The sequence below is a fragment of the Suillus bovinus genome (genome assembly GCF_016758785.1).
Source record: "Suillus bovinus strain UH-Sbo-P2 chromosome Unknown EDB93scaffold_63, whole genome shotgun sequence".
Classification (NCBI taxonomy): domain Eukaryota; kingdom Fungi; phylum Basidiomycota; class Agaricomycetes; order Boletales; family Suillaceae; genus Suillus; species Suillus bovinus.
The window spans coordinates 1-55,064 of NW_024542119.1; the positions used below are offsets into that span (position 1 = coordinate 1).

The following is a 55,064-nucleotide window of genomic DNA, read 5'->3' on the forward strand; positions in this document are numbered from 1 at the left end:
GCTTGCACTCCCTAGCCTCGCCTTCAAAGTTGCTGTGGCCTCTGCTATTGATGGATTGGTAAGTCGGTTTCTATCAGTGATTACAACAAACTTATGATAAACTCTGTGCAGATAGTCTTTGAAAGGAGCCATAATAGTGCTCTCAAATTCTGGGTATGTTTGACTGAAGTTGTTCCCATACTTCGTTTGACCTACATGAAAACTTCGTATCTGAGGTGAGTACTGAATGCTATGGATAAATATGGATGACTTACCTATAGACATCAATCAATCCACCAAGCTCTGGAGAAGGGTCACCTGCGAGGAGGGAGAACGAAAACCCTGTCGCATCCGCAAGTCCGGTCAAGAATTTATTGACCATAGTGGCGAGTTTTTCAATATTTCTGTGAAGTCATGTCAGCTTATTGACATGTCAGAATTCATGAATCATTACCTCCCATAATTGTCTTCGCTCCACATTCCCTCCTTCTCGTTGTCTCTATGCATCTTCGCATCCTCGATGTACTTCCGTACCTCCGCCTTAACTTCATTTGTCTCTCCTTCGAAGAGGTTCGCTGCCACCTTTTTGGCAATGGCTACACGCATCCCATTAGTAAGTGCCTTGTTCTCGGCTTGTAGCACCTCAGCTTCTGCCTTTAGTCTGTCATCAACCATGACCTTTACACGCCTCTGGTAGTAAAGTTTGGAATACGCCTTGACTTCCTGAAGGGAACGTGTCGGCTTTTCACATTCGGTAACACTCTTCAGCACCGCATTGAAGACATTTGCTGCCTCAGCCTTTGCTTGCCGTCCCATCTTCATAGACCTGAGGCTATTTTTGAAACGGTTCTCTAATTTCTGCGAGCATCTATTAACATGATTGTTTCAACAGGACATTTTGCGGTGATGATGCACCTTTTTTCGCTTGGCTTCAGCCTGATCCATGATCACAAGCTTGTCCCTGGTCAGCGGCCCGATAGGTGGCACTGTAGCTGGCCTTGGCTCAGGGAATACATCAAGCCACTCCCCCAACAAGTCAGTAAAGAAATTTGCCCAGTTCTTGGCTCAGTCTGATTGCTTTGCGCGGTACTTCTCATACCAAGGATGCAGCCATGCCTCCTGCTCAGGAGTGCTCCATTTCCGGGGTGCCATCTACATTAATTGTTATGCAATGAGCACTGTCATTAAAATGTTCATGTACGTTGCCTCACACAATCGTGGGATGGGTATACTTATGTAGCACGAATTGAATGATAATAGTTCGATATTTTGCTCTCAAACATCCCATGCACGGGCCCCCAAATGTACTTTTTTGTGCTGGAAGGAGCTCGCAGCTGTATTTTGGCTCAATGTATGTAGACGCGAATTATGTATGGTACTAATCAAATCCTGATGTCCCTCTGATACATTAGTTCCCCCAACCATTGTGCTGTTGTAAGCTTCACAATTCCTCCGGACATTTCAAGAAGCTGAATGTCCTCCAAGTATGCGGCTGTGGTCTTCAAGAATCGAGAGACCACGTCAGCGGCATGCCACTCAGGTGAGATACCACAGAAATTTAGGATCTTGTCTTGTGCACGAATCACATGCTTGAGTAGTTTTTCAATCTCGCCGGTTGAGTTCACGATGATAGAGATATCACCCTTTGTACTGCAATCATCTGGGATGCTCTTGACGTACTTGCCCAACTTTTCCTTGGCGAACTCGCAGGGGTCGGCACCAATTAATGTGATCATGTCGTCCTTGGTGACTTTGATGGTGAGTAAGCATACCGGAAGATTGGATCTGTTGGACATTAATTTTTCATTTCAATTCATATTTCTATTTTTAAAAACAGAATAGAACTTACAGTGTGTCAGTTTCATCATCGTCACTGGAATTGTCAGAGTCTGATTCAGACTCGTCATCATCCTCACAGCTCTCAAGATCTCTTTTGATATCGCCTCTGCTTCCTTGTCATGTTTCTTTCCACCATGTGCCCTCCGCCGTTGTAAGATTTTGTCTCTATGTCTCTAGGTGTCAGGAACAGCATCGGGAACAATTAATAAAATTATGACATACTTGGCATAGTAGTGTCTGTGCTTTTCTCGTGCAGCCTCCTTTCTTTTTTGCACCGTTTGTGAATAGTTGGACATGCCATCATTGGAGGACTAGGATTGAAATTGTAGTGGTATAGGTTCAGAAAAAGTTGAAAAGAAGCAGAGCTCAAAGAAGCTCAGGTTTTCACATGTTCAGGGAGTCCAACCATAATAAATATATTGATGTTGTCTCTGAGTGAACCATATTGATATTAACATAGTAAAATGCATGCAGGAACGTAGTACTGGGTGGGCCGCCACCTTCTAGACTTATGAGATTTATTTTAAATAGGTAGTATATGTATGGTCTTCATAAATTGTAATGGTCGCACTACTAGTACAACTGTTAACACCCATAAGAAGTGATCAATACTAAGACTTGCGGTCCGACCAAAACTCATAACTTGCCTGTCTCAATCCACAAGTGCCTACAACAATTCCTTTTCATACAAATCAATGCCTCGTCTTAAGCTCTCTCACCTAATATACTAGTAAGTTTTATTACACTTGAAGTCGGCACAGTTTACGTGATATCAACAGCACATTGCACCATGTGACAACACTAGCTCTTACTCTCACTCACAATCATGGCTGGAGCAGGCGGCCGTCCCAGCAAGAAGCCTCAAGTTGTTTGACATCCTGTCCCAGGTTCTGCTGGACAATCCTCCCAGAATGTCCACCACCATCGAGTATTCACAATTCAACCTACCGGACAAATCAACCTGGAGACAAGATATCTTGATGCTGTCCTACTGGTGGACAACGTCTCAGAGACTCATGATGTTGGCGCTGACTGCTGCGAGACTGATCCCTGGAATGAGACCTATATATCTCTTGACGCTGAACCTCATGAGATCTATGTTCTGACTGAAAAACAAAAGCAGATGGTTAAAGTGAGCGACATTTCCCTTTTTTTATTCAACTAAACCTGACTTCTGCATTGTCTTTTTCCATGATAGGACTATCTGATGCGCGTCTGGACCTCAGAACGATCACATTACCTAGATGAGTTGATTTGATTAGAAGGGTGTGGGAAGGCTGATCATTCATGCCATGCTTGTGGGGACTTGGACACATCATATCATTGTGAGGATTGTTTTTCAGTTGATTTATTTTGCCATCTGGGCATCATCAAATTCCACCAGAATGTACCACTTCATCGAGTCAAGGTAGGTTCGCATTTTGGTTACTAGCAACTTGGTGTACCTTTCTCTGACAACACTATCGTAGCAATGGCAGGACAGATATTTTCACTCTACGACTTTAAAACACCTTGGCCTGCGCATCCAATTAGGAGATCACACTGGCCAGTCCTGCCACAATCCCAAACCCGCATGAGAGGACAATTTTGTTGTAATCGACATCCATGGAATACACAAGGTCGCGCTCGACTTCTGTAGCTGTGCGAATGCACCATCCCACTACAGACAACTTTTGCATGGGTGCTTCTTTCCATCAACTTCAACAGATCTGAGGACTGCAGCAACATTTGCAGTTCTTGAACATTTCCACCTCCTTTTGTTTGAGTCTAGAGTGTCGGCTTATGAGTTTTATCATTGCCTTGCACGTAAAAGCGACAACACAGGCATTAAGCCTATCAAGGTGACTGACACTTGTTTCTTACTTAGTTACTGACTGATTTATCCATACAGGACTGCTACTGTCTTTTTAAGGATCATGAGACAGTGGTGGAATCTCACGTCGTTGAAACGATCAGGTCGTGGTCACGACCCTGCGGGAGTTAATGCAATGCAACAAGGACAACTTGCAGTCCTGTGCCCTGCCTGTCCACAGCTCGGAAAAAATGTCCCTGAGGACTTAGCACATGTCAGATCAAATGAACAGTATTTTTTCCTCTGTCTACTCATTCAATCATTAACTTACTGTTTTACACAGATGGCTTTACTCGCTATTCTTGGCCATTGACGCCAATTTTTGCCTTAAGTGTCGTCTCATGTCAAACGATATCAAGGACCCTGGGCTCAGTCCCGGATGGGGGTATTTTGTGGAAGAAGGACAGTACAAGACATACCTTCGTGATCATGCAGATGTCAGGCAAGAGGTTTGTTATTTCAACTTCACTTATATCATGGCGTACTAATACATGCTTTAGAAGAGCATGTGCATTAGCCACAATGCCATCAACATGGCAGATACCAAGCTTTCCAAAGGGCTTGCGGCAACTGGCGTAGGCTCAGTCGTTTGTGCACAGCACGACATGTGGCTGGCAAGTGGCATTGGAGATTTGCAAAGAGGCAAAAAGTGAGTAATTTTATCAATGCCATTGCTACAGGTACTCATGCCTCCATCAGATATATGAATATGGATTACATCGTATTCTCTGCCCTGTCTGCTTTTGCGTCCACTCCCATAATCAACTTTTCCTATGATATTGCCTGCCAGTGGCACAAGAAGCTCTGGCAGCATGTCTCGACCCTTCCTTCGCAACTCTAACCCAATCGCGCGCACACGACCTTCAACTTCTTTGTGCCGAAGTTTCATATTGCTGCTCATATCGCCGCTTGCCAAATGAATTTCTCCTTCAACTGGACACCGAGAGTCAGTTGAACAGACGGGGAAGTGCCAGAACGCGGATGGGCTGATATAAACTGCATCGCTGCAAGTACAAAGGAAATGGGGCCCAGTAGTCGTCGCGAAGTTCTTGACAACCATTTCGGCGATTGGAACTGGAAGAAAGTGATTGCATTCGGTACATCTTTGCAGCAGTCATCTCATTGACATAAACTAACTATAGCAATGTATTTTTAAAGGTCACATCTTACTCCGCAAGATCAAGGAAGCTGTCAAAGCCAAAACAGAACATCGCGATGCCCTTACGGAGTTGGAAGAGTCCATCAAGCAATCAGACTTAGGCATTGCCTCACTCACAAATTGGACAAACGAAGTCTTAGCATGGGAGCTAGACCACTCAAATCCGAATCCGTTTGAGAGCAGGGTTGCAGGTAATTTTGTTGGCCTTCATTCAAGTTGTTTATAGTCTCATGGGAAGTTCAGCCACAACACAGGTGGCCATTCGTCTAGAGCTACTAATGCAAGATGCGCAAGATTTAGAGGACAGATTTTCGGTTTCACTTCATTCTGATCTGACGCCGAGCATTCTCATCAGCACGGGTCTGGATATTGAGCATGTACAGTAGGTGGCAAGTGAATTCAAGCGATACTACACTAATTTTGTTTTCTAGACGACGGCTTCATGCAGATAATGGGAGCTTAGGTCAACATGCAACAGATGAACAGCAAATGAAGATCCTAGCACACAGCAATAGTCTCCAACATCATATTAAAGCATGGACCAAGATTCAATTCTTATACATGCCATCTGTCTCTCAACTCCGTGCTACTAATGCTACCGGCCTCAACCGTACACCCAGTGATGACAAAGAGAGCGGATGTCCAAGGCCGAGGCCCAATTCTGTCAAACCTGAGGACTTTCAGCTGCTATTTCCTTCCGACATCTGCAGCTATGCACCAGTGTGATCCAAAACTGCTTCACATAGAATGGTCATTGCGTTTTGCACAGGCACATGACGCCCTGGACGAGTGCTGATCCCATATATGCCTTCGCCATCAGCTCTTGCATTTCAAAAGCCAGCACCTACATGGACAATGTGCCAATACTCAGGCACGGAAGACCTGTACAAGCTGTTGACGACCTGGCTAGTCCTCAGTAGTGATGGAAAAGTCCTGGTTCGGTCCAGGTTCTCCAGGAAATTAGGAGAACCGTGGACCAGACCATCAGTTTGGTTCTCCTAGTAAGCAGAACCGTGGACCAGAACATCGGTTCGGTCTGAAAATGGTCCGGTTCTGGTTCAGTGAGGGTTCGAACCGAGAACCGGACCATCCAAACTATATATCAAAATTTCAGTCAAGAAAAATTATATTGAAACACACCCAACAACAGATGCATCATGTAATACTAAATGCTACTTTCACTCACTTAGTACTCATGCTCAGCACTTGCAGTCTCCTGGCTTGCATTGGCACCTGCATGTTCTGAATCAGACCCAGGCATCGTACAGGAGTACAATCGCAGCATGACTTATGAGCTGCTGCCTCCAGACAATGCGAAGACTTTCTACAGCTTTCCTGTGTATGGTCTCATTTGTAATTGCATGTCTTTTGTTTTTGCATTCTTTCTCTCATTTTCCTGGATTTTCCTTCCGGAGCAGAGAATCACACATCTAAACAATGTCATAGTGATCGATCCTACATGACCTCCGGTCCAACAACGTCCACCTGCTCGTCAGGTACCCCATGGTTTTTTTGATGGAGTCTCACCAGCTTACATGTGTCATCGCTATCACTCCTCAGAACCACAAAGAAGCACACTTCTCAGGCATTTATTCCACTGCCACCACAGCTCATCCAGTGCCCATGATACAGTTACTGGTGATTCTACCCTCATTTATGCTGATGCATTCCGAACTGTTCTTTTTGCATTATGTACGACATGGATACCAAATGTTTCGTCATCTCTGCCTATAAGTACTACACTTAAACTACATACTTACTTGCCATCGGTTCGAACATGTTCGAACCGGTTCAGAACCGGTTCTGCAATTCTGCACGTCCCCGAACCGCAGACCGGACCAACGGTTCGGTCCTCCCTATTGCCCGAACCTTGAACCGGACTTCAGTCAGGTTCGAACCGCAGTTCAGAACCGGACCTGGCCATCACTAGTCCTCAGCCATGATAAATATTTGCATGCGTGTAGCGCATTGGTCTGCCTGTCGAGGCACGTTGATCATGTCGGGTGGGATCGCGGCCTACAACCACTGAAGAAGACGGACCTCAGACCAATAGGTGATCTTGGGGGACAAACTCTGGGCACAGCAATTATGCCGTGGATCTGGCTTACTCATGGGATCTCTTCGCATGACAGCGAGGGGCTGCAAGACAGTAAGTGATCATGCAGCACTGTTTTTGTTTGAAGATGACAGACTTACTCTGCGGTGGATTTAGCACTCCGCATCGAATGGTGTAAGGCAAGGGCCCGACATAACCGGTGGCAAGAAGAAATACAGCTATTACTGGTCGAGATGCAGCGCGTGTTGGCATTTCTTGCATGGGAAGCCAGACAGTGGGACGAGCGAGCAACCCTTCGCATGGTAGAGCGGTCAGAATATGCGGAAGGTCTGATCGCATATGCAAACTGCCAGGCTTCTATCTGTCGCAGCTTGTCTGCAAGCTTTTCGGGAATGTGGAGGGATGTGGGAGCCCTAGTAAGTGCGGGTTTGGATTATGGTGCAGAAGGTGAGCAGGACGACAGACCTTCTATTGATGAACCCCCACACGAAGATCTCGATGGGGTTGATTAGTAGCTTCTGTACCTTCATACATAGTGACATCTTCAATGAATCAACATTTGGATCTCAGATTCTCAGAAAATGCTCAAGTTGCTCAACTTAGACATTGGCCGGGCATCCGCCATCAAAGTAACAAATGTGCCGGCTCTTGGATGGAAGATAGATGGATAATTAGCCTACAGTGATGTATCATGTCAATGGATAGTTGAACCAAGGGATGTATTCCAGTTTTAGGGCTATAGCCCATAATGATATATCCGTCTACTAACATCAGGTGAGTACCGAGACCCTTCAGTTACTGGACGAGGTGCTAGACCTTTTTCATGAGAACAAGCTCATTTTCATCGATCTCGGCATTCGAACCAATTTTAACCTACTGAAGTTGCATGCTGCTTGTCACTATCCTCGGATAATCATGCAGTTCGGCTCAACTGACAATTATAACACAGAGTACACAGAACGGCTCCATATCGACTTGGCGAAAGATGCCTACCGCGCTACGAATCACAAGGACGAGTTTGCCCAAATGACCCGCTGGCTTGAACAAAAGGAGAAAGTATTAAGACATCAAAAATATGTTAGTTGGCGACTCGCTGGTAGCCATGAGTTGGATCCTTACCATTCACGCCCACCAGATATGACATTCAGTCATAAACAAGTCATGGTGAAACACCCCTGCACAAAGTCCGTCAGCCTCGAAATGCTGGCTACGGATTATGGTGCTACTCATTTTCGAGATGCCCTTGCACGCTATATTGCTCAGCAGAGTCGAGGAAATGATCCCACACCACTTCACGGTCGCGCACTCGATGTACTGGCACACGACATCCATTTTCCGTTCCATCGACTGCCTGTCTTTCATAAGGTCAAGTGGTGCTCGGTTGATGCCTGCGGCCATGGCAATGCACACGTTACTTTGGACAGTGTCCATGCAAAACCACAACGCAAGTTTGGCTCTCATGTCATTGCTCACCGATCCAATACAGCTCTAGTGAGGCTGGGTGCGAATTTGAAGGATCTTCGAGGTGTGTAAACTGTCAGTCAGTGTTACTATGTAATACTTACTTTGTACTGATCATAGAATTCCGTGTCGGTCAAGTTCGAGTCATTTTCACCTTACCACCAAAGTTCATCCCACTGCTCTTCCCACCAACAATCCGTCTTCCTACTCACCTTGCATATGTTGAGTGGTTCACACCATTTTTGCCAGCTCCAGACCGCAATAGCGGACTATATAAAGTCTCGCATTCACTGCGCGATGGTGACACCATGGCTAGTATTGTGTCGATTGCTGACATTGAGTGCAGTGTTCATCTTATACCGAGGTTCGGTGTTATGGCCCAACAAGAGTGGACGAGTGATACAGTACTCGAGGACTGTGACTAGTGCTGCCGTGGTCCGGTTCTTGAGGGTGTTTTGTCGAACCTAGAACCGAACCTTGGGTCTTGTTCAGGCAAGGAGAGTGAACACTGGACCGGACCCTTATGAACGTGTTCGCAAATGTTCGGTTCGAGTTCAGAACGTGTTCGAACATCTGAACACAATAATATCAATTTCAAAAAAATTTGAGCGCGACATGAAAAAATTGATGAGTAGCTACTAACTACACCATATCCACGACAAAGCATTCACGAGCTGCGGCAAACTCAGCTTGAGCCATCGTGGAAATATGGCCCTGACGATACCCACTCTTCAATAGTTGAAGGGCCTCGAAAGTCGATGGCAACAAACAGTTGTGGTGTGAAGTACTGGTGATCCCGCTGCTTGAAAAAGCTCGTTCGGATGCAACAGCGGAGCCTTGAATAGCTAAGTAGTCCTTAGCAATGCGAGAGATGGTAGGATATTGAATTGAATGATGCTAAGAATATTTATGTTACAAGAACATCTAGACACTTGGGCCCCTACCATTTTTCTCCTCATCCTTCTGGTATCAGCCCTCGCATCATACCCTTACCCCGACCTCACCCTTGTTATCCTTGTCATCCTCGCATTCCCTTTCGCCCTCTACCTGTCGCTTCAGCAAAGCCAGTACATCTGGCCGGATCCTTTCGCTGACGAAGCATACCCATGCTCTGTTCCACCACCTGACTGATCCTGTGGACAGTCCCCTTGCCCTTACCGTCCGGACGGTAACCTATGATATGATGCACAACGCATCCCCTTTGCCCTTTTCCCTTTCTTGATCTCTGACTCAGTGCGCAGTCGCACATGCGACTTATAGTTAGCTCCGCAGCTGCACGATCATGCCCCTGCACGTTTCACTTCTTATTTTCGATCTTTGACTCACTTTCTTATCCAGCACGTTCTACCTCGACACGAATGTGCCTTCCTGTTATGGTTATACCCTTTACTGATTGCCTCTCTTGGTAGTACGAGTTATCACCCACTAATACGTCTCCTGTCCTCTATATAAACTCGCTACCATGTACTGTATTCCCTAACTTGAATCTACTTGGTTCTTGACCTCCTACTCTCACCAGAGTGATCCTTTCTGCCTCGCCAGCAGTCTATATTCTATCTTCTTATCTGCTCCTCGCGGATAAGCCTATAGTCTCGATCTTTACTCATCGACTTCGTCGACGAGCAAAGCCCCTGTTAACTAGTTGGACTTCTGTCCTTCTAATTAATGACGATCTTACGATTAACCTTCGGGTGTCGTAAGCTTTGGCCGATATAGCTTATCGTCTCGCACCCGCTTGACATAAGCTACACGATTTGGACTTAGGCATCAAATCTTACTTGCCGAAGCCTCACCAAGTAAGACCCCTAACCTTGGGCTAGCCCAAGGACATCCTCGACCGTTGACGACACAAGCTCTGTTTGAGCGTCGCCAACAGATACCATCCAAGTCGTAACAATTTATGTCAACTTGTAAGGAATAATGAATCAAAAAAAAACACTCACACCCCACCAAGCTACTACGTTCTTGATGTCCTCGAGTGGGGAAGCCAGGTAGTCCTCGAGTTCTTGACGAGGCCTTCGGCTTGCAGTGTCACTCGCAAAACGGGATTTAACAGCGTCACACATCCAACTGTGGCCGTACAAGCCTTGGTGTGAAAGAGAGGAAGGGGCCACAACAGCAGGCTCTGCGTCCGGCAAGGAATGTTGGTGATAGTATTTGTCGAAAACAATCTGCAGGCATTCCATGCCCTTGTCGAAGTCATGGGGCTCCCATTTACTCTTCGCGTACGCAATCTTGTAGTTGGGGTCAAGCACTAGATACAATACATTAGATAGGGCATTATATTAATCAAAAAATTAAAACACGTACCGAGACAAATGAAATAGACATCGGTTTCATCGATCTTGTGGTACCACTTGCGAAGATTGGCGATGCCAGAGTCAATGGCAGTTGAAAAGTCAACGAACTTCGAAGACGCGGCCATATTTTGCCATGTTTGTTGGAGGAATTCGAGCACCGGGATTGCACGCCATACAGTGGGTTTGCAAGTTGCAGAGAACGTTTGCTGAGCATTTGCAGGCTCCTGATAATGCAATAGGTTAATAAAAAATGAAATTCATCAATGACGGCGCACGCACCTGAAGCACGTCATGCATCAACTCTAACATCTTCCATTCCTCGGCCGAGAGCTTGAATGTGCCATATGACTTGCCCTGCAGGTTCGGAACTTCATCGCTATCGTCCGCGAGCTGTATAAACCTATTCACACCCTGTCGATAGAGTTAGTATTTTGTAGGGGCAGTAGCAGTGACCAACTGACCTTGCATAACTTGAGGGTGTGCTCTAACATGCCAAACAGCGAGGCCCATCGAGTGCGAATCCATTTTAAGAGCTTGAGTTTGGGCTCGTTGACCTCGACACAGCACTTTTGGAAGAAGGTGTGGGCTTGGGGAGATTTCCGTACCTGAAAGAAGGGTTCATCAAACAGAGCTAGTTGGACAATGGATACAAACTTACCTGCGTGACGAATGCAAGCGCTTTCCCAACAGTGTCAGCGACCTCAAACTCGGTGGTCTCTTCATATTCATTGTTGTCCTCGGTTGCATTCTTGTGGAGAGCACTTGCGGATGTGGGAGCGATGTCCTCGACGAAGTGCTTGGCTGCTAAGTGTAAGGTGTGCTCCATACAACTAAGTAGATGTTAGTAGATATAGAATGACATATTAAATAGACTTACCACACACGGTGCTCGCTTGCAATCCAGTCCTTACCAGAAGGGTCAATAGTGAATGCGACAGTCTGAATCGTGGTGTCGTTATTGGTGGCGTTGTCAGCAGTGAACCATCCAAGCTTGGTGCAAAAGTCGTATTTGTCGATAGTTTCAATGAGAATTCTTGCAATGTTGCTGCCGCTATGATTGCCGTTGATGATCATGAATGCAAGCTGCTCGCTCTTCAACTCCCACTCCTGAGGTTTCCCATCTGGTGAGTCAATATAATGTGTGGTGACAGAGAGGAAAGGCACGCCCGGTTCAGACGTCCATGAGTCAAAGGTGATGGAGATTTTACTGTCAACGTGCTTGAGCTTCTCTCTGACACGCTGGATGGCCACCTTGGCCCGTTCGAGAATTTCATCGCGAGTCTTTGTATGATGGGGGATATCCCTGTCTGAAAGGGAGGGCCAGAGGTATTGGAGTAAGCGGTGAAATGGTCCCCTCACAACTTTCTTTATCTGACTAGCATACGGTCGTGGCCCAGAGTAGGAGTTGTCGTCACCTTCATCTTGTATTGCCGTACCAATCTCCCTATCAAGGCAAGGCTGCACATCCCATCTGTGCAATTCACGTGTTCTGACTCTTTCCTCTCAGCTGCTTGGCTGAAACACTCGCGGGCCCTTATGCATTCTTTCTGTGTTTCTTACATCAGATTGATATCTATCTAGTCTTGTAACACTTTTCCTGTCCGTTCATCTCGCTAAATTGATGTTCCCTGCTTGGCAAACACGTCCAAACCAGTCCAGACGACCATCTGTCCTTGTACCAGTGTCATCAAGGCTACAATCAGTTCTCTAGCTAGCTGTGTGCCGCATAATCGTGTCCATGAGACGGCCACTGCTTGAGAGAAATGGGGCGTGGTCGAGCTTGGCAGCCTCTGAGACCAGGCGGTTTGCAAGCTCTTCGGTGTAAGCATACACAATCACCACACTGATGTCATTCACTATAGTTCGTACCATGTCTTGTCAAGGTCAGCATATGTGCCATCCCCTGCGGTCGACAAACACCTACCAGTGAACATGACAGGCATGTTGTGCAGGATATCGGGAGCTATGATTGCACCGGCGTCGGGCTTGGTAGGAAAGTGATCGTTTGTCTCTAGGATGGTGCTTGCCTTGACGACATGGAACTTAGGTTTATCTGTTCCACACTGTTCGACTACAACTAATCAGCTGAGAGGCATCAAGATAAATGGCAGGCTTACCAAAGATGAATGCCCCTTCGGCATCGAATAGGTCGATGAGATCTGCTGCGGATGGTGTTATCATCTTGTCTTACACAGATGTACAATAGGTAACAGTTGTGCAGAGTTCAAGAGAGGCGAACAATACAGGAAGTCATACAATTGGCTGTTGTAAAGTGGCCATCATGCGCACCACATTCCTTGATCGTCTGATCCTGCTTGATCCGGGTGAGACATTGGTGGGTGACTCCTAAAAAAATGTTTGCTCGATCGTTAGCAGGTCTTGCAATGCATACATTTTAAGGTAATGGCTTATTTCCATATTCTGATTGACATGGGACCGATCCTGCTTGGCACTCTCTACTTGTTATCACTGATCACGCAAGCGTGCCAGTTCATTCGACTGGTATTTGTTGGGCCCAACATCAATCATCTGCCCCATGCTATGTGAGTTAGTCAAACACATTCTTTGATACAGTTGCAAATGAGACTAGTCTGCCAGAATGAAGACATTGCAAACACCATGTTGGAGAGTCTCGATCTCCCAGACCTTATGAAAATGGGACAGACATGTCGCATGCTAAGGCTGTTTGCCGCAGATGTTACTCAACGACGATTCAGACACATCATCATTCCTTTCACTGGTGACAGGCATGCTGATTTCTTGAGGGTGTTGCGACAGACAGGGTCAATCATCACAGGTTCTTGTGTGCTACAAATGTTATTGGGAGAAATAGAGACTCAGCCTCGGGATTTAAACCTCGTAACTCCAGCATCAGGGTTCAATGTGTGGCATGAATTCATTACTGCAGGTTTGCAGTTGCCCCGTGTCTCCAAGCGATGCCACAAAGCGATGCAAGGAATTGTAGCACAATTCGGCAAATATGCGGATCACTCATGTGTCATCATGGTGTGTGCCACCAGAGTGGATATGGACATTATGCACATCATCTTGCATGCGCCGTCTACAGCAGACATGATTTTGATGACTGCAGGGGGTCTAGTTTCCTTCTATTTTGACATGACACTGCAGCAACTGACAGTGATAAGTCAAACAGGCGAGCATGTGCAAGCCGGGAAAAAGCTCGGAAGCATCAGAGAGATTGTCGAAACCTTTGGAGTGGAAAGAAGTACAAACTTCCTTGGTTGGCCATGTGGGCAACTTTGTCCGACATTTTGGCACCAGGGGACAAATAGCATGTTCTGCCTTGCTGTCGACTGGAATGCCAAGGATTCTGTGCGGTGGGGGGTCGATATCGAATAGAGGCTCAACACATACTGCATGAATGAAGAATGTGCATATAGGGTCGAGCAAATGGCTGTTAACTATGAGGGCACAAACTGTGATTATGGTACATAGTCGGATGGACTGTGCTGGTGGAAGTTCTCACCAAAGAATCAGACTTAGCTGTCAAATTTACCACAGAGGAATTGCAATGTCGTCGGCCTGTGAGTCGCACTACTGTTTGTTGACCATCGCTGAACATTTGTGCAGCGTTACTTTTGGTTGTGTGACAGATTGTTTTATGGTGGACGATGCAGACAGCCATATGTGGTGCAAGTCCCTGTGCATGATGGGGTCAAGGGTCTCCCTATGCTGGACGAGTTGGAAGTGAATACCTGGGTCCAGCAACGGGACCCAGACAGATCAACATTCTCTCAAAGATGTTTGCGTCATACCTTCCTTTCTGTGCCATGCTCCGGCCTTGAATTGAATGCACAGTACACATTTTACTTCGAAGATCCGGAATATGGGTGGCCCAACAACAAAATGCTACAGAGATTGGCAAGGTCATGCGGGTTTCAAAGGGAGCTGACAGGTAACCTGCTTGTTGTGAAGCAAAAGCGAGGCAAATCACGAGGGTTCTTGCCTGTCATGCTACAAGATGCACCAACCATTAATTTCCTCATCTGCAGGTAAGCCAATCTGTCTTTCAAGAGGGCACCTGACTGAGTTTCATAACAGTGCATGGGGCGGTAGAGGACGTCGCCCAAAGACGATTGCCGAAGTCAGTGGGTTGAATTAGTCTGTGTTTGTGAATACTTCAGTCAATCACAAAAGTATTGTGCATCTGGCTCAAAAAATGATTTACTAGTTTATGCGTATTCGTTGAATAGGACATGTGTCACAGTGATCGCATTCTGAAATCTTTGACATTCTGTCTCACAATGAAACCCACACACAGAAATTTGTCACTTGACAACAACAACAAAGAGTGTTTTCGACACCACTTGAGTTTCAGGCTGAGAACTGATCGACCTTGGCATGTTTCATGAAAGTCCGTGTGAGCGGGGATGGTGTTGGCATGGTCTTGCTCGCGGCTTCATAAAGGGAGAGACATGAACAGTAAATCAGTTTGCTGTTTCCCTCCACCCTCCATTGACATACTTGCTTAGCAAAATGGTCTCGATTGGCACTTCGCACTCTGAGGACTTTTCTCTGTCTCCTGTGCTCGTGGAGGCTGTCTTGGCTGCATCTACTGCACCTAACTCTGCTAGCACTGGCCGTTTGGGGGCACTAGCTGCCGGTAACAACCCTCAGTTCTGGGATCCCAAGATTCACAGTGAGCAGCGGTACAATACTGAAGGTGATCCTTTCACCATCCAGTTTCCTGCCATGATTGAGCTGACCAGGCAGCAAACACACTCATGCTTCTCATGAGCAAATGTGAGGCTGCCCGAGGTAAAGGTGAGAGCAGTTATCTCAGTTACTATGCACCCACTGACAATTGGAGGTAGACAACCGCGAGATCATCCAGTTCCTCTGAAATGCAGGGAACTCTGGCGCAGATCCATTGTGCTTTGTCGTGCATAGTGAACCTTTGCTCCCTGAGGCCGCAGAGGCGAAATGTGAGGTCGTCCCCGAGTTCTCCCTTGAGGACTTCGAGAGTAAGTGTATTCTGCAGCTAAGGATGTCAATGATGCTCATACTACAATGGTGCGCAGACACTGAATTGACAGTTCTCCACCTGGTAAGATAGAAAGTTGTTTTATCTTGACCTATTGATCACATAGCATCTTAATCCAGACATCCTGAAGCAAAAGTTCTCGGGGAAGAAGGCTGAGGTCAAACAACATGGACCTGAAGAGACTCTAGGTAATTATCCATCCGACAGCGTGTGACCTGAGTTGATGCATCAACAGGCGTGCATGACTGGAAAATGAAAGACATGCCTGACCCTCACGGGCACTACCACACTGTGATGGATCTTTTCCAGTTGGAAAGGGTGCCAGTGGTGGTGCTGAATGTGTGAGACACTGATGGTGCACTCATCCACCCTGCAGAGTACAGCAAGATATTCACAAGGGCCATGCCTGTGGTGGCTGAAGTGGTCATGCGACTGTAAGCATGTGTTTGAAAACAGGGTGTAGCAAGACTGAACATATGACAGGTGGACCTTCGCGCCAGATGGGAAGCACGAGAAAGGCTTCAGGATCTATCAGACGACACTGAAGTCCTTGAAGTTGCTTCCCAATGGCAGGGAGCCAATCACAACATTGGCTAAAGGATCTGGCGAGAGTCTGAATGCCAGAGGAAAGTGTAAGGCAGATGGTGTGGCCAACAATGGAGGACCTGCCAAGAAGAGCCAGAAGGTGACCATCGGGTGAGCGGTTGGCAGAAGATGATTAGTCTCTCAAGTAACTTCTGATAATGTATCTGAGCATATTCTGAATATCCTAGCTCTTGTAACTTTGTAAATCAAACTTGATCCTGCTTGTGCTCAACCCATGTGTAAGACATGATTCATTGTGAATTGGGTTTGGGGTGCACTATGGTATGTTACATTACAAATAGGCTATGAAGGAGCTATTACATAAGTGTCATAGAGGGCATGCATATTTGCGATACCAGTACTGGCAAGTTTGGACAATACTCAGGGCCTTGGTGTGACATGAATGTTGTATGATACCTAAGGTAGTCAGTGTATGTCGACACATAAAGGCATGGGTCGACGCACTTGTGGGAAATGTGTGATCGCTCGATTGAGGCGGTGTCTCACATGACATTGTGTCCTTTGTCGGAAAGCTGGAGGCCACATCAGAACAACGAGATACGAAGAGCTATCAAATTCATATCGGAAGTCAATGCAAACCATGATGAGGGACAGAAGTGGAGCCTGTAAGTAGAGCAGTTATGGTGAATATAGTCTTTTGACATGGAATGGCAGTGTTGCGTACTCGTTCATTGGTGCACTTAATGGGCCAGTACTTGGACTGCATGCCCGACCTCGTGGTGTGTTTGGGAGGTGGGGGGGATATGCATGAAGTAGGAGTGGCAATGGCAAATCAGTGTTTCGAGAAGATCGTCGAGCCTTTTTTTGGGGCACATTTTGCTGAGATGCGCCATTTATTGCACATCACCTCATCATTGATCACCTGGATCTTGTGCTAGGCACATGCTCAGCGGTCATGGATCGACAGCAAAAGACCTCAACCTCATTACTCCCTCTGGGTCAGCAGAGGTTCTCTACTCTTTCCTCGCCGGTGAAGTGTGATACGAAAGAATAGATGAGGGGACCAGGCCTCACCATGCTTTTGAAAAGGTGGTGAAGAGCTTCGCAAAGTCTCGAAAAGGTTCTTGGTTAGTTACGGTGTCTGAGGCAAAGGGGGAGAGTTTGTTCAACAGTCGTGGCATCCTCGCCCTCAACAGCGGACATGGCAGTCATGACACCTGGTGGCTTGGCTGGTGCTACACCCACTCTGGACTTTGAAAGGGATAACACTGATGAATGGGCATGTTGTCACCAAAGAAGCGGATGGAAGGAGAGGCACACATGAGCCGACAAACGTAGGTTGTATGACGACTGATGATTTCAGAGTCGAAAGAACGACGGAGTTCCTGGGAAAAGAATGTGGGAGGGCGTGCCCTACCCTCTGGCGCAATGTATTGGACGATGAAGAGAAAATGTTGCTGTTGGAATGGGATGACAGGTTCGCCATAAGATCACTCATCAAATGTTCCCAGACTGTTTGGTGTCTGGCTGGTGCATTGTCAGAATTCGCTCTGTGCTTACAACCCAAACAACAACTCACGAGCTGTGCGACCTACCACCACAGCCTGCGCCATTGATCGTGTCAGAGATACAGGTGCAGGAGGCATGGATCACACAGCACTGGCCGGTGAGTGAGCGACTGAATTTAAAAACAAAGTTTCATTTAACATACGACGAGAACAGGACTATCAAGCCATTTTGCAAGGCATGCTATATGTGACAAGGGCGGAAAAACCACACCTGGTATCAGTCCCACTGCGAGATGGGGTGGACAGTCTGGTTGATATCTCCCAATTGGAGGTGACACACTGGGTAGATCAGCACGGGCCAGACAACCTCATATCCTCAACAGGTCGCTGCCGAAAAACATATAATGTGATCACACATATGGCTGACAGGGTGACACCCCCAGGATACACCTTCTTCTGCAAGCATCCTTTGATATACAGTCCACCAAATGTGCTGATCCGCAGAATAGGTGGGATCACATCCAATGCAAATGATGTTATAGGTAATGTTTTGGTGATGAAACATACCCGGTGAAAGAGGAACGACTTGATGGATTGTGAGGAAGACGACATCCCATGGATAAGCAGGATTATTAAGCAGTACATATTAACACATGACCGCTGGAAGATGATGGCTGAACTGGTTGAAACAGGTGTATGTCAGAGTCAACATTCTGGGCATGAAATAATAGTGAGAGCATAGAAAGTGTAAAGTGCCATGAATGTTGGTAAAGGAGAGCTCGAATGTAATAGGCTTCATGATAGTTAGGATTGTTCGGCAAACGGAGTCGGGGACTTGCCGCGCAAGCAGCGTTACCAATTGATTAAATTCAGAGTGAGTTTGGCACGTGCAGGGAGAATTTGTTTTGTTATCTGCATACCTTCCATATTGACTTAATTTCCAAAATTTAGTTACAAATATTAAGACACTCTTGAGGTTACAATTGTTCTTGCATATTTCATGTGGCATTTCCAAGGCCATTTGGAGAATCAAGTCGCATGTCAAATTTAATGTCTGCCCAACTGGTGAGCCCAAAAACAAATTGAGAAAATTGTCATTATCTGTCAATGCTGCATATTTGTTTACAATTTGTAGATATGTCAAACATATGTATGAGTGGCCCTTGGAGTGCCCCACTGAGAGGTTCACTCAATTTGTTGGAGGCAAAGTAGACGATGATGTCCAAATTGACGTAACCAATATAAATATAGAATGTGTCAATTTTACAATATGAGTTATGATGAGCGAGAATGATAGGGCTCCAAATGTGGGATGTTAAATGGCTTGCAAACACCCAGGAATGCACGAGCACTACTTGAATTGGCTTTATACCAGTTATCATCATACCAGTTGTGCGGAAGCTTCTGAATCACAATGGAATTGTGGGCTGTGTGTTTCTGCTCCAAGATGCATGGAAGGGATGAGTTCCTGATAGGGACGGTCATATTTTCTTTGTAAGTAGCTGGCAGTGAAGGACTCCATGGCATGTAATAACTGAGTAATGTCAGGACTGAGCCAAGGAAGGCCAACTCACCTTGTAACCTTCGGTATCACACCAGGTGGGGTGTTGGTTTCATCCCCACTCATACCATCAATATTTAACTGCTCAATGACACGCATGATCGTGTCCCAAGTTTCAGGATTCCAATGGCGATTTTGTTCTACTATTTTTCAATGTCCATGGAGTGTCTACAAAAAAATTAAGTGGTTAGATACTATGATGGGAACTGAACCTACCCCATGTTTTTGAGTATTAGACCTATCTAGGTGTTGCCTTTGCTCATTTCAGTGCTGACATTTCATGGGAGGCATGGTTCATGTCTTCATGATTAGAAAACTGTACTGAGCTGTGCAGTGCTGTCAATACACTGTTTGAGTGCGGCTGTAGTTTATTGATGCACAATAGGCGCAGATCGTCGAGGTTCATGGTTTTGTCATTGAACACCACTTTAGAGTATATGCCGGTTTTTACCTTCATTTGAAAATCAACAGCCAGGAGGTTTACTGCTTCTGTGTTCCAAGGCGATTTCTTCAGTGAGTCACTCCAATCAATGGAGAGGTTGCCCAAGGTGGGACAACCATTGTTGTCCTTGTTGAAGGCTTGAACAGTTTCTGTTGGAGGAGATTTGGGCAGCAAATTGTTTTTGCCTTTTAGGAGCCCCTTCTCTTGCAGATAGGTGTGGAATGCAACCTAAGTGACTAATTAGCTTGAGTTAATTCTGAAATGAAAAAAATGTACATGTAAATGATTCTTTGAGCCTCGCTTGCCAGGGCACTTGCAGCGAAGGTGAGGTTTCAAACCATCCTCGTCATCACTTGATTGTGTGTCTGACAGAATGTCTGCCTTACAAGTAGAAGGCTGGGGATGAATAGAGGCTTTCAGACCATTGGATAACCTGTCTGTCAACTGTTTGATAATCGAAGGGACCAAGGCATCAACAGCATTTTTCAGAGCCGGCATCAACACATTTTGAGACAATTTGAGAAAACGCTGGGCAACAAGCTGATTGAGCCGATCTTCTATGGTACTAGCAGGCAGGGGCAAAGGTTTTACAGGTATGGGAGTATGAATTTGGGGGACCATGGGGCTGGAAGTAAGGATCAGATTTGCACTCGTATTCATTATGTGAGTTGGGGGACTGGTAGCTCGTGATTGGGTTGGAGAGGAGTCCCTTGTACTCGCATCTGTAATTCGAGTTGCAGGATCTGGGTAAAAGCCCATCGTGATGTCTTTCACACCGTTCAACAGAGGCATGGAAAATATGGGCTGCCTGGTATCTGTAACAAGATTGTTAGAGTGAAAATTAAAGGATAAACATTCACACTGACCTGCATATGAAGTTGTACAACCTGACACACTGGGATTTCTTGAATGATATGAAGTGCGATGAGAGATGTCGGGACTCCTTGAACGACTATTTTCCCTGTGGGAGGGCGCTGCATCAGACTGGGTCAATGTCTAATGACCCCTACAATTTATGCGCCCAAGTTCAAGTGTCTCAAATGGTAATTGAGACGGGCTCAGGACAGAATTACAAGAGAGACACCAAGTTGGAGTAATGGGGGTAGTGGCGACAGGAGGTGGAGTTGATATAGGGATAGGGGGTCCAGAATGAAGTATGGGAGCAGACCCAGGGTTAGAGAACTGGAACGGTGTCTCTGCAGGAGTTGAGATAGCGATTTGGGATGTGGGATTAGATGCAGGGATGTGTGGTACTAGGACATGAGGCGCCACATTTGCAGGATGTCCACGAAATGCAATGTAAGGTTTGTAGGTCAGTGTACCTTCAGTAGGCCTCTCAGATGATCTCGGTTTTGGGCAACAGTGGAGCTTGAGTCAACAATGAGCCACGTGTTGTGAAACTGAAGATAAATGTAGGTATGTGGATGAGGTCATGATTTGACTTGGAATATGCACTTCCACATCACGACACCTATCTTTTTTAGCACAGTTACAAGTTTGCTGCCAGGCCGAGATTCTGGAGCTTCCCCAAGGGGAGGCAAGGAAGAATTGCTGTTAGGAGAAGACATCAGTTGATATCATAGATGACAATAGACAAACTACCTAGTTAAATACATAAAATCACTTGACAAACCAATACCTCTGTGGGGGCGGCCGAGTGCTGTTGTGTCATATGAAGTTGATCAGTAACAGTAATTAATCGGCTTACCATAGTGGCATATTAATTGACTTGACTTTATTGTGCATTGGGCCGATCAAATTGCCTGTGACTGAAATTGGTTAACTAGCTATTGTGATTGTTTTCATAGATCTACATACACTGGGGACATGCCTAAGAATCGCGATTAAACTATTTTTCAGAACATACGGAGCATATCGCCAACAACCCAATTATCATGGTAACAATCAAGGATGGAATAATGTTTTATGGCCTAATGGAGTTTAGTGAGATGAATACTGTAGACACGACCAATTGAGACCTACCTCTGAATTAAACTACATCCAAATACAATTGATTTTGCTTCTTCCATGACTTGTTTACATTGAGATGTTGATGGGCAAGGTGTACAACAAAAGACTTTTGGTAAAATAAAATAAAATAAGTAGATAAACGTCATGAGGCATAGACACTCACCCGAGTTTCCTCGTAATCTGCAACAGGCCAGCCTAGCGTCACCTGTAGATTGTACCCTCCCCGACTGATACGGGTGACCTCTCCTTGTGGTTTCAGAATTTTTGATGGCAGAAGGTTTGGTACAGGTGACTGAGCCGCAGATGGATTGTTTTGTGCGAAGTCAAGTGCTGACAAGTCTGCATCATGGGGAAATACCTGTGTTGTGTCAAAGGTGGAGGGGTACAGGTGCGTCAGGGGGAAACTCACAGTGCAAGGTGAGCTGCTTGAAGTGACAATAATATTTCCATGTAGGCACAACACTTTGGGCATGACACCAAGAGACAAACAATTGGATGGGGGGGGTAAAGGAGTTTGCGTGATCGCTACATATATTCAGTGTAGCATATTAGCATTCTATATAGGACCTTTACTTACAACAGTCTGTTGTCTGTTGCTTAGCATCCAGAACACCACAAGGAGCCCATTTGAGTTGGGCCCAAACAAAAGTATTTGAAGTTTCATAGACTCATAGTCCAAACTACATAAATTAAAGCTACTCATACAGAAACTCGTCGTCATGCAATAGAAGTAGAAGAGAAGTGTTAACATAGTTTTGGTGCATAAGTAGTGAATGGGAATATTCAGACTCCACCGGGTGGCGGTAGCTTCCCTGCTTCGGCCACAGCTATATCACTTTAATCACACTTTGAATCTAGTTTCATTAAGTATGAATAGTAGATAATATAGAATACAATGTATTGTAACCAACACAAGCTTTTATTGTATTGACTCCAAAGGCCCCTAATGTAGATGACTTAAACCAAGGCGTACCGACTCACTTATCTTACTGTCTCGCTGCAAAATCACAAATGACTCCACATTGCGTGAGGCATTCCTTTGATTCAAGTGTTAGCACTCACTCAAATATACACAGAAACATTCATCCTTGGGTTCACGTCAAATCCTTCAAAAACAGCAATCTAGTAAACTGCAAGAGTCTTTTACTTTAAGAAAGGTTAGTTGTTAGGTTCACTCCTCCAATGCTAGTGGTTACATATTGCCACAGCCATATTCCCTGCTGGCTCAAGCAACAGCGATCACATTGGCTGTCACTTTATTAAGCCTTGCAACCATGTTGGCTATCATTTTGTTAGATTACTTAAACAGACTCGTCGTCCATGGGGGGTGTAAACAGTAGATTACACACACATCAGAGCGCGACATAAGAGATATTATTTGTACATTAGAATGCACATACAAAAGACAAAATTGTAACATGCAGATGCCCAAAGAGTATCATAATGCAATTGTCAGTTAAGTGACATCAAATGATTAAAGTCAGTCATCAAGCTGAGCTGACCTTCAATGGCTGGAACAGTGTTCAGAGGAGCCGGATGGTCCTCTTTGGATATAAGAGTGTCTGTAGGAAAATTGTCACTGGTACTTGAATTGAGCCTGCATCTCTTTCCTGTCGGGGTGGTTGCTGCTCGTAAGGATACCTGTGTTTCCAACTTCGTGTAGATTTGCAGTGGCAAATTCTTCTTATTAAGAAGAACTTGCTCAATGGCCTTGTCATCAGACGGCCAACCATCTAACCCAAGGTGATGGTTGTAAATGGATATAACGTGGTCGTGTGACTTCAGACCCTGCATACCCTCCATCTTCATGTTTGCAGGATTGAGTTTTACAAGCAGATTTGTATCAGGACTGAGTGATGCTACATTTTTTTGTTGATACAGCTCATATGCCTTCCATGATACAAGGGAGACTACAGAGTACCGATGCAAAAAGAGCTCAGCAAGTGCGACGATAAGGTCATCGAGCAGTTTGTAGTTGATAAACACAGGACTACGAGCAAGATCAGTTCTCCCGATGAGAAAATGCTGTTTCATAGAGGATTCGGTTTTCTCCACCTCCTCGGTTTCAAAGATCTCCTTGAAGAGAAGTGTCCGCCGGGTGTCAGTCATGTGGGTCCTTGAATACTTTAACTGCTGCCCACAGGACAACATGTAGAGACTGGACTCAAGGTCGTCCTCGACGACATGTGGGGCATTTTGGTTTTGAACCAAGTAGGCTGACATGAACTGCCAGGTCCCCTTAGTAAGGCGGAAATTAGTAAAATGTATGACTTGGGAATGGCAAGAGCATACCATGCGGGTTGATTGTCAAGGACCCTTTGTAGAGACTGACTTGGCTAAGTCCCAATCAATTAGAATGCCCTTGCCACGGAACATGACAATATTGCCAATACTGAGGTCTCTGTGTAATACACCTGCTTTTTCATATGCATCCTTGTGGGCTGCAGTTTGATTAAAATGAGTATGTCATATTGGGCTGCAAAGTACATACCAAGCAGTGCATCCCAAACCGCTTCAACAAGCCGGTGAGACCTTGGAAAGTTTGTCAATGCCTTGCCTACAACATCGAGAACAAGGCGGTAATGGTGGTGTGGAGTGAGTGTGGAGTGGGGACAGGCCCAGTCAGCGCTTGAAAATTTGACGCTCTGCGGGAGTTGTTGAGGAATGGAGGGTACATTGTGGCATACAATACACATTGCGACATTGACTGATGTTGGCTTCCTTCAATTGTTTGTAGGTTTCTCCTTCTGGTAGGATATGGGGCAATGACACCTGCCAAGAGTCCTTAAACATGATGATCCTGTCTTTGTCAGGATCATATGCAGGACATGTGTGCATACCACAGTATAAAGAGTAAATCTCTGCTGGGCTCAGCAGAAATTGTACTACCTAGTCAACAATGTTTAGGTAGATCTTAGCACGACCTATGCTGCTATACTTGCAGAGCAAGTGCGTTCGATCCTAAAGGGATTGCTAATTGGTATTAGTAGTAAAAGTGTGTCAGTAATGCAAAGAACTGAATGTCTGATGGTGCGAAACGATGTCCGAAAGTAATCCGATGATGTCCGAAGGTACTTATCCAATGTCTGAAGCCAAAGTGCGATGTCCAAGATTTCGGACTTTCGGACTTCACAATAATAGGTCGGAAACTTTATAACAAGTGTCGGATTTACAGAAGTATCAACTCCATGCAATTCAGGAGATGCTTTTGCGTAACAATAAAAAAAACTGGCTAGGTGTGGCTCTCTGGTATAATATATAGGAGAGGTGACAACAGCGCCCTCACTGTCCCATCTAATGATACTGTGCTTGATCTTGTATAATCAAAACAGAGAATGCTGTGTGTATGGTATTGAGCGGTAAGTTGAGCTGCTGTATAACTTGTAATTTGCCCCAAGGTGTCCTATGCCCTTCTCGGTCTGAGATAAAAAGGATGTTCCGTTGTTGCATTGACAAAATGTGTCAGTGATTTCGAGACCACTTGAATTCAACAATGACTTCAGCGCTTGCCATATTGCATCCTGCCGATGTTCCATCAGAGTATACTGCAGACATCCGGCTTGACTTGGAAAGGGAATTTCTTGCAATTATTCAGTGTCTGCATTGAGGTGAGAGTCAAGAAATGTTAGACCAGGTGCAAAAGTTTTCATGGTGTTGATCTGCATGTCAGAGTCGGAGTGTATTCATATAAAAAGCAATCAGAAAGCAACCAGAAATGGTTCATAAGCCTGCACTTTGTCTTTAGCAGATATTGTGGTATCAAATGCGCCAGAAGTGAAGGTGTTGTCTGGAATCTTGGTAACCGGTAGGAACTCCTGGAGAAAATCCTCAGCGTCCATCGGACCAACAAGGAAACCTTGCATCTCCTTGCCCATAGCATTGATGGTTGGAATCCGATGACGTGCATTGGTCGTGTGAGTTAACATAGTGGAGCAGCCTCGCTTGACAGGGGTGTCGAGGAGCTCAGATTCCTGTACGGTGGGCAGTGCAGGTAATGTTTGATTGGGGTTCTGAGGTGTGCTTGGCTCTGCGGGGAAAGAACCAGCAGGGAGAAGTAGAGTGGGTATCAAGGTCGTGGTATACGTGGAAATACAGTATGTACAGTGCAAGGGATGGCGTGTATGATGGGAGGAAAGAGTTCAAACATTAGAATCAAGAGGGTCATGTAGTGAATGGGAATCCATCGGATATTTCCAAACAGTGAGTGCCAGCAACTACACAGCGACTATACTAATAAATGTACATGTACTGGTGTAATGAAGGGCCCACTAGACCCACTTGTATGCTTGAGTACTCATTGACATCGATCAACTGCATGATAGTGAATATAGTTGAAAGGAAAGGAGAAATTAAAATTATAAGGTTTTGAGCTCTAAGTAGTGAATGGGAAATTAGAACTCAGACGGGGATATCCGAAAGTGTCTTTGGTTATACTAAGTGGCTAACATGGCGGTACTCAGCGGGTGTAGAATATTTGTATGTCCGTCTCACAAAATCATGCAGAATGGGTTGCACCCTATATCATAGTGTGTAGCGTGTAGGTATAATAGTATTGTAAGCTATATGCCATGCATCCCTTTTGATAATTATACATGTGTCAGCACGAGCAAATCTCTTCCCCTCCGTCATGATTACCTCCATTTATTTTTTCAGAGCAGACCTCGTTGTAAAGATAGTCCCAGCATGATTGCCTTGTATCAAAGTGAATAGCTTGTTTGATCCCGTTTGATGGTTCTGGAGCAAGAACTTCTACCGGAATTGTGTCCACTTTCATCCCCTTGTTACTCGTTCGGGAGGAATACCTGATGGCAATGTCTCCATCTTTGACTAGTCCTTGAGGAGATACAAATGGATTTGGGACGAGCGTGTCAACAAGGCAATCAATATATGATGAGTACCACACAGCAGTGTGTGTCTTTACTATCCTGAACTTCATATGCCAATCAAAAAACAACTTAACTAAGTGGGGATTGTGTAAAGCTACAACAAGGCTGTCTGCTGTGATCTAATGTGAGAACAGGAAAAAATAAAATAATATGTTACCATACCAGGACTTGTTGATAAACCCCCACTGGGAGGAATCATTTGGAGTTCTGTCAAGTCCTCTTCATCAATGGTCCAGCAGTCCTTAGGGGCTTCGTGGAGTGAGATGAGGTAAACAATGTGTGAAGAATCTCACCAGTTCCAGTACACTCGCTGCTCAAGTGATGCAAGACTGACTCAGCATGTGCATCCCAGGATGATTCGATGACAGGATCAGCAGGCTGGTCAGAGCACAAAACAACAGGGGGAGGTGAGGGATGGAGAGTTTGAGGGGGCTCGACATGCGGGGCTCGGATAAATGATGCTCGAATTAAATTGTTGAAATCAGTGTGCAGATTCAGAGGCAAATGAACACTGTTAAGGAGAATTCCTGTCCGGCTGGATGTGGGTCAGTATCAAACAGAACAGGAGAAACAGTTCTCTCACCTGACCACATGTTCTCGGCGGAAAACCCTTCTTGAATTTTGAACAACTGCCACTACACATGTGTCCTGGGAGAGCAAGTGCAGAGTGCCTCTGTAGGATTTCATAGGACCACGGATGACAAAAACCTCTTGACTGACAATGCTCTGCATCAGATCTCGATCACTCCATCTGCCAATTCTTGCGACATATGTGATTGACGTAGTGACCTATACTCCATACCATTCAAAGTGAATCAATAAAATTTATGGAGACAAACCTTTGTGTAAGGCGTGACTTGGAAGGTTAACATTTTTGTTTCCAAATTCATGTGCCGTACCGTGCCCGATAGGTGGAGTTGTTCACCTCTAATGACTCGAACAGTATCTCCAGCTACAACATCATATCCACGCTCATTAGTATATTGAAGGGCTGTTGGATTGGGATTAAATGCTGTTTGCCTCATTGGAACCGACAGCATCCCCAGCTCGCTTGAAAGGAATGTGAGTGACTGCATCACTAAATCAACCTCAGTTACCTCCCCGAATTGAAGACAATAGACTCTGTCGACTACAACGACATAGTCACCTCTCATAGGATTGTCATGGTGGCAAACTGATGTGTCACCCGGGTTCAAATTTCTGGATTCAGTAATGTATGTTGCCAAGCAATAAGTTCTGATAGTGAACTGTTGAAAACAGTGTCAGTGATATAATACAAAATAAATAAAATCACTTGCTTGAGACTGGGAGGTGTGACCATATACCACAATGGAGTTACCTTTGATGCCAACTTCAACAACCATTCCCATTTTTCCTTTGTGGTTCACGGCCTCTATGCTATCTGCGAGCATATGAACATTGTCTCCCACACGGAATTTCCTCTCCAGATTGGTGATGGGAAACATGAGCGGTGTCGAAGAGACCTTTCCTACATGAAGTAATTCTTCCATGTAAATCAATGTTGAACAAGTTGCCATGTCGACACAGAGAATCTTCCCCAGGCAATTACATAGCTCCCCTGCTGTAATTTGTACCAAGTCATCTTGCATCCAGTGCTGTGCAGCATATGCATGCAAAGTGGATTGCACCAATGCAGGATTGCAACCCGACTCCCTGTGAATCACAATGTCCTGTGGGGTGGGAATGGCGATCTCAACAACTGCGGTCCTGGCAAGTTTCAACGACAGAAGACCATGGATGTAAGTGTATCTGCCATCCTTATAGATGATCTTGCCACCGGGAGAGTTGAATAGGCATGGCGTACAAGGGTCCTGACCAATATCGCTCTTCGGGACGTGGAGTGACCTTGAGGGAACTAGTAGTGTGATGGTATTGGATTCAGGATCATAAGAATGTCCATATCCCACGTCGGACCAATAACGCCCATGGGTGGGACGATACCAGCCAGGAATTGTTATGTTGGGACTGCTGGATCAATCTGCTGCTGTGGGGAGAAAGACAACATCGAAAGAACAGTTAACATGTGAGGAAGGCCAAGCTTCTCTGATGATCAAAGTGTTTTCGGCCTTGACACACAAGCAGCCTGGAAGGGTTGAATGCATGTAAACCTGGAACCCCTTGGTTTTTAAATGTGTTGCCAAATAAGATGTTTTTGAGGCTGTAATTCAGTTTAGATGGTGATATGGTATGTTCTGAAGTTATACTCACATGGAACAGTGATCAGCCATGTTGGGAGGGCAGACGTTGGCACCAACCTAGTGCTCTGCACAATTGACATTGTTTGGTCAACTACTCCTCCATCAGAGTCCTCTAAAAGCACAGTGTTTGGCGTGGATTGAACTGGTGCATCAGATATCTGCTTCCAAAATACTTCGCGTTTTTCATTGGGAGAGCCGGCTTCTGTGATGTCAGTCCAACACAGATTCCCAATGAGCATATGACTTTGGGTCATCACTAAACTCTACCTCCAAACAGGTCGTACTGCATAGCTAGAGGTGATTTCACCACCAATAAACTGGTTTATTATGTTGTATGTGTAGTCTTTTGACGAAAGAACTCGTTGCGGCGGATCGTGGCCTGGGGTGAATTTTTCACCAAGGATGTCCATCTTGTCCATCCAAGCATGTCCAGGGCAGAGCTGCTGAACTACTCGAGGGCCCCATGACTCTTGCAAGTGATGACATGTGCTGAGCCTTGATGGCGTGAAGATTGTCTAAGGCTGATACCAGTGTCTTCATCGGCTGAGAACAATGCATTCCTTGCCTCCGCCCAATCTTGTCCAACATACCAATCCCCCCAGGTGTGACTGTAAGCTTCACCTCCATTTGAGGGAAGGTCATGTCAGTGGTGAGATAGTCCTCCAAAATGTTCCATGCAGCCTCATCCTGCAATGGTGTTGGTACGCGAAGATGATCGTCAGGATCATGATCAGATGCAAGGAATGACTCGTCTAGTAAGGAGATGTGAGACATAAATATTTATTAATGACAAAATGACTCACCTTCCATGTCATCCTGATCATTGCTAGATTCAGTGTTGAGGTCGAGATACACCTTCAACATAAGTTAGCTGCATGGACTCGGACAGATAATGATATCTTGACTCACTTGAGCCCGTTTTATGAGCCTGTCAGAATCGATTCCAGACATCGAAGCTCGTTTTGACATTGATTATAATTTTGTTCTGCGATTGTCAAGTACATAGGGCAAGTAGAGAGTGGTGAAGGAGAAAAGAAGAAGTGTTAGACTGAAGATGAACCATTCTGTAGTGAATCCCATTTTGGAACTGTGGACATTCCCATGTATGATTTGACATAAATGGGGTTGTGGGAAAGAACAATTGGAGTAATGACCAGTGGTTGTCTACTACAAATTTTGAGGAATACGATGAAGAGGTGCAAGTAATATATAACCAGTGGTATCTAACATCTAACATGTATGCACAAAATGTTTGGTTCTGCGGAACCAGTTCACGTGACTCTTCTGTCTGTATCTGTGCTCCTATATGATAGGATAATGAAAATCAATGACCGCAGATCTTTAATGTAAAATTGTCCGGACAAGAAAATGCCACCTTCAGCTTCTCAGATAGAGTGTTTCTAGTCTGAAGCTCGACATTTTGCAGCTCCTGAAAGGTGGTGTCAAGCCAAGGATGACAGTGAAGCTTACATGGTGATAAGTACTAATGATGCTTGGTATGAAGGAAAACTCACAAAGATATCATCCTCGCAATGCGTAGAAATCGCTAAATTCTTTGCAGGCACAGTGTGGCATTCGTTATCCAGGACCTCAAAGTGCTCAGCAGAATGAGCAGTGCCATAAAAGCTCAACTGCAGCTCCTGGATGGTGGTAAAGTGTTGCGTAATGTCCAGAATGACGGACAGGTAATTAGGATTGAACAAAGTCGAATCTTCCTCAAACCGCATGCTCAGGTGTCGGATAGAGTGTGCTGGGTGAACTTTGGCTAGAAGGGCAAGCAGGTACCAAGGTGGACCCTCAAGAACGCCCAAATTTTGCAGGCGGTAATCAGGAATGACATGCTGTGAGGAGTCATTGGTAACGAGGGTAGGAGTATGTCCAGGCGTAATCCAGACTTGACCAATAGTCAAATGCCATGCCAGAAAATCACCTAAAGCAGCAGGGGGACACTCAATGTCGATGCTGAACATATGAAGTAATGGAAGGTGGACATTTCTCAGCAGTGTGGCCCACTGGATGCTGCTCAAGGCTACATGAGTGAGTGAAAGATCAGTGATTGGGGAATCATGCAAGGTTGCCAGAGTGAGCTGGGCGACACTTGAAGAGAAAAATGTGGGCAAGTCTATTGACAAACTCCGGAGATTGCATCCTTCGCTTGGATCTAAATGGAGAACAGGATTGGGTACCATTGTACGAGGGTGCTCTGCATCGGTACTTGAATACCGAAAACTAGAGCAACCTAGCTCCTTGATGAGTTGTAACAGAGACCCAAGATCAACTCCCGGGGGCACGTCAAAGCATATAACCAATGAGATTGGCTTACTACCTCTCAACGCCTCCAAGAAAACCTTGAGGGCTGTCAAGTTATGGTCACTAATATCAAGGAAATCACATCGGAGAACCTGAGGAATGCGGAAGAAAGCTGTCCACGTATACAACAAAAGGGCTAGGCAGCCTTGGGCATTGACTCGCAGCCACGTCTGCTCAATATGGAAGCCCATAGAATGAAAATATAGGGATGCAGCGATGTCCCTTGACAGGCGGCAGACTTGTGTGACTGTCCTCAGGTCTGCCACAGGCAGCTGTTTGAAGATCATCAATATCAGCTCATTTGGAAAGGGCCAATATGAAGTCAGTATGCCGCATCCAGCGAAGTCAGCTGGAATGGCGACCTAAGGCAAAATTAATGAATTTTCTTTTACAATGATAAGGCTGGCTTATGTGTGAAGAGGCACGGTCTGTGCCGTGGTAGTACACTGCGGATACTGGCTGGGCCTGATGACAAAATAAAACACGGGTGGAGGACTGATGAAAGGAAAGATTCACTGTGAAGTCAGAAATCGCATAGGATTGGGCGCAGGTACGCTGCTTGAGACTGGGAGGGAGGGAATCATCTGGTGTTTCCAAGTCTGATTTGTGTTTCAAACGCTCTTGGAAGATTTGAGGTCGGGAGCCTGCCTGTAACAAAATAATACTTAGCATCAGAAGAAGACTGATGTCAGGAAAACTCACTGCGAGTTCAGAAATTGCATAGGGTCGGGCGCGGGTACGCCACTTGAGACTGGGAGGGAGGGAATCATCTGGTATCTCCAAATCTGATTTGCATTTCAAACACTCTTGAAGGATTTGAGGTCGGGAGTCTGCCTGTAACATTATACTTAGCATCGGAAAAAGACTGATGAAAGGAAAGACTCACTGTGAGGTCAGAAATTGCATAGGATCGGACGAGGTCACACCAGACCCTTCAGTCATTTCCAACGTAGAACCCTGGCTCCGGACATGCAAAAAGGCTGTAGAATCCATGCCAGCCAGTCACCGGCCGGTAGACATAGGATCAGTGCTGGCCAGTCTGTCTAGGAATTCTAGTAATAGCATTCACAAGCATATTGCAATCACTATACGATATGCAGAACCTGTGCTGGCCAGATTGTATAGTATATTAGTACAGGATGAGCTTATTGGATAATGTTTGGGCCAGCCTAACATTTACAGAGGGTGATATTAGGGTGGCCATTCAGTCAATATCCTACTTACATATGTAATATGTGGATTTGCTAATCTACATATCTACCTATGACTATAGATAATGCTCGGCCTGTATGTCCTGAGGTGACATAGAAGGCTAATGGCCAGGACTTAAGGACTAGTCATATATGTAGACTACCAATATATGCTAGAATTAACAAATCTGGCCAGCTTGTCTGTGGGGCCATGTGGAGCAATGACGGCCGCTGTGTGGTGTATAAAAAATTATTGGGCCTGGCCAACATGCCTATTGCCCACATAGAGGGATGGTGGGCAGGATGTTATAAGCTGACCCGGCCAGCACGTTGGCTATGTGGCCTAAGAGCATGGCTGGCCATTCAATGTAGATAATTATTAGACCTGGCCGACATGTCTATGGCCCACGTAGAGGGATGGCGGCCGGGCTGTTATAAATCTAAAGGTGGCACGGCCAGCATGGGTTTTACATAGGCTACAGACCAGACAGGCCATTTCATGTACTATAGAATAAACTTACCTGGCCAGTTTGCCCATGAGCCATGTAGATGGATGGTGGCCAGGTCTGTTGAATAAATGTTTTAGTGTACAAGAAAATTATTAGGGCTGGCCAGCTTGAGAAGATATTACACTGTGGCCACCATCCTTCTACATGGCCCAAGGGCAAGTCGGCCAGCCTTAATGATTTTCTTATAAGCTGAAGGTTGTCTATTCTATGGTATGGCCAGCCTTGTCTGTAGCCTATGTAAACACGATGCTGGCCGAGCACCTTTAGATGTATAATATCCCGGCCACCATCCCTCTACGTGGGCCATAGACATGTCGGCCAGGTCTAATAATTTTCTACACTAAATAAGGTAGTCTATTCTATGGTACCTTGTATGGCCAGTCTTGCCTGTAGCCTATGTAAACACCATGCTGGCCATATCTGCTTGAGAAGATATCACACCTTGGCTGCCAACCTTCTACATGGCACAAAGGCATGTTGGCCAGCCTTAATGATTTTCTTGTAAGCTCAAGTATTATACATGATAGACAACACTATACACCAGAGTACCTTATTCTAAAGTACACTGAATGGCCTGTCTGGTCTGTAGCCTATGTAAAACCCATGCTGGCCGAACCACCTTTAGATTTATAACATCCTGGCCGCCATCCCTCTATGTGGGCCATAGACATGTCGGCCAGGTCTAATAATAAGCTCAAGTATGATAAATGACAGACAACACTATAGACCAGGTTAATTTATTCTAAAGTACACTGAATGGCCAGCATGGCCTGTAGCACATGTAGAACCCATGCTGGCCGAGCCACCTTTAGATTTATAACATCCCGGCCGCCATCCCTCTATGTGGGCCATAGACATGTCGGCCAGGTCTAATAATTTTCTTCACTGAATGGCCAGCCTTGCTCTTAGGCCACATAGCTAATGTGCTGGCCGGGTCAGCTTCAGATATAGTATGATACCTAAGAGGATAATGACCAGCGTATTGTATATTTAACAGCTCCAAAGACAATACACAAATATTTGACTAAAGAATATTCTTCCTAGATGGTTGCCTAGATCTGGTTGACTGACGAATAGGTTCATCTTCAATCCTGGCCTTCTTAGTCTTCACTGAGGAAGTCTGGTTTCTCACCCTTTTCTTCCCTTTGGATTTGCCTGCCTCCTGTTCCTGCTCGTTGTCCTTCTCCACCTCCTACATCTGCACATCCAAATCTCCTGTCACCTCCTCCTGCTCATCTTCCTCGTCCTGGTCCTTGTCCTCTTCCATGTCCTCATCCTCTTCCTCATCCTCATCCTCTTCATCATCCTTGTCCTTATCCTCTTCCTCATCCTCATCCTTGTCCTTATCCTCTTCCTCATCCTCATCCTTGTCCTTATCCTCATCCTCGTCCTTGTCCTCTTCCTTGTCCTCATCCTTGTCCACGTTCTCACCATCAACTCCCTTCATCTCCTCCTGATCACCCTCATCAAAGTCACCTGATGTAGCCTTCATCGCCAACTCAATGAGGCCTACAATGGCGCATAAGGTATGACGGATTGCGTTGTCCACCTTAATCATACATTGGAGGTCCATGATTGAACTGGCCAAGTAGATGGGGGTACCAGGTGGGGCCTCGTCTTCTTCATACTCGATGACTCGTTTACAGTCTCTCAAAATCAAACCCAGGCCCAAAACCACTAGGGCACCTGAGGATGAAGACCTGATTGGGGCCTGTGTCAATACCTCCAAGCTGGCCATCACCATGTCCTGTGACCCATGCAAATACTCTGGAAGGTAAGACTCTCCGCAACACCAATCAACCCATGGAGGTAACTCAAGCTCCTCGTTTGGTGTTGACTAGTGAATGAGTTATGATCAGTACATTCCCAAGATTAATAATGCACTTACAATATTTTCCGTCATTTTAGCCAGATCCTTGACTGCATCTACGAGCTCCAGGTAAGAGCTATCAGTGCTGAGCCCATCTAAAAATTCAAAGCGGCGGTCAAGTGGAACCTCAGCTAGCGATACTACAGCTAAAGTAGCACCCAGTCCAGCCAGACTATGCTGTTCTTCTTCAGAGGTAACTTCGTCATATGGTTTCACCTTTCTGGAACTTGCTTTGTCCCTTTTACTATGTCTCATGTCCATTGGTCTTGCCTTGATAAAAGAGACAAGCCTCTTTTTTCGCCACGCTCCGACTCTTCCAATACTTCCAGATGACATTGATATCCTTCGATCTCATGTGAGAGGGGTCACAGATGAGAAGATTATCTGGAACAGAACTAGCCGCCAAATACTGTGATGGACAAGGAGTGATGGTACGCCAGGGCACGGGCTTACTAGTGCCAGTGAAAACTTCTACAGAAGCAAACCCAATCAGCAAGCATATAGTAAATTCATGACGAAGACACCTACTGTATGCAGCATGAAAAATCATTCTTACAAGCTCTTGTTGACCCTTAAGTCTGATACCATCACGAGAAGGAAGTTGGGCATAGCCTTCATCGTCCAAAATGAGTTCAGGTAGTCCATGTTCCTCCTCTTCCTTGTCGTCTTGATCAGCTGTTGGGTCTATTGATTTATGGTCAATTAATGTTTATAAAATGAAGTGATAGTAACTATACAAAATTCGCCCTTCGCCCACTCAGCAAAGAACTCGAACCCGGTTGAAGTCCACTCTTTTATACCGTCTGAGCTGACGGAGAAACTTTTTTTGACATTCCTAGGCTGAGATTCATGTCTAGAGGAGTATAGTTTAGTAGTTTTAAGATATATAAACGACCTAATACTCACAAGGTGATGTTCAATGTCTGATCTGCTCGTTTCTTGTGACTGACAAGCATCACGATGTGGCAACCCATAGTTCGATGGAGTTGTTCAGAAAAATCTTCAAGGACTTTCTTGAGATTATTCTTACAATACCTGCCAGCTGATGTCAGACTTGAAACCCTAACAAAAAAAATTCACCAAGCTCACATAACCTGGCTTTCTTCTGGTGCCCCCTCTGTGTTCCACTTCTCTCGTGCATAATCAACTTCTTTCTTCTGTGTCAATGACATTTGGTTGAACCATTCTCGCGCATGACAAGTACGAAACTTGATGGGATCCTTCACACCTTTTCTCGCCTGCTCTGCTTTGTCAAATTCATCCATTTCTTGTTTAAACAATCTCTGAGCCACGTCCCAGTCGGTCAGCATTTTCTTATAGAAAGATGCTTCCTTTGGACGGGCACTAATCTCCCTTGCCTTTGCAGCTCCTTCCTCATCAGATTCTTCTTCGTCATTTTTGCGTCCGTAGTATTTTTTGATTGCCTGCAAGTAGTGTATTAATAGACCTGTCAAATATCCTAACATCAGTAAAAATAATACCTTCTTCAAAGAACTTGGCAAAGGCACTTGTTCGCCTTGTTCCTTGTGAGCTACAACTATGGCCTTTCGAATTTTCTTGATCACACGAGACCGCTCTGACTTTGAATTGGCAGCCAAGAACTTGGATTGATAACTGACTAGGATAGCTCTGAAGCTACTGGTCCAATCTGAAGACATAGATATATGACTGGAAGGTATTGTTTTTAAAAAGTAATGCTGTGGATTAACAGTACTAGGATGTATGAGAGTGCAGCTGGCCGGTGATCTCAGTCAAAAGATTCTGATCAACAAACATGTCGTGTGGATCACGTGATCGTGTTTAAGTGCGGCTGGCCGGTCAATCAACAAACATGTTGCATGGATCATGTGATCGCGATCGATTCATGTTTCAAACTTCATGATTTGAGAGCACATCAAAATAGATTCAGTACTGTAGACATGCGACAAGAGACATGTAGATATAAGACATGAAGGGCAAGCAAAATATAGGCCTACAGGGCAAGTTGGATCCATTGCGACTGAGGTGATTTACCATGTGTAAGAACTCTTGTCAAATTCTCCGGTTGATGAAACTCGAAGGACTGGGTGCAAGTCTGATTCTTACATTCAAAATAATAAACCTTGTGATGGTTCACCAAAGTCCATGAGTCAACCCACCCACACTTTGGGCATTGGACAGGGAGGTACTACCCCCAAGGGCGAAACACAGCATGGGTCCATGCGAATTTAATGACGTTCAATGAGTCAGAATTCTTCACAAACAAAAAAATGTCGGAGTGCCGACCCAAGTTGAGAGAGTGACTCAGCATAAGAGGGAATGCATGGCTGATAGAGAATCGCTCAATGACGACACGCTCGATGAATGCAAGAAGAAGATGTGTGGCGAAGCTTGGCTGGAAACGTACTGCATTGAAGGCTACAGAAGCGGAAAGTTGATGTCTAGTATAACCACATTAAGTCAGACACAAGACGGATCAAGAATAGCTTACTGGAGTACTGAGGTCTTCAAGTTTTTGAAGCTCTCGGAGCTGCCGACAATAGCGCCGCAACAGAACAACCATAGGTACGATTCAACAGCAAGGTTGATGAGATCCTTGAAAGGACCAAGCACGATGTCCAAAAACTTTGTTTCCGACGGTCAGTACATGTGCGAAGTTAAACAAACGAACTTACAGTATTGACTGGAGTCGAAATATAAGTTTTCTTCTTGCCCTTGTAGCCTACAAAGGGGTCGCCGAAGTCATTGTCGGTATGGTCGGAGACCCCAAAGATAATGTGTTTCCAACCGCCAGGGAAAGCCAAGAGTTTGAGGACGAGTTTGTTGACCATAGAATGAAACTTGACGATCTTCGAATCAGAGCCGATGTCAAAGATGACCTCACGAAAAATGATTCCGCCGTCAGGAAAGTAAGGCAGGAGAAAATCATGCGAGAGTTTGAAAGGGCCGCCCGTCGTGTCATTGTCGATGAGGTTAAGATGGATGAATAGCACGGTTTCGGACGAAACCTGTGCTTGGTGGGGCAACTCAAGCGCCCCGCGGATCTGAAGGAATGTGTCGAAAATGGGCTTCCCGTCGCGGTAAAATCCCTGTAGTCGATATACACATGATTGAATCAATACAACAAGAATAAACCGAAAACAAAGGTTAGGGACTCACGAAGTAAGGATTCTGGGAGCCGTGGCCATGATGTTGCGCTAGGACATGGCAGGAAATGCAGACAAATGTGACGTGGCGTGATCTGCAAGCAGTTGGAGCACATAGTGCGTGGACACAAGTCGCACATGAACAAGTGGTAGTCGTCCACTGCTCCGTCGCGACAAACAAGACAGAACTGTAGGTAGATGTAGATAGATGTAGTTAGTTGAAATGTTGAAGAAAGATAACATTAATTACGCACATTGTTGTGGTCCCTTCTCTCCTCCTCCTCAATCCTCACAGTCCCCACTTCTACCCTTGAAATGGTCGAAACGGCACCAGGTAGGTTGAGGGTGACACGAGGCGCCACACCACCAGTCGACTTCTTGCAGGTTTGTTTGGTCCGAGGGGGCATGGCGTAGTCGTGGGTGCTGGGATTGCAGATGCTGGTATGACGGCTGCTGCTGGGTAAACGCGAAAGGCAGAAACAATGGTAACGCGCTGAGAACAATGGTATAGTATTAATATTGAGACTACAAACGGTAGACGCGCTGGACTTGCAAGTTCACAAGTTTGCGACACAAACACATCCAAACAACAAACAACACCAAATAGACACGTTGGTTCAAAGTTCAAAGTTCAAAGTTCAAAGTTCAAACGCGCTGTTGACTTTGCTCTTTCCACCCATCTTCACACTACACACCTTTTCTTTTTTGATTAATCTACGATACACGCTAATTCTATGGTACCCTTTGGGTCCTTGCAGGGCTGCAGCCTGCAAGGATCCAAAGGATCTACCATAATGTCAACTTTCATGCGCAGTAAGTTTTTTCTTCATTGTGTACTGTTTGCTAATGTTTATCTCTACAGCCACTTAGCATCTCCCACTCAATGGTAAGTCTTTCGCTTAGTTCACCACGCGCTGATTTCGCTCTTTAGCTCTAGTGTTTTTCTATAGTGCGTCCTTCATTCGGTTCACTGTGCGCTGCTCAATGGTAAGTCTTTCATTGCGTTCACTACGCGCTAATTTCTCTCTTTAGTTCTACTCTTTTCTCTGGTGCGTCCTTCACTCGGTTCACTGTGCACTAACCTTTCTCTCTCTCCAGCGTCTTGTTTCATATCTCTCCCGCGGTTAGATTCGGTGCGTCCTTCACTCGGTTCACTGTGCGCTAACCTTTCTCTCTCTCCAGTGTCTTGTTTCATGTCTCTCCCGCGGTTAGATTCGGTGTCAGGATTTTTTCTCAAGTTCGTGTTTCTTTCTGTTCACTGCCTGCTAATCTCTCATTCTCTCTAGTATTTTTTTATGTCTCTCTGGTAAGTCTTTCATTCATTTTTACCGCATGCTGATGTTATCTCCCTCTAGTGTATCTTCTCTTCTTAGCATCTTGCTTGTTGGTAGTGGGTGATCTGGGGGCTTACATGCGGTGCATGCCACTTGTGAGTGGCTCCCGCTCTTGAACCTGAGGGCTTGGAATCTGAGGGCTTACATGCGGTGCATGCCACTTGTGAGTGGCTCCCGCTCTTGAACATGAGGGCTTGGAATCTGAGGGCTTGGAATCTGAGGGCTTACATGCGGTGCATACCACTTATGAGTGGCTCCCGCTCTTAAATCTGCGGGCTTGGGATCTGAGGGCTGACATGCGGTGCATGCCACTTGTGAGTGGCTCCCGCTCTTGATTATGGGGGCTTGCCTGTGGTTTGCGTGTGGTGCATGCCATTTGTGTTCACAATGAGCGGTGATTTTTACTTATTCACACCTAAGTCACATCTGACTTGGAAATATTTCTAGTCTCACAAGACTTTGACGCAACATAAATTTCAGAAGCTCAGTGCCATATTTGATGTTGGGCGACATTTTTATCATCTGTAAGTCCACATACTACTCAAAAACATTTCTCGCTGATAAATCTTACAGGACTTTGTCACAATACGACTTTGAAAGCTAAGTGCCTTGCTTTGATTATAACTATATCTAATTGTTCAGCAGGGCGTTAAATTTACTTTGTAGACTTTCTTTGGAGTGTACAGCTTTGGTGAGGAGGGCCCCCTCACCGAAGCCGTACACTTCCCTAATTTTTTCTTTATGTGGTTTGCGTTATGAAAGTCTTTGTAATTGATTGTTTGTGTACTACTTTGTCCTGCTATACATGTCTCTAAAAAGTCAATTTTTGCCGCTCTGAAAAGTCACGTGACCATGGAAAAAGTCCTTTAAAGGAAACAAGGTATCGTCCTATGAACTGGATCTGGGTCTGAGTAGTATACCTATGTTAATGTCAGGATTCTGAGTTTTGAGTAGTATACTCAATATATGATAGCATCTTGTTAACATTTTGATAGATCGTCTGTGCGCGTGGCGCGTTCCACTTCAATCCTGCCATGGGTTTCGACGCCGCCACCATCTCAAGCAACAATGACAATTTCGACCTTGACCGCTGGAGAAAGAATTTCAAGGACAAGCATGCAAACCTGGCGAAGAAGATGCATTTCATGTAATCGCAACACTATGAACTGGATCTGGGCTATGATGACATCTTAGTAGTATACCTATGTTAATGTCAGGATTCTGAGTTTTGAGTAGTATACTCAATATATGATAGCATCTTGTTAACATTTTGATAGATCGTCTGTGTGCGTGGCGCGTTCCACTTCAATCCCACCATGGGTTTCGACGCCGCCACCATCTCAAGCAACAATGACAATTTCGACCTTGACCGCTGGAGAAAGAATTTCAAGGACAAGCATGCAAACCTGGCGAAGAAGATGCATTTCATGTAATCGCAACAATGATTGTTGAGATCAAGGCAGGAAAAGTCTTATGAGGGTTCAAAACTGACAATGATAATTTGCACACTTGACTTGATCACTCAAGGATTTCTCTTGACATGGACTCTAAGCTGGAGACTATATCTGATGAAAATATCTACCCTTGAAGGCACTCTATCATTTTGGTCTTTGCATATTATTCAGTCTCTCCTTACTTTACTCAAGCTTGGTGATTGAACTCGTGGGGTTATGACTCATTTGAGTCTACATGAAATTCGGGTCAACTCCGGATTTATCAAACCTAATTCGGATCAAATATGAAATTTTTGAGCCGAGGCAGTTGAACTAATTCACCGTCCACTGTAGTCCAAGTTGCTCCTTTTGCCTTATATCTCTAAAATATATATACCCTTGAATGCACTCTATCATTGTGGTCTTTCCATATTATTCAGTCTCTCCTTACCTTACTCAAGAAGATTGGTAATTGAACTCATGGGTTAATGACTCATTTGAGTCTAAATGAAACTCGGGTCAACTCTGAGTCATCAAATTCATCAAACCTAATGCAGATCAAATTTTAATATGAAATTTTTGAGCCAAGGAACCAGGTTGAACCAATTCACCGTGCAGTGCACTGTAGTTCAAGTTAATTGTGTCATGGCCTCATTAGGGCCTGAGTCAAGAAACCTTCATGCCTTGCTGAGTTCAGAGATCAAGCAAATAATGAAGGAAGCTTCTGCAGTGCCTGTCTTCAAAGGTGGTGTTCTCCAACCTCATCTACTGCAAAAGGCGCGGTATGTGTACTTATCAGTCTATTATGATGGCAGTAGCTAATAGACAAAGTATGAGGATTCAGTTGCAACTGAATTCTTGTTTGTCAGCAGAGCCAGCAGGTCATGGTTGTGATCTAGTGACAGAATACGAAATATGTCATGCATCTTTGACTATTGCACATGCAATGACTAATCCTTGTAAGCCCTTGTTTGTAAAACCCTACTAAATGAAGAAGTTGACATCCGTGAGATAGACTATGTCACATGGGATGTTGATCGTTACGTTGACATGGTGAAATCCTCCCATAGCCAGCCAAGTGGCGTCCCATCAACGCAGCAGGAAAAACTAAGAAAATATTTTCCAATGACTGTACTAGGGAGAATTTCAGAACCAGCTATGATTGTTGATAATCATGGCAAGATATTGGTCTGGTACCTCCCTAATATTTTATCTGGTAGCCGAGTGGTGAGCTTCTTAATTTCAAAATTTCCTTGGTGATGAGTCTAATTAATTAAGGATTTGATGAACACCGCTACCATGGATCTTCGAGGTTATCTACTGAAATCCATACCAGTTGGCAAATCAGTAACTGACAAGAAACACTCTTGGCGTTCAGAAGGCTTTCATATGCCAGAGGGAGGGGGGACATTTGGAGCAGGACGGGTCACTGTTTCACCTGCTTATTTCATGCAAAGACGCGAGGTAACTTAATATCATTTCTGGGGTTATATTGACATCAAGTGACTCACATGATCGGTAATTTAGAGGCTTCAAGATCCTTTAGTAACATCCGCGTCCTATTCCTCCAACTCGGTTCAACAATGGCTAAAGGTCATCTCTGGCACAGAATTGTTCTTTAATGCCATAACAGCTTTCATTGCTCCTGAACTATTTGAGGCAGGCTTAGCTGCAGCCTCGAAGGTATCGAGTGCCACTTTGCAGTCTAAAAAAACTGCACCAACATCTCAATGACCATCTATTTTTTCGGGATTAGAGCTTATTGTTAATCGGGTTACTTTGGGTCACCGTGATGCTGGTGGGGCCTCGTCTCATTACGACCTCCTAGCCAGTTTTGGCATTGGGCACAAGGCAACATTTCGAATCGAAGATCTAGAAGCAGAACTTGATTATTTCCCTGGAACATTAGTAAGTATTTTGGGCAAGGTACGAACCTTATTATTTCTTCATTGAACTATTTCTTAAATATGTGGGAAGGTTTTGGAGCACTCTGTTGGTCCCTGGAAAATTGGAGAAAGATTTGTTGTTGCACATTTTATGAAGGATAAGGTTCATGATCGAGTAGGGGTGTCTAAGCCAGCATTTCCAGTTCAGATGGACTTTTTACAACTATTGGGAAGTCGTGATACAGATCATAGACCTAGGAAACGTGTCAGGAGGGAGATATAGGGAGATATAGGGAGATCTCATGGTCAGATCAGGGCGGATCAAATTGGGATTTCAGTTTTTTTAACTCTGCTAGCGCTAGTTGACAAAGTTTTACATTCTCTGGCTGGAGTGCAAGTTATACTATCATGTCTGGGAAGAAAAAATCCCGTCTCAAGTCCAGTACTTTCTCCTTCAAAAACCAAGGTCAATTATCCCATGGGAAGGACTTGGATGTTCAGTATGTGACTCACAAAAAGATTACAAAGAAAAATAGGAAATCGACATGGGTGGAATCTTGTGCTGATCCTCGGTATGATACTGGGCCGTCTCCTGCCTCTAGCCCACACAAGAGAGTTAAGCACCATCATGAAGGACAAGATGGCATTCCAGGAGATTTTGTGAGAGAGGTTGATGGAGATTTCATGTTATACACAGAGACAGAAATTCCAAGACGACAAACTAAGGCAGGTTCATCTAGTCAAATAAAAAAAATCACTGACTGAATCTGTTTAATTCAAGACTCAGAATGACTTCATTGACGAATATCTCCTTTACCATGATTTATTCCTGGATGTTATCCTGGAGTCAGAAGATTTGGCCAATGGAGGGCTCTGCGAACGTTGTCAGAGTCACGAAGGTTTATTCCGGTGCTTGACTTGCAGTGGTGACCATGCATGGTGCCGTGCATGTATTCTCGAAGCCCATAAATCATTACCCTTTCATAAGATGCAACAGTGGAACGGAAAATGCTTCGGTGACACATCCCTCATGCAGATGGGTTATCTATGGCATATGGGTCACGGGGGTCGTCCATGTCCATCCTCTCAAGGCTCTTGGGAATGGGAGGATTTGGATGTGCATATAGACAAGCAGGGCGAGGGCACTGGATCTCATATTGCCAGTGAAACAAGTCCACCAACCACGTCCTTAACCATCGTCCACTCCACTGGAGTATTTACACACAACATACTCTGGTGTCATTGCCCTGGATCTCTGCAACAATACTTGCAGTTGCTCAAAGCAGGATTATTTCCAGCCAGTATATCCCGGCCTCGAACTGCCTTCACCTTTGATGCTCTCGACAATTTTCTGATTGATGCCCTTGAATGCAAGACATCTGCATCAAGCTTCTTCCAAAAGCTTCGACGGCTAACTAATAATGCTTTCCCAGATACTGTGCCAGTAAGACATACTTATCTTACATGGATATTCATTGATACATCTTGTTTGATTCAGGATCAGTATTGTGAACTGATGAGGGTGTCTCGTCAATGGAGAGATTTGATGAATCGAAAATGTTTTGGATTTGGACATAGTTCGTTGGTCAAGCCTGGGCCTGGTAACCTGGCTTTATTTTGTGCTGCCTGTCCACAGCCTGGAATTAATATGCCACTTCATTGGCGGCATAAGTATCCAAGGCAAGTGATTTATCTATTTCCTACTCCTATGTGTGGCATATATGTTCTGGCCAGCACACCTCCTATGTGTGGCAAGTCTCACCCGGCCGGTCATGCTTAATCAGACTGACTGGCTGGCCAGCATGACTCCTACGTGTGGCAAATCTCGCCCGGCTGGTCATGCTTAATCAGACTGACTGGCTGGCCAGCATGGCTCCTATGTGTGGCAAACCCCACCCGGCCGGTCATGCTTAATCTGACTGACTGGCTTACTCCTACACGTTGCCCATCTACAATTCTTAATCAAAATCATACTGACTCCTATTTGAATAGCTGGTTGATCATGCAGAGATATGTTGTGGATGGCAACTTCACGGCTCAACATATGAATATGAGACAACCTCATCTCGATGTCTCCCTCTCTGATGGTCTAGGGTATATGGTGACAGAGGCTGGGTACCAGGCTCATTTGTCATCGGCTATGGAGAGCAAGGATGTATGTTATTTTGGTTTTGCCACATCTGTCTTCCTGACTAGGTATATATCAAAGAGATCCTCTTGCAGTAATCACCGTGCAGTCAATGCTGCCAACACAAACAGAAGCAATCTTCGAGCAACTGGTGTAGCTGCCACTGCTTGTGCACGTCATGGATGTTTTGTTCCTCATGCAGTGGTGGACTTTCAGAAGGGTGAATGGTATGTTTTGATTATGAGATTCAAGACTTTCAACAAGCTCATATTGGGCGGTAGCCACATGAACGTTGACTACTCAATATGCAATGCTATCAATCATCATTCTCATGACATTGATACCTCGCTTATCATCTATGATGTAGGCTGTCAGTGGTGCATTCATTTTGCAGAACGTGTAGCCAACTGCCCAGGATTATCCCTACCTGAACATAATCGAGTTTTGGCCGCTGTTGGTAAATTCCATCTCAGCGCGCATAAACTTCCATGTTTTGCAAGATTTAGTCTCAATTTTCTTCAAGGGGCAGGTCAAGTAGATGGAGAAATTCTAGAAACTCTCTGGGCATCTTTCAATAAGATATCACCAACTGCTCGTTCAATGAGTCAATACCACCGACAGGAAATTTTGGATGATCACATGCGGGACTCCAATTGGAAGAAACTAGTTGGACTTGGTAAATATTTTGTTTCTAATTACAGAATCGATTAATCATGATAGAACAGTCAAGACTCTCTTGAAAAAGTATAAACGAGCCATCAAGGGAATTAACGATACAAAGTCTCCTTTTGATGAGCTAACACACTCATTGGACGATGAAAAAATTGCTATATGGGAAAATGATGAAAAGAAGGCTATGGAGGAACGAGGGGAATATCTTGACATTTATCAGCTCAAGATTGATCAAGGTAATTCATCACTACTACTGTCCAGTGCAAATAATGGCTAACCAATATTTTTCATTATAATTCTGAAGCCCCTACAATGGCTGAGATTCGACTAAGATTAACTGAAGCAGAGAATGCCGAAACAGGAAGATTAGGAACAGTATCTTGGATCATTCAAGGCATTAATCTTGAGGATGCCCAGTACGTCATAAGTGATTCAATCATAAAAGCATGACCACATTTATGTTAGGGATGGGTTACGATCAGAGTTTCGTCGCCTCCCATCTGATGCCACTGCTGCTCAGAAGGCTACTCTGCAAGAGAAACAACAGAAACTATCAGCTCGTATAACTGCATTCCATGAAACTGCTGATGCTATGACAGAGGGAATAGAGCTGGAAGCAGGTACGGTGCACAAAGATGATGCTAGGTTTTGCTGGGCAGAAGATGAAGAGCATGACTGGGAGGCTCATGTTGCTGACCTTGAAGATGATTCCGAATTGGTGGATGACGAAATTTCAGCAGAAGATATGGGTCTCTGGATGCCATCATCAGTGCCTCATGATCAAGTCACTTCGGCTCATTTATTAGCCCTTCAAGCAGAGGAATTGGAGCTGAGACAAGGTCAAGCCAATGATTGCCTTGAAAAAATTCGGTTGGCTCTTGGTGATAAGGCTGTCATCTACCGTCAACACTTTCGAAGTGCCGATTCTGTGTGGACTGGGACAAGATCCAAGCAAGAAGCTCAATGTTGTCGTATCAAAATCGACAAGTATGTCCGAAGTTATCAAAGGGCAAGATCAGCTATGGAGAGACTTGGCATGGATCGAGAATCTCTAGAAACTGTTTATCAAGAAATACTAGCTGAACAGCTTAGTATTGACAAGGAGGTGACAGAAGAGAATAGATTCGGCCAGGGTTCAGACAAACTCGCATGGTTTTGGAGGGTTAACAATGGAAAGAAGGATCAAACAGACACTTGGATGGATGAATGTGAGTCTTAGTATATCAGTGTACTTGAATGCAGCTAAATGAATATATTTAGTCTACAGAGTGAACTGGTTGAAGGCAAAGGCAAGATGGAACAGGTGGGAGGAGGAGTTAAGTCTGGTTCAACACGAAATGGGGTGGACAGTCAGTTGGTTCAAATCCCAAGAGGAAAAATGGCAACTACGATGGCACCAAGCTACCAAACCTGGTCATCAACCATATGCCCATAAACAGGTACTGGTGTGGAAAGCATTCGCAGCAGAAGCTGAGGAAAAATTCAAGGACAAGCTGCTAATCATGATTTGATACTTTTTTCCAACATAATGCATACTTCATCAATGTTACCGTTGTCCATCGAACTACTTCATGTGCCACACAGGTTTAAGGCTGGCCAGTGTGAGGACATAATGTTAGTACGGCCGGCTTGTAGGTGTGTGTATAATATTACCTGGCCGTTGTATGCCTGTGGCACGTAGTATTGAGGCTGGCCAGTGTTGGCTGGAATAATGTTACTACGGCCAGCTAGAGTATATGGTACATAGCATTGCAGCTGGCCAGTATGTACTTGAACTAAGGCCAGCTTGTGTCTGTAACAGGTAGTCTTGTGTAGGCTGGAATTTGTTACTACCACCAGCTCGACTTTGTGGCAAGTAGTATTGTGGCTGGCCGATGTAGACTTGAAAAATATTGTCTGGCCATCTGGACCTTGCACAATGTAGTATTTAGGCTGACCAGTACATACATAGTACCTACTTAAATTACATTACTCTTGCTAGCTGAAGTCTGTGTCATGTAGCATTGATCAAGACTGGCCATACCATAGAATAGACTACCTTCAGCTTACAAGAAAATCATTAAGGCTGGCTGACTTGCCCTTGGGCCATGTAGAAGGATGGTGGCCAGGGTGTAATATCTTCTCAAGCTGGCTCGGCCAGCATAGGTTCTATACATAGGACTGGGTAAGCTGGCCAGCCCTAATAATTTTCTTGTACACTAAAACATTTATTCAACAGACCTGGCCACCATCCATCTACATGGCTCATGGGCAAACTGGCCAGGTAAGTTTATTCTATAGTACACTGAAATGGCCTGTCTGGTCTGTAGCCTATGTAAAACCCATGCTGGCCAGTGCCACCTTTAGATTTATAACAGCCCGGCCGCCATCCCTCTACGTGGGCCATAGACATGTCGGCCAGGTCTAATAATTATCTACATTGAATGGCCAGCCATGCTCTTAGGCCACATAGCCAACGTGCTGGCCGGGTCAGCTTATAACATCCTGCCCACCATCCCTCTATGTGGGCAATAGGCATGTTGGCCAGGCCCAATAATTTTTTATACACCACACAGCGGCCGTCATTGCTCCACATGGCCCCACAGACAAGCTGGCCAGATTTGTTAATTCTAGCATATATTGGTAGTCTACATATATGACTAGTCCTTAAGTCCTGGCCATTAGCCTTCTATGTCACCTCAGGACATACAGGCCGAGCATTATCTATAGTCATAGGTAGATATGTAGATTAGCAAATCCACATATTACATATGTAAGTAGGATATTGACTGAATGGCCACCCTAATATCACCCTCTGTAAATGTTAGGCTGGCCCAAACATTATCCAATAAGCTCATCCTGTACTAATATACTATACAATCTGGCCAGCACAGGTTCTGCATATCGTATAGTGATTGCAATATGCTTGTGAATGCTATTACTAGAATTCCTAGACAGACTGGCCAGCACTGATCCTATGTCTACCGGCCGGTGACTGGCTGGCATGGATTCTACAGCCTTTTTGCATGTCCGGAGCCAGGGTTCTACGTAGTAACATGACTGAAATATGTGGTCACACCGCTTGAAACTGGGAGGGAGGGAATCATCTGGTGTCTCCAAGTCTGATTTGCATTTCAAATGCTCTTGAAAGATTTGAGGTTGGAAGTCTGCCTGTAACAAAATAATACTTAGCATCAGAAGAAGACTAATATTAGGAAAACTCACTGTGAGGTCAGAAATTGCATAGGAGCGAGTGGAAATTTGTGTGAAGCCCATGACTATGACTATTGGATAAAGCATAACTGAATATATCCAATATATTTATATATGTATCTTGAACGTGGGCGGATCCTTGCCAACAATAGACTTGTCTGCATGCCAATGTGGATGGATGACTCAGGTGAAATGAGGTATCAACCTCACAAAGCACGATAGGGGAGATTAAGCCACTTTGCAGAATTGAACAATAATCCATCCTGAGCAAGCAGCTTGATTCGGCCTCAACACTGCCAAGAACAATGAGTTGTTTTGCTTGTTGTGTAGGTAGAGCTGACTTACAGTTCATGAACGTCCATGAACATCATAACCAGTGCAGAAATTACTTAAGTGTCACCGTTCAGCGGCAGCATCAAAAAGTCCAATGATCTATACAAGTCTAGACTATACTATGACTCAAAATCAGAAGTCTATTACTACAACACAATAACAAGTCTAGACATCATGCAAAGCCTATGCAAATCTAATCAAATGAACAACTGAAAGATGGTAGAAAGGAAGACGCAATAGTGAAGGTTTGGAACCATATGTAGTGAATGGGATTGATCAGACTCCGCCAGGTGTTCGCCGCAAGTCAAACAGTAACCCACTCGGCCCACTTTCGGGTATCTCTGTCGGAATTCAATTTGCCAGTGTTCGCAAACAGTAATCCACTCAGCCCACTTTCGGGTATCTCCATCAGAGTTCAATTCGTCTCGTTCACTACTTATGTTCAAAATTCTTCTATATGTTTTCTCTTTCTTACTTTCATCACGTAGTCCTTCATAGAGTAGAGTATAATTCGTCTCAATATATGATATGATGAGATGAGGATAGTATTACATAGAGCTATGATGCCTATATGAAAATGATGTGCCCGACCCACCACAGTTCAGTAACTCTATGAGCTTTTGAGTTCAAACTAAGCTAATCTATGCATAAGCATGGGCTACTGATTTTCAATTTCAGTCAACTCTCTGCAAATTCTCCTGGAATTGTGGCAGGATATCCTAATCCTCATCAGAAGGGACTTGAACGTGAAGGTATGTATGTTAACTTACCTGTCAGACAGTCACCCATGGGAGCTGATGGTTTAGTGCTTAGTGCAGACCCGAGGGACTGCAACCCACATTTCACTTTCGGGATGAAATTTTCGACTCAGGTTGAAAATTTGTCATGCTAAAGCAGGTGAGATAAGATAATCCAGCAGAAGCTGCCTATCGCAGTGTCATTTACATTGTTCGGTGTAGAATGAACGATCTGCATTATGTTCTGGTTTTCCACCTCAGTGGTCGGCTCTCTGTTATGATGCGCTTCAGGCAGCACAATGTCCTCAACATCAACTGCCCAACATTGCTGTTTGGAGCGCTATGTACATGCGCTCCCATAACCATTCAGTGACAGGGTGCATCCTTTTGCAGTGATGCTCTATGTACTTATTCATGCCTTTTTGTAGGCCTCAGATGAGATTTCTTTTACTTGGCATCTGGTAACTGGAGTGCAAAGGTACCAGAATGATGGCGAGGGGTCCAACCTTTGAGAAATAAAGTAAGTTTTGGCTTTTCTTGGTGACGAGTGAGACTAATTACTTTGTCATATGCCATAAGGGCATCTGTGCAACCATATTCCCCGTTTGTCCCCTTACCCACACTGATGGGCAGGTCAAGATCCATAGTGGATCCCATATACACATCCTGAAGATGTTCAATACCAAATTATATGTAAGTGCTGTACTCACATTGTCTGAACTTCGCTGATGTTCACGCTCATAGGACATCAATGAGGCATTTATTCCCCATTGCAGTTCCTGCATCTCGTGCGCCTGTAAATTTCCCCTAAGCGCACGCGCTGACAGTCTGCCATATGGATTGAATCATGTTTTTACAGAGCTGTTTTTGCGAGAAGGTAATTCTGATGCCATGACTGGTGTAATCTACTGATTTTGTTCATGAACTTAAAGTACGCCAGGCACTCTTCATTTCGCAATAATAATAGAGGTTACATTTGAACATTTTTTTTGTTTAATTCATATTCCACCACTTTTTCTCCATTGCTTGTCTTCATCTCCATCCATTCACCATCTATTCATTGCATCCCGGTGCTTTTCTTGCAAGTCTTTTGTCTTCACATATGAAGTCCATCTTGATGCCAACCCACCAAGTTAAATACACTCAGCTTTTCACTGGTGTCTCAAAGGTCAATCATGGATGTAAGTGGTGAAATTCAGGGGAGCTCTACATTCACTGACACAGATGCAGTTTGCGAACAAATTCACTCTCACTCACCACACCAAGACAGTCAATGTATTGGCTGTGAGCATGCATGGAGCATTGCTCCTTACAGGAGGTATCTAATCATCTGTTTTCTTTGCTCGCTCATGATGACAGCTGAGATAGGCAATGATAGTAGAGTCATGGTATGGAGCCTCACATCTGGTGAAATGATTCAAGAAATTGTTTCACCAGCAGCAGGATATATTAGTGCGGATCACTTGGATTGATGTCGATGATCATGGAGAGACAACCTTTGCATTCGGGGCATCAGATGGCAACATCCAAATCTATGAAAGAATCAATGATGTAAGTGTGATGGTTGTGATGGTAGTAGCACTTCTAGGTAACTGATAATGTTTGGTCCCGCCAGGCACTTTTTGAATTTTGCAGTACTACCATCGGTCACTCGGGTCCGGTAGAGTTGCTTGCTTGGGATCCCATGCATCGTCAACTAGCGAGTGCCAGTGACAGTTGGCCCCACATTTGGAACTTCACACCAGACAGTGTGTTACCAAATCATAGTACTTGTGTTACATTGACTTTGTATTTAGAAAATCTCGTTTCTATCACCTCAAAGCTCGACAAGCAGCCATATGTGGCGCGCACAGTACACTTCTACGACAATGGTGCTTCAATACTAGTATCATATCTTGAAAGTGGTGAAATGTACGTGTACCATAAAAATTGTGATTTTACTCTGACTGTGAGTCTGGTTTCTGTTATTCCATCGAACCCTGGGATTTAAAGTGGCACAAGAAAGTCCAGGGAAGGATGTGAGTTGGCGCGTACTCTGCGCATACAATTATTGATTCTTAAGCTGCAAGTGGGAATATCACCCTTGAGGGCAATTTCCTCCTTGTAAGCAATCTTAAAGATGGGGTCGACAAATACTCTGTGCCTAGCCTTCAACATGTCCAGTCTTACAGCCATGTGATCCTGCACAATGTGCCTTTGCGAATCTCTGTTGCTTGACAAGCCAGGCTCATTTTCATCAGGGGCGATGATGGTTTCGCTCGCATTTTTAATTATAGTACTGGTGCATACCAAGGTCAGTTGGAACATGCCAATTGGGGCGATCAGATCATACCTGTAACCATAAGTGCAGTTCTAGCATGTATCTTGCTCTATCTAACAAGACAGAGGTAGTCATACAAAGGGCGCACTGGGTGCACTGTTGTTACCTGGCAGCTGCTTTGATGGACACAGTAGTGTGAAGGTCTGGGGGGAGGGCAAATTGGTATGTGTTGTTGAATATGTATTGAGGCAATTGCTCATTACTTACTACAGACATCGACAGAGGACAATGAGACACATAAGTTACCCTCAGTGGAATCTTTACCTGCCTCCCAGCTGCTTTGGTTTGCGATTATCTGCATGCTTGTGAACATGCTCATGCATGCTCTTCAGTCGGGCACAGTATCAGAACTTTTCCTCTTGCTTCAGGGCAGTGTGACACGTGTCATTGGGGCTTTGTAAATTGTGTATGCTCGACATTTACTATATGTACTACTACCAGATCTACAAATTGTTTGTGATATCATTAAACCAGTGTGATCTTCCACCTCTGATGACAATCAGTCATACACCAAAGTCCTATAGGGTAGGAGGTTAGTACTGGAGCAAGATTTCTATAATGGCAGAGAATTTACCCTATTCATTGCTTTTAGGACCAATTCAGTTCCCCAAGGCATCGAAATAGCATGGCAAATCTTACTCTCGCATACCAGAACAATATCAAGCTGGCTATTTAAAGCACAGCTCCATATCTGTGCACTGAAGTCACTGTAGCCTAGAAAGGGGTCTTGGTACCCCGCAGCTACAGGTAAGTAACATCTGACTGCGACGTAGTAAACCCACTGGTGATCCTCCACAGAAAATATTTGTTCAATAACACCCGGTACAATTTTTGCCGATGTGTTCTTGAAGAACACACAACTATCCACCCGTGAATAGTTGCGACTGCAATATTGCAATCCTGCTATGTTCAGCTGTTTATACTCGGTGATGTGGTTGTTTCCAGGCAGTTGAGTCCCTGCCTTTTCCAATGTGTGTCGCACTTCTGAAATAGTAGTCTTGATGATATTCACTTTGACATGCAAGACACATGGAATTGGTTCTGTTGCTGTTTGCAGGATACTGATGTCTGTATGAAATGCTTCTTCTGCAAATGGAGCACAGCATTGCTGCAGGATGTCAGCTGCTTTGTTGAAGACGTCAGGTGCACCAGGTTCTTGAAGCATTGCCTTGATATGTGCAGCTGCACAAAATGTCTCCAACGTAGTTCTTTCTAACTCCCCTGAAGAACCCTATTCAGTTTGTCTCCCCGTATTTCCATTCGTTCTCACTGATCCTGTAGTTCGTATTGGTCTTCTGCAGGGCTCCGATGATCCTCTCAAAGGGAAACATCCACCAGCCATGCATAGGTCCATATCTTAGAAGAAACTTGTGAAGGTGGAGACAGGAGTGGTGGTTAGGATGGAAAGAATGGCTTGGAAAAACATCTCGGATGCACTCTAGGTAGGCTTTCATATATATGAGGTACTGCTGAGTGTGGTGCATCGACATTACATGTGATGTTCCCCATCAGATTGCCATCGCCAGCAGCATTGTGCTATGAGCTAACTTCTGCCTCTGTTTTCCATTTTCATCACCAGGTTTCATATGATTGGTCCCCCAGAGTTTTGTGAGAGTCACTGGTAGGTCGAATTCAATTGCAGACCGTCATTGCTCTGCCTTGAGCTTACCATGCTCTGCTTCCCCCAGGTTTTTTGGTGGTCCACGGTGCCATGAAGGTTGTTCAATGCTGCACAGTTCTGTTTGAATTTGATCGATCTCTACGTCTGTGAGGACTTCGCCAGATATGCCTTTTTGGTTGTTTTCCCCTTCTACTTGGGCCGCGCACTGCTTTACTAATTCCTCCATGATAAATGCATCGTCATCAACCTGCATCCAGTCTCCGTCATTCATTGGAGCACAGTGCGTAGGTTCACCCTATCAAGTTGTCAATGGGGATCATGACTATGAAATGGACAACGCACCAGCAAGGCTTTGGCCATCTGTATTTTTGTGCTGCATTTACCAGTCCCCAACAACACTAGCCCTGCCTCTTGGATCAGGGCTTCTAGGACAGGCACCCATAAGCGGGTCATTGCAGAGACAGTAGGGTTTGATCTCAAGAGTGTTCTTCCCCTATCTAATTCTGATGCATCCAAGGGTCTTTTGTCTGGCTTCCTGATCGCCCTGATCGCCCTGCCAGCCTGTTTGTCAATGATAATCAAGTCCCTGAAATGATGTTGCACCAATCCGAGGAAGAGGTTGTGCATGCCATCTACAATGACAAACCTCACTGGATCCCAGTAAGGCAGTCATAGAAGCTTGGACCACCTCACTCCGTGTCATTTAAATACTTTGTCACGTTCTGACTTTGTCTCTGCACTTTTCCATTCTTCTGCAGCTGCACCTACGTCGTCTCCATGTCTCGCAGTCAAAATTCGCAATCTCTGACTTTTTCTGCCAGCAATGTCCACACATTTGATTTGCAGTGGGCCCCGCACATCCTGCGAGTTTGCAAGCGGCTGGTAAGTTGTTGATTGTCACTGCGACGACATACCTTGAAAGTCTCCCTTCAGCATGTTGGAACATCCTCGTAAATCTTGTCCCATCTTTCCATGACGGCATAAAAAAGTCGACAACAGGTCGAAGAAAATGATTCATTTCGTCGAGAGCTGGCTCTCTGGGTCCAGGTATAATGCCAACTAAGTACATGTTTTCTGGTTTGTATCGGAGACTGGGCGGCAGGTTCAGTAATCCCATCGCGATTGACCCAACCAATTTTTTCTTGCCAGAAGTCTTATTTCCGTGAGGGTTAAACCAGTCCACTGAAAGACTCCATGCTAATCTGAGATCCTGCCTCTTCAGCCCATCCAAGAACGGTTTTCTGTCAGCGCCGAGGATCTCCTGCATCACAGTGCCATCCTTAATATCCCACATGCGATACTTCTCGTTCATCATCATTCCACAGTCCATGGCTTCCTCTATACCAGGCCGACTTAACATCTCAGCAAGGAATGCATTGAAGTCTTGAATGACATATGGGCGCACTGGCGTCCACATTTTTCCGCCTTCACCCTTTCTGCATTTTACCATCAACTGACCACATGGCTTGCTACCTCAGTACCTCTGATGGGTGCAGTGTTCGGGCTACAGTGATTTTTTTTTTGTAGGTGCAGGCGGGTATGTGCAAGAACACCTTGTGCAGGTGGCAAATGTTTGAGTAACTGGGTCCAAGTTAAATTTTTTATGGATGGTACGGATAT

At 44.9% G+C, this 55,064-nt stretch overlaps 14 protein-coding genes across 14 annotated transcripts; 8 read left to right on the plus strand and 6 right to left on the minus strand.

Annotated features, from left to right (window-relative positions):
• Positions 1 to 191: 191 nt before the first annotated feature.
• EDB93DRAFT_1253710 (uncharacterized protein) lies at positions 192 to 1,775 on the minus strand (the record flags this gene model as incomplete). Its single annotated transcript, XM_041453499.1, has 5 exons — positions 192 to 210; positions 255 to 383; positions 434 to 837; positions 895 to 1,002; positions 1,425 to 1,775. The coding sequence occupies 5 exons, from the start codon at positions 1,773 to 1,775 to the stop codon at positions 192 to 194; spliced, it is 1,011 nt and encodes a 336-aa protein (XP_041304234.1).
• An 869-nt stretch (positions 1,776 to 2,644) lies between these two features.
• Positions 2,645 to 7,397, plus strand: EDB93DRAFT_1242270 (uncharacterized protein; the record flags this gene model as incomplete). The annotated part of the gene is made up of 17 exons (XM_041451991.1): positions 2,645 to 2,663; positions 3,081 to 3,226; positions 3,288 to 3,367; positions 3,458 to 3,659; positions 3,744 to 3,901; positions 3,954 to 4,119; positions 4,171 to 4,319; positions 4,370 to 4,484; positions 4,554 to 4,620; positions 4,645 to 4,680; positions 4,717 to 4,767; positions 4,829 to 5,020; positions 5,073 to 5,211; positions 5,261 to 5,439; positions 5,477 to 5,618; positions 6,794 to 6,978; positions 7,042 to 7,397. 17 exons carry the CDS (start codon positions 2,645 to 2,647, stop codon positions 7,395 to 7,397), a joined length of 2,382 nt encoding a protein of 793 aa, XP_041304235.1.
• Positions 7,398 to 7,668: 271 nt separating this feature from the next.
• On the plus strand, positions 7,669 to 8,771 carry EDB93DRAFT_1091318 (uncharacterized protein; the record flags this gene model as incomplete). The annotated part of the gene is made up of 2 exons (XM_041446345.1): positions 7,669 to 8,410; positions 8,467 to 8,771. Coding segments are annotated over 2 exons (1,047 nt in total), but the record flags the coding sequence as incomplete, so codon positions are not given.
• Positions 8,772 to 13,265: 4,494 nt separating this feature from the next.
• On the plus strand, positions 13,266 to 14,769 carry EDB93DRAFT_1253717 (uncharacterized protein; the record flags this gene model as incomplete). Its single annotated transcript, XM_041453500.1, has 5 exons — positions 13,266 to 13,984; positions 14,048 to 14,094; positions 14,145 to 14,191; positions 14,238 to 14,659; positions 14,709 to 14,769. The coding sequence occupies 5 exons, from the start codon at positions 13,266 to 13,268 to the stop codon at positions 14,767 to 14,769; spliced, it is 1,296 nt and encodes a 431-aa protein (XP_041304237.1).
• A 374-nt stretch (positions 14,770 to 15,143) lies between these two features.
• EDB93DRAFT_1106652 (uncharacterized protein) lies at positions 15,144 to 18,020 on the plus strand (the record flags this gene model as incomplete). Its single annotated transcript, XM_041447642.1, has 14 exons — positions 15,144 to 15,306; positions 15,369 to 15,431; positions 15,518 to 15,631; positions 15,689 to 15,714; positions 15,758 to 15,839; positions 15,887 to 15,992; positions 16,035 to 16,085; positions 16,135 to 16,347; positions 16,770 to 16,862; positions 16,912 to 16,976; positions 17,136 to 17,195; positions 17,458 to 17,674; positions 17,709 to 17,863; positions 17,920 to 18,020. 14 exons carry the CDS (start codon positions 15,144 to 15,146, stop codon positions 18,018 to 18,020), a joined length of 1,509 nt encoding a protein of 502 aa, XP_041304238.1.
• A 1,505-nt stretch (positions 18,021 to 19,525) lies between these two features.
• EDB93DRAFT_1253719 (uncharacterized protein) lies at positions 19,526 to 23,788 on the minus strand (the record flags this gene model as incomplete). Its single annotated transcript, XM_041453501.1, has 7 exons — positions 19,526 to 19,936; positions 19,985 to 20,512; positions 20,575 to 20,669; positions 20,719 to 21,076; positions 21,843 to 22,037; positions 22,089 to 22,204; positions 23,182 to 23,788. The coding sequence occupies 7 exons, from the start codon at positions 23,786 to 23,788 to the stop codon at positions 19,526 to 19,528; spliced, it is 2,310 nt and encodes a 769-aa protein (XP_041304239.1).
• Positions 23,789 to 23,827: 39 nt separating this feature from the next.
• EDB93DRAFT_1046386 (uncharacterized protein) lies at positions 23,828 to 24,279 on the minus strand (the record flags this gene model as incomplete). Its single annotated transcript, XM_041444626.1, has 3 exons — positions 23,828 to 23,949; positions 23,995 to 24,120; positions 24,171 to 24,279. Coding segments are annotated over 3 exons (357 nt in total), but the record flags the coding sequence as incomplete, so codon positions are not given.
• Positions 24,280 to 25,377: 1,098 nt separating this feature from the next.
• On the minus strand, positions 25,378 to 29,735 carry EDB93DRAFT_1253720 (uncharacterized protein; the record flags this gene model as incomplete). The annotated part of the gene is made up of 11 exons (XM_041453502.1): positions 25,378 to 25,650; positions 26,340 to 26,677; positions 26,728 to 26,814; positions 26,859 to 27,100; positions 27,149 to 27,354; positions 27,405 to 27,812; positions 27,891 to 28,441; positions 28,795 to 28,986; positions 29,375 to 29,536; positions 29,588 to 29,639; positions 29,694 to 29,735. The coding sequence occupies 11 exons, from the start codon at positions 29,733 to 29,735 to the stop codon at positions 25,378 to 25,380; spliced, it is 2,553 nt and encodes an 850-aa protein (XP_041304241.1).
• A 515-nt stretch (positions 29,736 to 30,250) lies between these two features.
• EDB93DRAFT_1106656 (uncharacterized protein) lies at positions 30,251 to 33,269 on the minus strand (the record flags this gene model as incomplete). Its single annotated transcript, XM_041447643.1, has 9 exons — positions 30,251 to 30,813; positions 31,108 to 31,366; positions 31,611 to 31,742; positions 31,797 to 31,959; positions 31,981 to 32,074; positions 32,356 to 32,427; positions 32,568 to 32,682; positions 32,806 to 32,850; positions 33,162 to 33,269. The coding sequence occupies 9 exons, from the start codon at positions 33,267 to 33,269 to the stop codon at positions 30,251 to 30,253; spliced, it is 1,551 nt and encodes a 516-aa protein (XP_041304242.1).
• A 716-nt stretch (positions 33,270 to 33,985) lies between these two features.
• EDB93DRAFT_1253722 (uncharacterized protein) lies at positions 33,986 to 38,195 on the minus strand (the record flags this gene model as incomplete). The annotated part of the gene is made up of 14 exons (XM_041453503.1): positions 33,986 to 34,630; positions 34,682 to 35,006; positions 35,074 to 35,134; positions 35,192 to 35,347; positions 35,401 to 35,516; positions 35,570 to 35,698; positions 35,753 to 36,087; positions 36,145 to 36,311; positions 36,929 to 37,083; positions 37,134 to 37,267; positions 37,318 to 37,731; positions 37,802 to 37,883; positions 37,933 to 37,976; positions 38,043 to 38,195. 14 exons carry the CDS (start codon positions 38,193 to 38,195, stop codon positions 33,986 to 33,988), a joined length of 2,916 nt encoding a protein of 971 aa, XP_041304243.1.
• A 387-nt stretch (positions 38,196 to 38,582) lies between these two features.
• Positions 38,583 to 40,273, plus strand: EDB93DRAFT_1106658 (uncharacterized protein; the record flags this gene model as incomplete). The annotated part of the gene is made up of 11 exons (XM_041447644.1): positions 38,583 to 38,601; positions 38,659 to 38,674; positions 38,720 to 38,737; positions 38,821 to 38,837; positions 38,971 to 39,025; positions 39,075 to 39,094; positions 39,144 to 39,217; positions 39,314 to 39,436; positions 39,570 to 39,646; positions 39,789 to 39,813; positions 40,118 to 40,273. The coding sequence occupies 11 exons, from the start codon at positions 38,583 to 38,585 to the stop codon at positions 40,271 to 40,273; spliced, it is 600 nt and encodes a 199-aa protein (XP_041304244.1).
• Positions 40,274 to 42,289: 2,016 nt separating this feature from the next.
• Positions 42,290 to 42,613, plus strand: EDB93DRAFT_1047083 (uncharacterized protein; the record flags this gene model as incomplete). The annotated part of the gene is made up of 2 exons (XM_041444636.1): positions 42,290 to 42,481; positions 42,533 to 42,613. Coding segments are annotated over 2 exons (273 nt in total), but the record flags the coding sequence as incomplete, so codon positions are not given.
• Positions 42,614 to 43,225: 612 nt separating this feature from the next.
• Positions 43,226 to 46,752, plus strand: EDB93DRAFT_1091333 (uncharacterized protein; the record flags this gene model as incomplete). The annotated part of the gene is made up of 9 exons (XM_041446346.1): positions 43,226 to 43,885; positions 43,940 to 44,112; positions 44,434 to 44,596; positions 44,651 to 44,796; positions 44,851 to 45,245; positions 45,295 to 45,477; positions 45,546 to 45,657; positions 45,707 to 46,449; positions 46,502 to 46,752. Coding segments are annotated over 9 exons (2,826 nt in total), but the record flags the coding sequence as incomplete, so codon positions are not given.
• Positions 46,753 to 50,678: 3,926 nt separating this feature from the next.
• Positions 50,679 to 52,224, plus strand: EDB93DRAFT_1106661 (uncharacterized protein; the record flags this gene model as incomplete). Its single annotated transcript, XM_041447645.1, has 9 exons — positions 50,679 to 50,684; positions 50,728 to 50,787; positions 50,941 to 51,054; positions 51,119 to 51,251; positions 51,300 to 51,451; positions 51,496 to 51,521; positions 51,780 to 51,796; positions 51,885 to 51,985; positions 52,036 to 52,224. The coding sequence occupies 9 exons, from the start codon at positions 50,679 to 50,681 to the stop codon at positions 52,222 to 52,224; spliced, it is 798 nt and encodes a 265-aa protein (XP_041304247.1).
• Positions 52,225 to 55,064: the final 2,840 nt, after the last annotated feature.